We start from the raw sequence: 53,182 nt of genomic DNA on the forward strand, positions 1-53,182 counted from the left end.
GTGGTGTAAAATAAGATAAGAATAGAGTGGTCCATAAAAAGGCTTACTTAAACCTGACTAACTTCATCAGAAACTCATGTGCTCCTGTCTCAAACCACCATTGTCTTCTGCTATGACTGACTTTGCCGACATTACGAACTGCACAGACACAGAGACAGCACAGCACAGAGGAACACACGGCTCACAACAAGATGATGATGTAAGAGTTTACTTTAAGTCGATTTCTTGACGGATATGTAAATAGATAGGCTTTACATCATGTTATATATATTTTTCTCGTTACAGTGCAGTCTAAAAGGAAAGAAAGACGCGTTTAGTAGGGCTTGTAGACGCATGAACGTGTTTGATCTGTCGGGGCGCTATTTTGACTGTGTGTGTGCCCATCGCCGTACACTGCAGGCCCTCTCTCCCACCAGGCTCATGCGAGCGAGGCTGAGCAGGCAGCGCAGTTCTTCCGTGAGGCTTCAGATTTCCCCCTCGATCAAAAATATCGCATATTAATTTTATGGAGAGTGTGAAGACATAGCTTGCCTTCACGAAATACAGAACTGTTATTTGATTAACATCTGTGCATATTTAATGGTTGTGCATTTATCTAGGACGACTCCACTCCACCCCCTATCCACGGTCTCTACCAATATAATTTCCTTTGCAACAATCCACACAAATAAGACAATACGTGATTCAAACTCTCTTTTTACGTTCAGGGCATGATGGAGTCTATGGAAATGCCTGCGAATTATGGAACACTGTCCCCCTACTACACACACCAGTTACATTTGCTCGTGAACCTTTCTTCTGTAACCTGACATATGATATACACTAAATATTATTGTGGAAAGTGGTTTATTCAATGGTGTTTAATGAATGAATGCAGTTTTGCATTGAGGCTTTGGAATGTTTTGAATGGATTGGAAATGTGTGCGTTGCGGTTCAATCTTTTTCGCTTTGATGTGAACTTCATAGCGAGCATATTAACACTTTGTGGCCTGTTTTTTGTGAACCGACTCCATTTTGAAGGACCCGGTGAGCTGAGAAAAAGGTTTTGCAACTCGTCTAAAGACAAGGAAGCCATCTGTTTTCTGGGTAGCCTATATTAGAATGCATTTACATGAAAACATTCTAATCCCATAATTTAAAAGCGCTTGAGATGTCCATATGTCCGTATGATATGATGCCATTGTTGGCACAGATTGAGCAAATGACAGGCATGTCATAGTGATTAATGTGAATGACAGTAATTGAAAATCTATGTGATAATTAAAAACCAGTAGAGCGGAATATGCCCGTAATTTTTCCATCACAAATATTTTTGGTGGAACTCAAAGCCTCAGCATTACTCCAAACTGGGGGTTGGGAGGCAGTGCCGATTGGTCCGCTCTCACACAGACACGGGCAGGCAGGGGCTGCAAGGGGCAGGTCGACAGCTAGGAAATAGTCATAATTTAATAATGCATTGAATATGAGGTAACAAGGAATTAGAAACTTATAGCACTGTATGATATGTCGTTGTAAATGGGTGGTTCTCTCAGTAAGTGAAATGCATGCATATATTTATCGTTTGAAGGGGCCGCCGGTGGTGTAAGAGCTATCGCAAGTAGAGTATATGTCCACAGGATCCTGGCCTAGTATTGCTGCTGCTGGGATTCTCCTCATCCGCTTTCACAAAATTCGAAAATAGCATATTTAATGATAGAAATTAAAGGTTTGACAGTTGTTTTTGCGGTGACCGACATTTAAATGGTAAGATTCTTGCGGCATATCATTGTCATACGCGTTTTTATTTGTTTAAACGTTCTGTCATTGTGCACAGTATACATATGTCGGTGGAAGTCTGTACGTATGTGTGGCAGTGTGAACTTGTGTGTCGATACTGTATGTTCGCGTGCCAGCTATGCACTGAACCGATATCTCTGTGGTGCCTCGTGAGCCATGGCACACAGAGTTGATGCACAGGCGCTGTCAGGAGCTGTCCATTTTATTCTTGGTTTCGCGATTTCTTCATCAGCCTTTTGAAATCAACTTAACCCTTCGTTGTTGCTGGGCAGGACAGCGTGTCATTACAGGTACTCTGGTCTAATTTTAACATGACCAGCGGCCTGCCAAACGCGCAATAGGTTGCCACAATTCCACGTTCTTGGCGGTGTAGCGAGGAGTGGAATGACACTGTTGACACTGTTGCCTAATACTTTATTTTCATTTTTTTTAGGTGGGGAAAGATAACCATATCACATTTTTATATATAACGAAACTAAGTCATTTAAAACTTTCCTAATTTTACAACACTTGTTTTTAAAAAAAACATTTTTAATAACTTTTCAATAATATACTATTACCATCCCCATTTTTGCCACTTTCTATAATAGCTAACCACGAACAGTAAAACAAATTGTATGTGATCAATAATTGCAAATCCATGCAATTAAAGTTGCTATCACTTATTTTTTTAAATATTTTTTGGGCCTATTTCTGTTTTTTTTATGTTTAGGATGGAGCCTTACCAGGATGAGTCGGCCCTATGAACTGCCCATCAGCAATGCTCAGGCCTGTCACACTGACCCAACAGTGACCTCTGCCCCCAATGACCCCTTCTCTCCCTCCTCAAAGCACAATAACCCCAATTCTAGACTAGACCCTCCACGTGCCATGCAGCTGTCCACCGCCCCTGCCCTCAAACCTCCATCCACCTATGGGTTCATGCCCAAGAACCTATCCTCTTCCTACAGTCCTCTGAGAAGGCTACAGCACCTGACCACCACGGTCAGCCACCCGGACCTGATACAGGTTGGAGAGGGGGAGAGGGAGGTCTCGCACACCCGGAATGCTGTTGGGAAAACTGACTTTGGGAATTCCTTGGCCCTCACAGCTCCCCAGCCAGGCAGGAGAGACACAGACACCAGTAAGACTAATCCTAGTGTGGAGAAGAAGAGTGACTGTTGCTTCTCTGACCCACCTAGTCCAGACTTTTCACTGGATAGCAATAGCCCTTTTGCGAATGGCTGCCTGCACTTTGAGTCCACTTTGTTTGATGATGATGATGATTATGATGAAGAGGATGATGAGGATACAGCTTTACCTCTGACAGACAGACATAGCAAAGTTGGAAAGTCACCTGAACCTCTTCCTGAATTGTTTAACTTGAAGGTAAAGAAATTACTGAAGCCAGGGCTATCTATGGGTAAAGGCTTGCAGTCCCCTAGTGTCCCCCCATTAATGGCACCTTTTACATAACATGGCTATTGACAGCAACATCATGCAGTACCCAACAGCCCTCAAATTTAATCCTGTAACATGTCACAGTTCTGACCTGGGTACTTCCTTTTCAGTCCAGATCACCTGTTTTACTGTGCAACATAAATTGTCAAGCTTATTGGTTTTGATTATATGTGAAATGTCAATGAAGATAGTGAGTGGCCTAAATCCTAACTAATTAGCAAGAAAGGTCAAGCGAGGTCACTTTCTCTATAATAGATAAGATCCTCAGAGCTGGAAATGATCCATGTAATTCCAGCATATCATATGGTGAATTACAATCAATAGTTGAAATTATACCTTTTGAAATACCTTTTGAAATTAATAAAACACCTGCACAGAGAAAAGTCATTAGTCAGGCCATATCCAGAGCTTTGTTTAGTGGCTGGAATGTTATGCATGATCAGTTGATACAAGTTTAGTAAGGTTGACTGACATCTAGGCTAGAGAGTGTGCACAGAGCTGATATATGCATTTTAGTGTTTAAAAGATAGTTGGTAATATGATGTGGATTTGCACTATCTTGCTTCTGGTGAAAATTAGGATAGAGTTGCAGGGATTTAACTTTACCTAACCTAATTTACCAGGACTTTGGTCCTGGCAACTCAGCAACCGTATAGTCTTGGAAAATATTGGAATGCTTGCATATGTTTACATTTGCGTATATAAATTGGCATGTAAATTCTGATATAAACCTTTTTTACTTACAGTACCATTCAAAAGTTTAGACACACCTAGTCATTCAAAGGTTTTTCTGTATTTTGTACTATTTTCTACATTGTAGAATAATAGTGAAGACATCAAAAATATGAAATAACACATATGGAATAATGTAGTAACCAAAAAAGTGTTAAACAAATCTAAATATACTTTATATTTTAGATTCCTCAAAGTAGCCACCTTTTGCCTTGATTGCAGCTTTGCATGCTCTTGGCATTTTCTCAACCATCTTCATGAGGTAGTCACCTGGAATGCTTTTCCAACCGTCTTGAAGGAGTTCCCACATATGCTGAGCACTTGTTGGCTGCTTTTCCTTCACTCTGTAGTCCAACTCATCCCAAACCATCTCAATTGGGTTGAAGTCGGGTGATTGTGGAGGCCAGGTCATCTGATGCAGCACTCCATCAATCTCCTTCTTGGTCAAATAGCCCTTACACAGCCTGGAGGTGTGTTGGGTCATTGTCCTGTTGAAAAACAAATGATAGTCCCACTATGCTCAAACAAGATGGGATGGCGTATCGCTGCAGAATGCTGTGGTAGCCATGCTGGTTAAGTGTGCCTTGAATTCGAAATAAATCACTGACAGTGTTACCAGAAATGCACCCCCACACCATGCTTCACGATTGGAACCACACATGCGGAGATCATCCGTTCACCTATTCTGCGTCTCACAAAGACACAGCGGTTGGAAACAAAAATCTGAAATTTAGACTTATCAGACCAAAGGACAGATATCCAACGGTCTAATGTCCATTGCTCGTGTTTTTTGACCCAAGCAAGTCTCTTCTTCTAATTGGTGTCCTTTAGTATTGGTTTCTTTGCAGCTATTCAACCACGAAGGCCTGATTCACGTAGTTTCCTCTAAACAGTTGATGTTGAGATGTGTCTGTTACTTGAACTCTGTGAAGCATTTATTTGGGCTGCTATATCTGAGGCTGGTAACTGTAATTAACTTATCCTCTGTAGCAGAGGTAACTCTGGGTCTTCCTTTCCTGTGGCGGTGTTCATAAGAGCCAGTTTCATCATAGCGTTTGATGGTTTTTGCGACTGCACTTGAAGGAACTTTCAAAGTTCTTGAAATGTTCTGTATTGACTGACCTTCATGTCTTAAAGTAATGTTGGACTGTTGTTTGTCTTTGCTTATTTGAGCTGTTCTTGCCATAATATGGACTTGGTCTTTTACCAAATATGGCTATCTTCTGTATACCCCCTACCTTGTCACATCACAACTGATTGGCTCAAAAGCATTAAGATGGAAAGAAATTGCACAAATTAACGTTTAACAAGGCACACCTGTTAATTGAAATGCATTCCAGGTGACTGTCTCATGAAGCTGGTTGCCAAGAGTGTGCAAAGCTGTCATCAAGTCAAAGGGTGGCTACTTTGAAGAATCTTAAATCTAAAATACATTTTGATTTGTTTAACACATTTTTGGTTGCTACACGATTCCATATCTGTTATTTCATAGTTTTGCTGTCTTCACTATCTTAGATAATAGTAAAATAAAGAAAAACCCTTGAATGAGTAGGTGTGTCCAAACATTTGACTGGTACTGCATATAACATTAATTTAAACATGTCTTGAAGTAATTTAAATATTGATTATTTGGTGTCTATCAACAGATGGACAGCCCAAAGAAGAAGTCCCTTCCACCTGTAAAGTTTTTAGAGGGTGAAGTTATATGGGCAAAGTTCAACCGAAGACCCTGGTGGCCTTGTGAGATGACAGTTGACCCAGTACAGGGAACCTACCACAAAATGAAAGGTAGGCCCTGGTCCTGGGTATTATTTTAACATCTCATTGTTTTTTTTAAACTGATCTTGTGGAACAGATTTGTACTAGCTTTGAAGTGTTATATTTCACAATCCACTTTACATTGAAATGGACACATTTCTCTTGCAAAATGTATTTTATACTTGTGATAAATGTTAAATGAAAATGAAATCTACCGGATCCTTTGCTCCTGTGTGGTGATGTTTCAGAGCCCAGTGATAGGCCTTGTCGGCAGTACCACATCAGGACCTTTGGAGAGCCGTTGGAACTGGCCTGGGTCGCAGGAAAAGCTACACACACTTTTCATGGAGGCTTTGAGTTTGAACAGCTCCCCTTGATACGCAGGAGAGGAAGGCAAAGAGACAAAGACTACAAATACACTGTAATTATTAATGTGAATCAAACATGTGGCTCAGCTTTTTTGTATGTTGGACAATAACCAATCATGTTTTACCTGAATGTATCCAAAATACAAATATTTGTGATTACAAAAACACTTTATTTTCCTCCATAGATACCCAAGCGTTTTAAAGCATCTTGGGAAAAAAGTGTGGCTGAGGCAGAAGCTGTCCTCCCAGAGCGGCCCAAAATGGGGCCCTCTAGACCTGACTCCATAGATACAACCCTCCATGATGGGTCCACATTAGAGAACAAGGACCTTCCAATTCCCCCTTCCTACATTCCATCTGCCTCTATATCCCCTGCACCAAGTCACATAACAAACGGAACTGTATCACCACAAAGTAAATCTTCCCCAAAAGGAAGCATTTTCAAGAAGCCTCAGAGGAAGAAGAATCCAACTAAAGCATCAAAAGCTAAAAATGAGTTCTTCAACACCGAAACATTAAGAAGCACTCACAAGCCAGAGGGGGACATCGAAGAATGTCCGTATTTGGACCTTGACTCTATCCCCAATATTTTGTGTCCTAAAGCACTTGAGCGTCAATCCAAGCCCTCTCAGACTCAGCCCTCAGTTCCAGTAGTAGAAAAAGTGAAGAAGCAGCCTGAAGTCCAAACTGGCCTGTGGTTCAGCAAACCAGGAAAAGACAGGCGACTCATCACTACCACCTCCATATCTAAACACAATTCCTTTAGTAAGGGCCCCTGCAAGAAAAATACTCAAACTGCAGCTGCTGTCAACAGACAGACACAAGTGTCCAGTGTGGCAATCAAGGAATGCTCTAGTCATCAGTTGAAGAATCCAGTGTCCAGTGTAATAGTCAAAGAACGCCCTGCTGATCAGTCGAAGACTCCAGTGTCCAATGCAACAGTCAAAGAAATGACTGGTTATCAGTTTAAGACTCCAGTCTTAAGTGTGCCCAAGCTCACGGATCAGTCGAAGGACCTGGGCAAGCAGCCTGCGCATCTGCCCGCTAGCAACCGCCTCATGACCAGAGCTCTTAAAGCTATGGAGGAAGCTGAGCGGAAGGTGTCATCTTCCACAAACACTCCCTCTGATAAACCAGAGACCAAAACAAACTGTTATACAGAGGACAAACCTTCAAAGGTTGACAACGATAATCAGATCATGGCTTTTCCAAATTGCTCTTCATCAAAGTTCACCAGGTCGAAGGACTTTGAGGCAGAGGTTAAGACAGAAAATGAGAGCTTCTTTGTATCCCAGATGCCTGCGGATTTCATACCTCTAACTTCTGGGAAGGAAAAGAAAGAGAACTGTGTGTCTCACATCTCCTACTGTTCCTCTCCTTCGCCATGCTTCTCTCCCATAGATGTCTTCAAAGACATCAAAGAGTTATCCTTCAAGTCCCTGGAATCAAGTGATGGTGATGAAAAACATGTGTCTTTTAAACCAGACACTAACTACAAGTTCAGTACTTTCCTCATGCTGCTGAAGGACGAGCACGATACCAGGGAGAAACATGGTACACCCTTGGAGCTGGAAATCAGACCACCAACTGCCCATGTAAAAGAGGAGCCTTCAGTAATTCCACCCTTACTAGGAGAGGAGTCACTCAGTCAAGGCCCTAGTCTCAGTAAAAGTCAACAGTGCAAGGGCAAAACAAAGGCCAAACCCAAGCTCAAGTCTTCTCTGAAAGTAGAAATCCCACAACTTGAAGGCAGCATAAACCAGGACTTGAAAAGGTCAGCCAAAAAGAGAGGCTTGTCTGGGACTAAAACTAAACCTAATGGAAAAGAGCCTTGTGGTAAGAGGTCTCCTGGACCTGGCTACCTTGGGATGGAGGCCTCACACCATCTTTCTAGCAATGCCTGTCAGAGGTTTAACCATGATTCAGGGACAGTAGGGGGGTTGGGGGAGGGCTGCAGTAGGCTAATGAATGAGAGACCACAGAACATGGTGCCTTTGGAGCAGGGTGGTGCAGACCCATCAGTGTCCTTTCAGACAAAGACAAGGTTGGACCAGCAGATTATCCCTGCCATCAATTCTGCAAACACTACACAAAGTACTGGGGAAGGCCAGGAGGCTCCCACAGGTAAGGAATAGTTTTTTCTTCTTCTTGGTTTGACAGAAGGGTATCCCAAAGGAGATTATGACTGATCAATGCATTGACTTTGCTTTGGGAATTATGCCATAATGAAAATATCAAAAGCTATAATGTGATAGCGTCCGATTCAGGGCCATGATGCCAAATTCTGTAGATCATGAAATGTCATGGTTTTTACATGTGTGGCATATTCATACTTTTTGCACACTTGTCCTTCATCAGCACATAAACGAATTAGAAAACCAAGCAAAAGACTCATAGAATGGACAGAAGAGTATGATCAGATATTCTCCACAAGGAAGAAACAGAAAAAGGCCCTCCAGTCTTTGGGAAAGGTAGCTCACTCAAACATACAGTATTACATCTCTTGGATTTTCTGGGTTTTGTATCATGATACCAGTTCTATACCCTCTTCATGTTTTTCCAGGTGGCACAGTCCAACAGCAACAAACCAGATCCCCTACCATCAGAGAAACCCACACATGACCATGCCCCTCTGAACCCACTTCCTGAAATACAATCCCTGCCCCCAGAGGAACCATCCAAGACCCCAAATGGACAAGCCCCTCCCCGAATAGAGAACACTCCCCCTCAGGATGCACCTATCCTGTCCATAGATACTCCAACCCTGCCTCCTGAAGCAGACCCTTCGCTGTTGTGTGACAGTCTTACAAAGAATGTTGGTGAGAAACCATTTACATATCAAATGTATACTTTGGTTGAATTGCAAAAAATTACAAAATGTTTTCGTAAACAATGTGCCCTGAAACCAAGGAATTACTGGTTTTATTACATTACTCCTCTGTAGTAGTGGTCTTAGATCCTAAACACCTCATTATCCCAGATGTGTGTAAAGGTCCATAATAACACTGTCCTGTGGCAGGTGACGTTCCTTACTTGGAAACCATCCGTAAGAGACAGAGAAAACCCACTCTGAAGATTCTGGAATACTCAGAGGCTGCCACAATCCCAAAGCAAAAGGTATGGAGGGGTTAGGGAATGGTTGTGCTTTGTTCATTAACCTTTTTGGGATAGTGGGCAGCATTTTCACTTTTGGATGAATAGCATGCCCAGAGTGAACTGCCTCCTACTCTGTCCCAGAAGCTAATATATCATATTAGTATTAGTATCGGATCTGTGAGTATAACAGAACTCATATGGCAGGCGAAAACCTGAGAAAAATCCAACCAGGAAGTAGGACATCTGAGGCTTGGCCTCCGAATACACAGTGGGATATGGATAAAGTTGCACTTCCTATGGCTTCCACTAGATGTCAACCGTCTTTTAGAAACTTGAATGAGGATTCTACTATAAAGGAGGGGCTCATGAGACCTCTTTGCGTCAGTGGTCTGGCAGAGTGCCTTGGTCTCATGACGTGCGCTCCCGACAGAGTTACCTCTCGTTCCAGTGCTTTTCTGAAGACAAAGGAATTCTCCGGTTGGAACATTATTGATGTTTTATGTTAAAAACATCCTAAAGATTGATTCCATACATCGTTTGACATGTTTCTAAAGGATTGTAATGGAACTTTTCGAGTTTTTGTCTGGACGAAGTGTCTGCGCCTCATGAAGATGGATTACTGGGCTGAACACGCTAACAACAAGTGGCTATTTAGACATAAATGATGGACCTTATGGAACTTTATGGAACAAATCAGTCATTTATTGTCGAACTGGGATTCTTGGGAGTGCCGTCTGATGAAGATCATCAAAGGTAAGTGAATATTTATGGTGTTGTTTCTAACTTTGTTCACTCCAAAATGGCGGATATTCCTCTGGCTGTTTTGGGTTCTGAGCGCCGTTCTCAGATTATGCTTTTTCCGTAAAGATTTTTTGAAATCTGACACAGCGGTTGCATTAAGGAGAAGTCTATCTTTAATTCTGTGAATAACACTTGTATCTTTTATCAATGTTTATTATGAGTATTTCTGCAAAATCACCCGATGATTTGGAATCAAAACATTACTGCACATAAGGCACCAATGTAAACAGAAATTTTTGGATATAAATATGCACATTATCGAACAAAACACAAAATGTATTGTGTAACATAATGTCCTATGAGTGTCATCTGATGAAGATCATCAAAGTTTAGTGATTAATTGTATCTATATTTCTGCTTTTTGTGACTCCTATCTTTGGCTGGAAAAATGGCTGTGTTTTTTCGACTTGGCTAATCATATGTTGTGCTTTCACTGTAAAGCATTTTTGATGTTTATCTTTCATTTGCTGTATTGGACTTGTTAATGTTGGAATGTTACATATTTCTAAAAAAATATTTTTGAATTTCGCGCACTGCCTTTTCAGCGGAATGTTGTCGAGCGGAACCCCTGCCCTAGAAAGGTTAAAACTTCTTATGGCTTGGGGGCAGTATTTTGACATCTGGATGAGAAGCGTGCCCAAAGTAAACTGCCTGTTACTCAGGCCCAGAAGCTTGGATTTGCATATAATTGGTAGATTTGGATAGAAAACACTAAAGTTTCCAAAACTTTTAAAATAATGTCTATGAGTATAACAGAACTGATATGGCAGGCGAAAACCTGAGGAAAATCCATCCGGGAAGTGGGATTTTTTAGATGTGGGTAGTTTTCAATTGAAGAGAGTATAGAGTATCCTATGTGTTAGGGCCCAGATTGCCATTCCTATGGCTTCCACTAGATGTCAACAGTCTTTAGACATTGTTTCAGGCTTGTTTTCTGAAAAATTAAGAAGAATGAGACCTTTCTGTCAGTGGACTGTAGAATCATGCAGTGCTGGTTTGCGCGTGTGACCAAGTGTGCGCCCTTTGTTGTTTTTCCTTTCTATTGAATACGCTTTTGTCCGGTTGAAATATTATCGATTATTTAGACAATTGACAACCTGAGGATTAATTATAAACATCGTTTGACATGTTTCGACAAACTTTACCGGTACTATTAGGATGTATTTGTCTGTATTTTTTGATCGCCTTTGAGCCAGTTGATTACTGAACAAAACGCGCCAACAAAACTGAGTTTTTGGGATATAAAGAGGGACTTTATCGAACAAAACAAACATTTATTGTGTAGCTGGGACTGTTGTGACTGCAACCATATGAAAATCTTCAAAGGTAAGTGATTCATTTTATCGCTATTTCTGACTTTTGTAATTCCTTTACTTGGTTGTAAAATGTTTGTATGCTTTTGTAAGTGGGGCGCTGTCCTCAGATAATCGCATAGTATGCTTTCGCCGTAAAGCCTTTTTGAAATCTGACAAAGTGGCTGGATTAACAAGAAGTTAATCTTCAAGCCGATGTATAACATTTGTATTTTTTATAAATGTTTATTATGACTATTTCTGTATTTTGAATTTGGCGTTCTGCAATTTCACCGGATGTTGTCGAGGTGGGTCAGTAGCGGAACGCCTGTGCCAGAAAGGTTAACCCCATCAGACCCAAAATATATATTTTTTCCCTCCACTGTTTGTAAACAATGTCATTGTAAACAAACACTGTATAGCTTAAAAACATGATTCAAACTATCGTTTTGATCTCATAGATGGTCAGTCCTTGCATCCATTGCCCCATCTATGAATTTAGTGGTTACATTTCTCCAGCTCCATTCCTAAGCTCTTTACCCAAAAAGGTGGTGGGGTGTATGCTTTGTTATTGATTGAACTGCACATTGTCCCCTTAAACAGTTGAATTAAGCTCATGAGGCATTTATACTTTACATTCTTCAAGAAACAATGCTATATATAATTAATTTTAAAGTAAAGAAAAAAATGTACCAATTACAGATTGCCCCTTTAAGGATTTTTCTTATGGGTCCATTGGTTTTCACAGTAGTGAAGGCCTTACAGCAGGGGTTGACTGGTTAATTGTGTATTACAGGTCAAGTCCCTGAAGTCCAGCTCATCAAGCCATGCTGTTCATTCAGGTCAGTCTACACAGGAAGGACCTCCCTCAAACTGTCCGCATTACACAGTTCTTAAGCGTCTTTCCCACTGTTGTGTAAGATGTGTACAGGAAAAGCATTAAGAAATGTAAGGCTATACACTGTTTATCACAATGCTTTGTGATGCTGCTTTCATTTACCTCATGATTGTCAATTCAGAGGGTTGATTGGTCTTGGGGTCAAAGTTGACTTGACTGTTTTTTTTCCCCAGGCTCTGGACAACACTCCTTTAAATCAAAGATCAAGCAACCAGACTGCCCCCAGACACAGAGTTGCATGGAGAGGGGGTCAGACATCGACCTCACCACGCCCCCCACTAAGGACACTAATCTCCATGACGATGGGAGGGACACCATAGACCCAGAGGTCAGACAAGAGGTTAAATCTGCAGCTTAATTTGATGGTCCATATGTTTTACCTGATAATAACATAGAAATTACATGGTAAAATTGTAATTACAAAATAACGACCCAAAAAGAAAACAATAACACTAAAACATGCATCAATACGTACCTGATTTTTTTTTTCTGCATCGAATAGTGTTACGGCATGATTGCTTGCAATGTGGCTTTCGGTGCTTGAACTGTCCTGCTGCTTTTCTTCTTATTTGCACCTCAGGGTTTGGCATCCAGTTTCGATGACAGCTTTTCATCCATGAGGGAGGAGTCTTCACAGTGCGATGACACACTCTTCCCCAATAAGAAGATCATAGTGGACAGAGGGGGCGTGGCCTCATTGAAGGAGAATGTGTGTCAGGTGAGTACGTCTAACATCACCAATATAAGAGTGGTAAGGGGCCTCCAGAGTGGCGCAGTGGTCTAAGGCACTGCATCGCTAGCTGTGCCACTAGAGATCCTGGTTTGAGTCCAAGCTCTGTCGCAGCAGGCCGCGCCCGGGAGACCCATGGGGTGGCGCACAATTGGCCCAGCGTTGTCCGGGTTAGGGGAGGGCTTGGCCGGCAGGGATATTCCTGTCCCATCGTGCACTAGCGACTCCTGTGGCATGCCGGGCACAATGCACGCTGACACGTTAGTCAGGTGTATAGTGTTTCCTCTGACACATTGGTGCAGCTGGCTTCCGGGTTAAGCAGACGTTGTGTCAAGAAGCAGTGCGGCTTGGCTGGGTTGTCTTTTGGAGGACGTACGGCTCGTGACCTTCGTCTCTCACGAGTCCGTAGAGGAGTTGCAGCGATGGGACAGGACTACGACTACCAATTGGATTCCACAAAATTGGGAAAGAAATCTATAAAAAGAGTGGTTACCTTGTGTTTTTTAACCCTTTGACATGTACCAACAAACGGGTGTGATCATTCTACAGTGGTCCCTGCAGGATACGCTCAAACCGGTGTGATTAGAACTCTTATTTAGAACGTCCAGTTTGGATTGACGCAACAGTCTGCGATTGAGCTGGCCACACTGTTTTTTCACAGAAACATTTTGCACAAACACAGTCCTCACAAAGTTATGTCCTGAATGTGAGCAGTTTATTTTTGGATGCAATGTTCAGACATTCACAGAAGTAGCAACGTCATAACACAATCATTCAGCCGGAAACTGTAGGCTACATTAGTCCTAGCACTAACTCTCGGCTGACAGGAACCACAATAAGAATTATCTAATAGCAATTACTATTTATAATTCATCACATCATGGGTGAGCTCACCATTGATCGAAATAATTGAGTAAAACACTTAATAAAAATCTTAAGTAATCCGACGATATTTAGTTTGTGCGCGCCACCATGTTTGTTTTTTCACTCCAACCAAAGATATGAAGAGGAGGCAAGATGAGTTTGGTCTGTTTGCAGTATGCATGTTGAAGTGGTGTGTCGTCTACGATCAATCACTTCCATTCAAGTACGGAAGTTTACTCGAAAGATAAGTGAACCATTCCTTCATCTCATTATAACATCTTTGGTCTGACAGATGTTTACGTGACACCCAGAATGCATTGTATAATGTCAACAAACATGGTGCCACACATAGCTGGCAAATAGCTTAGCATTAGCTCATCATAATTAGTACAACCTTAAAGAGTATTTTACACATATCGCAGGTGTCTATTACAATCTATGCAATAATCGGAATGCATTATTTGTAAGTAAAAGTAAATGTCAATGTGAATAAAACTGTAAATACATGATGCTCTACATATACTGTACATGCAGTACCAGTCAAAAATGTGGACACACCTACTCATTCAAGGGTTTTTCTTTATTTTTTTACTCTTTTCTACATTGTAGAAACTATGAAATAACACATATGGAATCATGTAGTAACCAACAAAGTGTTAAACAAATCAAAATATATTTTATGTTATAGATTCTTCGACATTGCCACCCTTTGCCTTGATGACAGCTTTGCACACTCTTGGCATTCTCTCAACCAGCTTCATGAGGTAGTCACCTGGAATGCATTTGAATTAACATGTGTGCCTTGTTAAAAGTTCATTTGTGGAATTTATTTCCTTCTTAATGCGTTTGAGCCAATCAGTTGTGTTGTGACAAGGTAGGATTGGTATACAGAAGATAGCTCTATTTGGTAAAAGACCAAGTCCATATTATGGCAAGAGCATCTTAAATAAGCAAAGTGAAACGCCAATCCATCATTACTTTAAGACATGCAGCTCAGTCAATACGGATAATTTGAAGAACTTTGAAAGTTTCTTCAAGTGCAGTCGCAGAAACCATCAAGCACTATGATGAAACTGCCTCTCATGAGGACCACCACAGGAAAGGAAGACCCAGAGTTACCTCTGCAGCTGAGGATAAATTCATTAGAGTTAACTGCACCTCAGATTGCAGCCCAAATAAATGCTTCACAGACACATCTCAACATCAACTGGTCAGAGGACACTGTGTGAATCAGGCCTCCCTGGTCGAATTGCTGCAAAGAAACCACCACTAATAAGAAGAAGAGACTTGCTTGGGCCAAGAAACAAGCAATGGACATTAGATGGGTGGAAATCTGTCCTTTGGTCTGATGACCTGCATCAGATGACCTGGCCTCCACAATCACCCTATCTTAACCAAATTGAGATGGTTTGGAATGAGTTGGAGCGCAGAGTGAAGGAAAAGCAGCCAACAAGTGTTCAGCATATGTGGGAACTCCTTCAAGACTGTTGGAAAAGCATTCCAGGTGAAGCTGGTTCTGAGAATGCCAAGAGTGTGCAAAGTTGTCATCAAGGCAAAGGGTGGCAACTTTGAAGAATCTCAAATATAAAATAGATTTTGATTTGTTTAACACTTATTTGGTAACTACATGATTCCATACGTGCTATTTCATAGTTTTAATGTCTTCACTATTGAATGAGTAGGTGTGTCCAAACTCTTGACTGGTACTGTACTGTGAAACGACAACACGTTGTACAGAAAATAAGGCACTTACTTTGATAGCAACACACATATCCAAAGTTATAATTTTTGGGGAAAACAACAATAGTGGCATTGTGAGCGCCAGCCAAAAAATGTGCCAGAGGGAAAAAGTTTGTGCAAGACTGGGTAAATGTCTGCATACTTGATCTGCGTAACACTGAGGAAGTGCTTGGGCTCTCCTTGAAGAAATTTGTCCAGCTCAGTAAAGCCTCAAACATAAATTGTCTGCAACAGTGAAATGGGATACTTCTATGTGAATTAATGAGGAGGCGGAACACACCTCAATTCAAACTGTTGTTAGAGAATAAAACTTGATAGAAAATAATTTGAAATTGACAAGTTGAAACATAACCTACAGATAATTATCAGGCAGCGTGTGATAACTATCGCGTTGCGAAACAATCCCATTTTGGAATGTGCATAAAACAACTCACCCTGGGGTGACCGTTAGGGATATTTGGAACTCACATGTGAAAAGGTTAAAGTGCTATAAGTGATTGTGGAGTCTATTTGCTCTTTGCCCATCAGAAAGTTTCAGACAGCTGTGTACATTGTTCTAATGTTGTGTAAACCTTTATGGACTGTACGGGTAGGTATGTGAGAAGACTGGGGAGCTTCTGCTGTGTGAGGGCCAGTGTTGTGGGGCCTTCCACCTCCAGTGTAGCGGCCTCACAGAGCCTCCTAAAGGGAAGTTCATCTGCCAGGAGTGCAAGTCTGGTGGGTCAAGCATATATTCTGTAAAAACACAACCACTGTATCCTCATTAACATATTTTTTATGCCTCATTCCTACTTGGACAAAATTGTGGAAAGACTATTATTAGTTGCATATAGAGTTATCAGTGTGCTATCTGATTGTTTCACACATAATTTTGCTGATTCTCTCCCCTCAGTTACCCTCTCATCCTAACATCCACCATTCTCTCTGGCTTGTAAACCAGTTTATTAAACTTGATGTGTTTGTTGCTAGGTGTCCATACCTGTTTTGCGTGTAAGAAGCCCGGGGAGAACGTGAGGCGCTGTATGATCCCAGTGTGTGGGAAGTTCTACCATGGAGAGTGTATCGCCAATCACGCTCCCGTTGCCCCCCTGCACGGGGGCTTCCGCTGCTCTCTCCACGTCTGTCTGTCCTGCTTCATCACTAACCCTGTCAACCCCTCCGTCCCCAAAGGTGTGTGCTGCTCTGCTCCACCCAGCACAGTTCAGTTTAATTAGATTTTATGCAAATCTTCTCAATTGCAACCACCTTACCCTGGTAACTCTAAAGGAGAACGGGATGAGGTTAGAGTTGGAAAACTGAAAAATGTTTGCAAACATGTTTTCTCAAAGAATTTTCATTTTGCACAAGAAATTCAGCTAGTTCATATCAACACCATGATAGAAAGACCCACTACTTGAAATGAGCTGTGGGAAGTAAATATACAGTACCAGTCAAAAGTTTGGACACAAATACTCATTCATGGGTTTTTATTTATTTTTACTATTTTCTACATTGTAGAATAAAGTCAAGATATCAAAATTAAGAAATAACACATCTGGAGTCATGTAGTAACCAAAAAAGTGTTAAACAAATCCAAATATATTTTATATCTGAGATTCTTCAAAGTAGCTACCCACTGCCTTGATGACAGCTTTGCAGACTCTTGGCATTCTCTCAACCAGCTTCACGATGAATGCTTTTCCAACAGTTCCCACATATGCTGAGCACTTGTTGGCTGCTTTTCCTTCACTCTACGGTCCAACTCATCCCAAACCATCTCAATTGGGTTGAGGTCTGGTGATTGTGGATTCCAGGTCATCTGATGCAGTACTCCATCACTCTCTTTGGTCAAATACAGCCTGGAGCTGTGTTTTGGGTCATTGTCCTGTTGAAAAACAAATGATAGTACCACTAAGAGCAAACCAGATGGGATGGAGTATCACTGCAGAATGCTGTGGTAGCCATGCTGGTTAAGTGTACCTTGAATTCTAAATCAATCACTGACAGTGTCACCAGCAAAGCACCATCACACCTCCTCCGACATGCTACACTGTGGGAACCACACATGCAGAGATCATCCGTTCACCTACTCTGTGTCTCACAAAGACACGGCGGATGGAACAGAAATCTCAAATTTGGACTCGTCAGACTAAAGGACGGATTTCCACCGGTCTAATGTCCATTGCTCGTATTTCTTGGCCCAAACAAGTCTCTTCTTATTATCGGTGTCCTTTAGTAGTAGTTTCTTTGCAGCAATTTGACCATGAAGGCCTGATTCATGCATTCTCCTCTGAACAGTTGATGTTGAGATGTGTCTGTTAGGTGAACTCTGTGAAGCATTTATTTAGGCTGCAATCTGAGGTGCAGTTAACTCTAATGAATTTATCCTCAGCTGCAGAGGTAACTCTGGGTCTTCCTTTCCTGTGGCAGTCCTCATGAGAGCCAGTTTCATCATAGCGCTTGATGGTTTCTGCGACTGCACTTGAAGAAACTTTCAGTTCTTCAAATTTTCCATATTGACTGACCTGCCTGTCTTAACCTCTCTTGGGTAGGGGGCAGTATTGTAAGTGTCACTCCAGGTGGACTCTGTTTTGGTGTGCATGAACTGGAGCACGTTTCACATTGTTTTTATCCGGTATTAGAAACAGTTTATTCCGTCTTAAATTTTATTGATTATTTACGTTTTAGGGTACCTGAGGTTGGATTAGGAACGTTGTTTGAAATGTTTCAACCAAGTTTACAGGTAACTTATTAGATACTTTGTAGGCATGTTGGACGAGTTGAAACCGGTGTATTTCTGAATCAAACACGCTAAATAAATTGACATTTTTTAAGACATAATGAAGGACATTATCGAACAAAAGGACGCTTTGTGATGTTTCTGGGAAGAATATCTTCAAAGGTAAAGCACTAATTATATCGCTATTTCTGACTTTTGTGGCGCATATGATTTTCATGTGTTTGTATGCGGGGCGCTGTCCTCAGATAATCGCATGGTTTGCTTTCGCCGTAAAGCCTTTTTGAAATCTGACAGGGCGGCTGGATTAACAAGAAGTTAAGCTTTATTTTGATGCATAACACATATATTTTCAATAATGTTAAATATTTGAATTTGGTATTTCTGAATTTCGCGCTCTGCAATTTCACCGGATGTTGGCCAGGTGGTTCGCTACCTGCCCATAAGAAGTTAAAGTAATGGACTGTCGTTTCTGTTTGCTTATTTGAGCTGTTCTTGCCATAATATGGACTTGGTCTTTTACCAAATAGGGCTATCTCCTGTATACCAACCATACCTTGTCCCAACACAACCGATTGGCTCAAATGCATAAAGAAGGAAACAAATTCCACAAATTCACTTTTAACAAGGCACACCTGTTAATTGAAATGCATTCCAGGTAACACAACCGATTGGCTCAAATGCATAAAGAAGGAAACAAATTCCACAAATTCACTTTTAACAAGGCACACCTGTTAATTGAAATGCATTCCAGGTAACCTCATAGGGCTGGTTCTGAGAATGCCAAGAGTGTGCAAAGCTGTCGTCAAGGCAAAGGGTGGCTACTTTGAAGAATCTGAAATATAAAATATATTTTAATTTGTTTAACAATTTTTTGGTTACTACATGATTCCATATTTGTTATTTCATAGTTTTGATATCTTCACTATTATTCTACAATGTAGAAAATAGTAACAAATAAATAAAAACTCTTGAATGAGTAGGTGTGTCCAAACTTTCGATGGGTACTGTATGTGTACTAGATATTCTAACTAACAGCTCATTCTGCCTCTGTCTCCCCTGTGTTGTGTGTCCTGTAGGTCGTCTGACACGCTGTGTGCGTTGCCCTGTGGCGTACCATGCCAACGATTACTGCATGGCAGCGGGCAGTGTGGTCCTGGCCAACAACAGCTTCCTGTGTCCCAACCACTTCACCCCCCGCAGGGGATTCCGCAACCATGAACACGTCAACGTCAGCTGGTGCTTTGTCTGCTCTGAAGGTACGCCGGCCTCCACATATGTTGGGTTGTTAGAGTCCGATATGCATAGATACACTCAGTAAACACTTACCTACATATGTAATGTGTATTACATGATCAGGGTACAATTTTCGCAGAACACATGATCAGAGTTCATATGTACTACAGCCCAGTTACATCTCTGTTTGCTCATCTGAGTTTTCAATCTCATAGACCAGTCCAGTAGACAAACTGTTATTCCTCTCCCATGCTCCAGGGGGCAGTCTGTTGTGCTGTGAGTCGTGTCCTGCTGCCTTCCACCGGGAGTGTCTGAACATCGACATGCCCGAGGGCAGCTGGTTCTGTAACGACTGCCAGGCTGGGAAGAAGCCCCACTATAAGGACATCCTGTGGGTCAAAGTGGGCCGGTACAGGTCAGTACAGCCGCCTGGGGACCAACCTCACTAGCTAACCATTGGTTTGGCAAAACAACAACAAGTTGCCTAAAGACGAAACAGATGGCATCCAGGATATTAAGTCCTCCCCTGCCTGAACCACATTCCTCATGATAAAGCATCCTTTAGGTGTTCTGACAAAACCACCAAGGTACTGAGAACTGAAATGCACCTGTATTTCTCTTCACAACATATTATGGCAGTGGTTGCAAATGGTTGTGGTTTTTCTGCCATGGCCCATTTCCTTTTCTCGTTTATCATCTTTTCCCTTCCTATCTTCTGTCTAGGTGGTGGCCTGCGGAGGTCAACCATCCCAAGAACATCCCGGAGAACATCCTACGTATGAGGCACGACGTAGGCGAGTTCCCTGTGCACTTTTTTGGCTCCAACGACTACCTGTGGACCTACCAAGCCAGAGTCTTCCCCTACATGGACGTAGACACCAACAACAAGGAGAAGATGGGGAAAGGTGTAGACGTCATCTACAAGAAAGGTATTCACACCAATTTTGTTTGACAGTAGAGGACATTTGAAGGGGAGGCTTGAGCTGTGCAAGTGTGTGTAGCGTGGGTGTGTAGCGTGGGTGTGTGCAGAGAGTAAGAGTGTTTTGTCAAAGGGAATTGTGACACGGTTGTCGTTGACTTTATGTTAATCTTTCCCCAGCTTTGGAGGAAGCTGCTCGCAGGTTTCTGAAACTGCAGGCAGAGAAAGAACTGAGACAGCTTCAGGAGGACAGGAGGAATGACAAGAAACCCCCTCCATACAGACACATCAAGGTACCATAACTGCCACATCTCTTGCCGCACAAAATGTATACATTAAAGGCCCATTGAAGTCAAAAACATGACTTTCCTGTGTTTAATATACACTGAGTGGACAAAATATTAGGAACATCTTCCTAATATTGAGTTGTACCCACTTTTGCCCTCAGAACAGCCTCAATTCATTGGGGCATGGACTCTAAAAGGTGTCGAAAGTGTTCCACAGGGATGCTAGCCCATATTGACTCCAATGCTTCCCACAGTTGTGTGAAGTTGGCTGGATGTCCTTTGGGTGGTGGACCATTCTTGATACACAAAGGAAACTGTTGAGTGTGAAAAACCCAGCAGCGTTGCAGTTCTTGACACACCCAAACCAGTGCGCCTGTCACCTAATACCATTCCCCATTCAAAGACGTCAATATTTTGTCTTGCCCATTCACCCTCTGAATGGCACACATACACAATCCATATCTCAAGATTTAAAATCATTCTTTAACCTGTCTCCTCCCCTTCATCTACACTGATTGAAGTGGATTTAACAGGTGACATCAATAAAGTATCATTGCTTTCAACTGGATTCACTTGGTCTGTCTATGTCATGGAAACAGCAGGTGTTCCTAATGTTTTGTACACTCAGTGTGTATTTCTACTATGACGTTGCAATAATACTGTAAAATTGTGAAAATTATAATAATGGCCTTTTAGTGTAAGAGCTGTCTGATAAGACTGCCTGAAATTTCAGCCTGTTTTGGAGGGATGAAGTTTTGGCCTGCCTGGTGACGTCACCAGACGGTAAATTAGTTAATAGACCAATAAGAAGGAGAGTTACAAACCTTTCTGCCAATAACAGCTAGTTTTCAGTTTTCCCTTCCCTACTTAGACCACTCCCAGACTCCCAACTAACAGAAATCGTGCTTGAGAAATTGCTCTTTGCTAACAAGCTATTTTTGTAAATGTTTGACCATTTTTATTGAAAACAGTAAGGTGAGGTACTTAATTGTTACCCAGATATGATTTGATATTGAGATTTTAAAAAGTCTGCGTTGGACCTTTAAGTTTTAGTTTTGAGCTGTAGAAGTATTACCACACCCCCTTTGCAACTTCATTCCTCTGAAGTCACTCGCCTAACCCCTCAGGTGAATCGGCCAATCGGGAAGGTGCAGTTCATCACGGCCGACCTATCAGAGATCCCACGCTGTAACTGCAAGGCTTCAGACGAGAACCCGTGTGGCATCGACTCGGAGTGTATTAACCGCATGCTGATGTACGAGTGCCACCCCCAGGTGTGCCCAGCGGGCAATGGCTGCCTGAACCAGGCCTTCACCAAACGCCAGTACAGCCAGGTGGAGATCTTCAGGACTCTGGCACGAGGCTGGGGCCTTCGCTGTGCCCATGACATCAAGAAGGTAATGGTGGAGGTTTTACCATTAATCATGTAAAGTAGAGATCAATGTGCCACCATGAAACTGTATCCCCTGGGGCTTAAACTATATTTTCAAAAGGCTATGGATTTGAAACAGGCTTTGTTTGATTCTTCTTCAATCCAGACAGATTTAAATTCCAGCAGACTTTTTTTCTAGAAAGTGTAAGCAATATTTTGGATGTTAAAGGAATCATGAAGTATGACTTTTGAAATGGTAATCAGTGATATGTTAATCTAATCATCAAACCATAAAGTCGACGAAGCCCTGTCATCAATGGCCATCATGGCTTTGAAACATTGATTTGCCAAGTCTATCTGCTATGATCTTTACATGTAAATGACCCTTTCAAACGTCAGTTAAACCCAAGGGAGCTCTCAGATGAATCCAAGAGTAATTTTTTGAGTAGTAGAATGATTGGTAGTAGAATGAGTGTTCCACTGTGTCTCTCATGCTGACGGTCATGGTTGTGTTCTCAGGGGGAGTTTGTGAATGAGTACGTAGGAGAAGTGATTGATGAGAATGAGTGCCGGGTCAGGATCAAACACGCCCAGGATAACGACATCTGTAACTTCTACATGCTGACTCTGGACAAGGTACGGCTCAGGAGTCAGGATTTCAGAGCTCTCGTGGGACTGTCTCTTGGCCTGAAGTTACCTCTGTAATCGTATGACCTTTAACCAGGATTTCTGTAACCAGCTACAGGAAGTTGTCATGGGTTATTAATGCTATTGGCTATGTTATTGGTTATTATCACTACTATTGACAATTGTTGGTTTCTTGCTCTCTTAGATGTTAAGTCCCCGATTCCGAACGATATTTCTGTGAACAAGCCGCTCTGTGAACGGCATTACATACACTCTATGAACGCGCTGGTTGTCCTGATTCATATGCGCTATTGCAAGCGCAGCTGTGAGTTTCACGGACACAGGAAATCTGGTATTTGCATAGGGAGCGACGCGTCACATTTTATTTGCCTGTGAATCTCACAGCACATGTAAAAAGTCAAGCGGATACAACAACAGTGGTTTCAGCTCGCTGTGATGTTCTCAGGCGGATTTATAGCTCTGAAGTTGTAACTAGTCTGCACAAATTTGAATGGTATCTCAACGCCGCTCAGAGGACGTTTGGCAGAAAAGTCTCTGTCGTCAGCCATATGAAACAGTGACAATATTGTACTGTCACTAAGTATGCTCATATTTATTTTACAGTTATAAGAAAGGTAAAATCTTATAGTAAGTCATTTATAATTTGATGTTTTACTGTATTTAGAAAGCATTTCAGTTCTTTCAAGCCCTATTGCCCCATTTTTTTAATAGGGGAACAAATCATAATACAGAGCTGCCAACTCTAACGCAGTGGCCGTGAGACACGCGTTTGACCCGCATTTGGCCCTCTTCTCACGGAACACCTCTTATATTTCACGCATTGAAAAGTACTGCTTTTATGTAGTCCATTGCATAGTCAGCGCGTTAACCTTTCATCTGTGCTCCGAATCGTTTTGAAATCGGAGCATCTGCACATTCAATTTAACATCATCACGAGCGTAACCTCTTTCATTGTCCTGTCTTGCCACAGCACTGTGAACCGCGGCACATTGAAGCATATGATTGGCCTAGTTATGTAAGGGATCAGGGGGGTTGGTTGCATGTTTTAAAGATACACCCCTCAAGATTAGAGTAAAAAGAGCTGCACTGTGGCGCTGTTTTATGTACAATGTTGTCAACAAAATTAGGTGGCTGTTACTCCCGTCCGCATTGCAGAATGCAGCCTTTTGACAGCATGTACTAAAGTCGATTTAATCCACACTTGCATTAGTCCCCTCTTTTGGTGATTGGCATTTAGGATAAAAGCTAATTTATGCTTAATCCAAAATGTGTTCGGAGGCTCCGTATGGATAGTGTGACGCAATCATGGATCCTCCGGGGACATGCAGAGGCCACATTTAGCTCCATACCGCATCGCCGTACAACTCCCAAATTTGGTAACAGTGCGGAGGGTTTCTTATATCTCTGTATAGCTCCGCATTGACATGATTGGTTGACGGTAGGTGGGGGCGGGAGGTCCTGTTGAAACACAAACTCATTTCCTTGACAACTTCCTTCACAACAGCTCTGATCAACAGCTCTGTGCTGTTTCGTGAAGCGCAAGAAGTATGAATGCACTGACTTCTGCAGAGGCCGTATCGCCATAAATGCTGCACTGCCAAAGCAGACGTCAGATTGACATGCATTGCCTTTTAGGCTATTACAACGAAAAGGCAGCAGACAGACCTACAGTATGTTTTATCAGGGAAGTTTGGTAGGGTGACCTGATTTGTAACTATGATAATAATTTTGTCAAACAGACTGTGAACCGAAAAGTGTAAATTTGATTCTAGACTACAAATTCTAGACTATAACTATACCAATAATTTGGTTAGTGTGTAGGGGCAGATTTATGTAATCTTGTCTTCATGAGATTTTATTATCTACAGTATTTACTTGATCTAGTCTGATCAGTGGAACAATTCTCATTCTTAACAGTGGGCTAAAATATAGGGTAATTAGTGTGGCTTGTCAGCAAGAAGACTACTGTTATTCCCCACACGTATTTTATTATTACACTTCTTCACAATTTTGACAGTGTAATCACATATTTGAAATCTGATATGACTACTTGTGTCTTTTGAAAATGAATTGTATGACGCTATGTATTAATGCAGCCATTCATGGACAGTTTTCAATAAGTCATATTATTCCATATTAAATGCTCCAGAAATCAAATGTAATTTATCAGATGAGAACAGGGATCAATCTCTTTTTCCAACCTTCCCACTATTTGTAGAATTTGCCAGTCTCCCTATCTCATTTCATTACAGTCTGAATAAAGCGTCAAACAACCTACAAATATGTTAACAAAAAAATGTCAGCATACTTTAAATTTCCCACCCCAAAAATAATAATCTCAAAGAAACAAAGTCATCCAATTTTGAGTGTTCATTTAATGTTGAAAGCATTAAACTTTTCCACCCTGGTCATAGGCCTATGCCATGTCAAAAATCGTAGAATTGCAGGAAGTTAGCTTAAAATGAGGAACATTTTCCTGGGGGAGGACACCCAGTCCTCCATCTAGGGGTGGTCCCAGGGCTAATGAAATTCACATAGCAAATCTCACTCCAAGCTTTCTTCAAAAGTTGGCAGTCCTGTCATATTTATATTATTTTATATTTCATAATATTTGAACTATGTACTTAAGCTTAGGTCCTCAAAAGTGAGCACACCTCAGCTATTTATTGTTTTAAAAAGTACCTTAGAGGTGAGTTCTACACTTTTCTAAAATTATGCAGCATTACCATTTAGGTTTATGGCCATCTTATGAAAAATTATTACTTTTGGGTATGTCTATTTAGGCAGAATGCTACATTTTGCCCTATCATTCAAGAGAGGGAATTATTTTGGTTTTCTGTATTTCATCTCAGAAAATTACATCTGCTTTGCATGGTATCATAAAGACACCCAAAAGTAATGATGATTGAACAGTGTTGTCCATGTCGGTGTGTTGATTAGGATCGGATCATTGATGCTGGGCCAAAGGGGAACCAGGCCCGCTTCATGAACCACAGCTGCCGGCCCAACTGTGAGACACAGAAGTGGACGGTGAATGGAGACACGCGTGTGGGACTCTTCACTCTCATAGATGTCCCTGCAGGTGAGCAGAGCTTTGGCTTAAGGAGTTTGTGCTATATTACAGCTTTGGTTTTTGGCAACACTTTTCATTATGTAGGCATTGGCAGGAGAACTACACTACATGACAAAAATGATGTAGACACTTGCTTGTCGAACATTCTCGTTACAAAATCACTGGCTTTAATACGGAGTTGGTACCCCCTTTGATGCTATAACGGCCTCCACTCTTCTGTGAAGTCTTTCCACAAGATGTTGAAATATTGTTGCAGGGACTTCCTTCCATTCAGCCACAAGAGCATTAGTGAGGGCACTGATATGGGCGATTAGGCCTGGCTCGCAGTCGGGGTTCCAATTCATCCCAAAGGTGTTCGATGGAGTTAAGGTCAGGGCTCTGCGCAGGCCAGTTCTTCCACACCAATCTCAACAAAACATTTCTGTATGGACCTCGCTTTGTGCATGATGGCATTCAGGACAGGTCCTTCCCCAAACTGTTGCCACAAAGTTGGAAGCACAGAATCATCTAGAATGTCATTGTATGCTATAGCATTAATATTTCCCTTCAATGGAACTAAGGGGCCTAGCCTGAACCATGGAAAAACAGCCCCAGACCTTTATTCTTCCTCCATCAATCTTTACAGTTGGCACTATGCATTCCGGCAGATAGCGTTCCCCTGGCATCCGCCAAACCCAGATTCAACAGTCAGACTGCCAGATGGTGAAGCGTGATTCCACGGTGAGCTTTACACCACTTCAGTTGATGCTTGGCAATGCGCATGGTGATCTTAGGCTTGTGTGCGGCTGCTCGGTCATGGAAACCCATTTCATGAAGCTCCTGACGAACAGTTATTTTGCAGACGTCGCTTACAGAGGTAGTTTGAAACACGGTAGTGAGTGTTACAGACGAGTTTTAAGTGCTTCGCGCTTCAGCACTCGGCAGTCCCGTTCTGTGAGCTTGTGTGGCCTACCACTTCGCGGCTGAGCAGTTGTTGTTCCTAGACGTTTCCACTTCACAATAACAGCACTTACAGTTGAACGGGGCAGCTCTAGCAAGTCAGAAATTTGACGAACTGACTTGTTGGAAAGGTGGCATCCTATGACGGTGCCATGTTAAAAGTCACTGAGCTCTTCAGTAAAGCCATTCTACTGCCAATATTTGTCTATAGAGATTGCATGGCGATGTGCTCAATTTTATACACCTGTCAGCAACGGGTGTGGATGAAATAGCCGAATTCCCTAATTTGAAGGGGTGTCCACATACTTTTGTATATATAGTGTATAAGGGTAGCATTGTATCAGGTATATAAGAAAAGGAAGTTGCATAATATTTACCAATGTGAGGGCAAAGTAGGCCATAATTAGTGTATTTACAAAAAAAAATCTTACACGTAATTACATAGGTTATTCCATCAGCAGTTCATGTCCATCTCTCCATCACTTGTTGTGGATACTGGTTTATATCTGTCCTCTATGGGTCGTTTTGTCTGTCTCCAGACACAGAGCTGACTTTCAACTACAACTTGGAGTGCCTTGGGAATGGGAAGACTGTGTGTAAATGTGAAGCTCCAAACTGCAGCGGCTTCCTAGGAGTTCGGCCAAAGGTGAGAGGAGACACTGGAACCAGATGTTGTTATTGATGACATTCATCCACAGAATGAATAAGATACATCAATAGTAGAAACAATCATGATAAATTATCTTTCCACAAATCCAATAGGCCTTTGATACAGTATTCAAAAGAGTAGTCATGTCAACGGGAATGAGATAATTAAATGAAAGGGCCATCTTCAGTTTGGGTTTCTGTGTCTCTATCAACATCCTGACACTTCGTCCTTCCCCAGAACAACCCTCCAGCAGACGACAAGGGCCGCAAACTGAAGAAGAAGGTCCTGGCTAAACGGAAGAACAAGATGGAGGTGACCAAGGAGAGGGAGGACGAGTGCTTCAGTTGTGGGGACGGGGGACAGATTGTGTCCTGTAAGAGACCAGGCTGTCCCAAGGTCTACCACGCAGACTGTCTCAACCTCGCCAAGAGGCCTGCAGGTCAGTGGCACAGTTAGATTCCTGTCAGAGGAGATGATATCGTAGTATTATAGCTCGTAATGGTTTGTTATATTTCCCCTCTGTTACTGTAGGTTTGTGTGATTGAGAATGATATGCATGACGTATTTCATGCATTTTCACTGTTTGAAGTCTGCCAGATCCCTGGTTAGCAGTCTCAGTGAGCTGATTACTTCTCTGTGTTACTGCTGATGTAGTTGTGTCTGACTGCCCTTGTCTGATATACTGTATCTATCTCCCTGCTCTGTGCTGCAGGTCGGTGGGAGTGCCCGTGGCACCAGTGTGACCTGTGTGGTAAGGAGGCAGCTTCCTTTTGCGAGATGTGTCCCAGCTCTTACTGCACACTGCACCGCGACGGCATGCTCTTCATCTCCAAGCTGGACGGACGGCTGTCCTGCAGCGAACACGACCCCTGTGGACCAGACCCCCTGGAGCCAGGGGAGATCAGGGAGCACCTACCCAACATCTGTGCTCTCTCACCGGGCCTGGGGGCTGGCGTAGTAATCCCTGGTGCTGCTGCTACAGTCACTACTACAGGGGACCCCAAGCCTTGCCCTTGTCCTGAGTCTGAGTCTTTCCCCCCTCTCCCCAGCTCTAGCCCCATCTCTGGCCCCATCTCTGGTCCCATCTCTGGCCCCATCTCTAGCCCCATCTCTAGCCCCATATCTGGTCCCTTCTCTGGCCCCATCAGCACCCCTCTAGCCAGCTCTGAGGCCCCCGATAGCTCTCACCTTTTCCTTCCCCAGTACTCACCCATCTCTTCCTACGAAGATGAGAAAGAAGAAATTGAGGATCCTTTGGGTGATGAAGAGGGGGATGGAGAGGGGATGGAGGGAGAGTTGGAGGATGGCGAGATGGAGGGTCTTGAGTTGAAAGATGAAGTAGAAGAACAAGTGGAGGAAGAGGAAGAAGAGTAAAGACATCATTTTTCAACAACTGCATGGTGGCTTATCATTCCACACAGTTCATACAGGGTGGAGGGGACATGGACACTGATCAGCCAAACCACAGAATAGCCCCGTCAATCACTGCTCTTATTGTCCAGTGAGCATGTGATTGTCCTGAAGGTCTACCATTTGGGGAGAAGGGCTACCTGCTTGTTCTTGAGGGTGGGCCAGAGCTCAGCATCATGTAGATTCACTCATCTTTGTATATAAGGATCTGTTCTTGTCCAGAGGATTTATAGATCTGTGAATTCACACACCGCCTTGTTCAGTCAGACCCCCGAGAAAAAGCAGGATGTTACAATGGAGTCTGGGCTGGTGTGTCGAAACGAAGTAGGATGGAGTTGCCGCTGGACACTGATTTGTGGTCACGTCTAGCGTTTTCCCCCTAATAGTCAAGGTTAGGGTTTGGGGTGGGTACACTGATCCTGGATCTGTGCTTAAGGGCACAATGGAGTATGATGGGAACTGTATTCATATAGCTAGGCCCATTTGGATCTCTTCATGGTTCGTTGTCAAAGCTGCTGGTTTTTGTTTTAGAACATGTTTACACTTCTGCACCTCCTATTTGAGGACACAGCAACTAACTTATCTGAAGGGTCATCTTTTTCAAAGGGGAGACTGAAGAGAAGCGGGAATGTTCTGTCAAAGGCACGGATATCCCCTCATGAGCAAGTAGCCTATAGTGTGTTAGATGAGTCTTTCAAACTGTTTCTCTCTGAAGCAACTCTCCTGCATGGCACAAATTAGTAATGCTGTGAAATGAGTACATCAGCCATGGAAATGATTAGTCACACTATCAACCAGTCCTTTCATCCTTGTCATTGTTGTGCAGTGCACAGTCTATATCCGTATCTGTTTCATGATCATTAATCTACTGTCTCTGCTGCCCCCTGCCTTACCACACCAAATGATACAGACACCTAGACAATACACATGCAATCAAATGGCTTAGTTAGTACATGTGGGTAGTACATCAAGGAGATGGCTTGATATTGAACATGCCCACATCCTAATCCATGACAGCACTTTGCGTTCTCCCCTAACCCTGGCATTGCATCGCCATTAGCTCTTCTGTACTGATATCTGTTTGAGTGCAGTTGGCTGTACTGTAGGTCTTTGAACACAAGCTTCCTCACATGGTGGAGCTTTGTCTAGAAACTGAACTGAACCTTCAATGTGAAAGTGCCATTGTACTCAGCTGTTGAGTACGCTGCTTGACATAACCTTACATCTAAGATAGATCTTGTGTGTGAATTATACTCTCTATGACATATTTATGTAGACCTTTATAACGCACAAATTAAGACGGGACTGATTTATAGTAGTGGCATTGCTGTGTCTCTTTATATCATCCATACTTTCCATTTGAAAGGCTATACTCCTGCCTTTGGTTTAGCACTAAAAATGACAGATCTGTTCTGTTCCCCGGCTAAAATGCTTTCACGACAGTATGTTTGTCTCTGCTATGTGTTTTGTCCCTCTTGAAGCTTGTCTCTGTCTCGCTGTCTTTGTTGTGTCCGTTTTTTCATCTCTACTTATGCCTTTTCAATTGAGTCAATCAGTTTTGGGGTTTCTATGAAAGAAGGGAGGTGAAGTTGGTTCTGGAGGGCCATAGAACAGAATGAAGTGGATTTGCCATTTCCCTGTCATGGGGATGTTGTGTTTCCATTTCTGAAGCTTGTATTATGCCTTTACAATAAGCAATATTTGTAGTGATTAATATCGCCCAATCTTGTAACTTTAGTCGTGTCGAAGTATCTCTAGCAGCCTTTATGTATTAAAACTTAACTGGCTTAGTTTTAATTCATCATGCAAATATGTGCAATTTCTTGCATTTGAATAGAAATCCAAACAGTTTTTTTTTATGATTTGAAAAATGTATGAAACAGTTTGGTCCCTTCTTATCCATATACTGTACTGTGAAGGTCGCCATGGTGCCCACTGCTGTTGCTCCAATATAGAGATACAGGCACCATCGTCATGGCCTGACTTGAACATCTTCACCCAGGAGTTATACAGTAACTCATAATTGTATTTTAATAGCACTAAAACAAATACGAATTTTAACAACACAGATATAAGATCCTAACTGATTAATACATCTGTTGGAAGAATATTTGTGCCTGTATATAAAAGCTAAATATGATGAATGAAAAAAACATGACCTTCAAATAAGTCTAGTCTCAGCTCTGTCATCAACCTGTCCAACGAACAAGATCACTTCAACTTTAATACATGTTGGTTGAGTTGCTGTCAACAGATGTGGTAAATAACACTTTATATTGCTGTAACAATATCACAGTCATCAAGCAGATAATAGTAGGCTACGATAGCACAGTAAGAGGAGGTCGAGGGTCATTTCTGGTCACATCACATGAGTCAGAAATCGGTAGAGTAGGGAGACAAAACTCCCAACTATCACCACAGTACTTTGGAACTTGTGATACGATGATGAGCTGTATATCTTTTTCTACATGGTCAGTTACCCCTCCGTCCTCTTTGAAGGGTTGTCTGATAATGCACAAAGAGTTGGGAGGCTGTATCACTGTTTATATACATTCATACACATGTGACAAAGCTTATTTTTTTTGCTGTCATGCTTCTTAGCTTCTGACTCCCTTCCCTCTCTGCCTTATTCAGACATGTGTAATTAATCTGTTCAAAATGTAACCGTTGAGAGTTCAATAATATCCTTCTGCCTTGTGAGGAGATTGAAAGGTGTTGTATTTCTTTGTACATAATAAAGAAAAAGCTAAGTTGCAATCACATGATCTGAACGTTTTTCTTCAACTGTTTTTGGCATTTTGATTTTGGACCGAGTTTATATTGTTATTTTTCAGAAGGTACATTTAAGTTAAAAGCAATCTTACTGTAATAACAATTAACAAATGATTGCATTGGGCTGGGGTAGATAATAATCCACATTAGAGGTGCTTATGTTATAGCAACTGGCTTTAGCAGTTGTTTTTAGTTTTAGCTCAGTGTACTGTTAGCCTTGTTAATAAAACTGACCGCTGTGCTCACCCCTGTTTCACCTCACATGTTGCTTGGAAGTTTTCATAAACCTTAGCCAAATACATTTAAACTCAGTTTTTCATAATTCCTGACATTTAATCCTAGTAAAAATTCCCTGTCTTAGGTCAGTTAGGATCATCACTTTATTTTAAGAATGTGACATGTCTGAATAATAGTAGAGAATTATTTATTTATTATTTTATTTCTTTCATCACATTCCCAGTGTGTCAGATTTTTACATACTCAATTAGTATTTGGTAGCAGTGCCTTTAAATTATTTAACTTGAGTCAAATGTTTCAGGTAGCCTTCCACAAGCTTCCCACAATAAGTTGGGTACATTTTGGTCCATTCCTCCTGACAGAGCTGGTGTAACTGAGTCAGGTTTGTAGGCCTTGCTCGCACACGCTTTTTCAGTTCTGCCCACAATTTTTCTATAGGATTGAGGTCAGGGCTTTGTGAATGGCCACTCTAATACCTTGACTTTGTTGTCCTTAAGCCATTTTGCCACAACTTTGGAAGTATGCTTGGGGTCAATGTCCTTTTAGAAGACTAATTTGCGACCAAGCTTTAACTTTGACTGATGTCTTGAGATGTTGCTTCAATATATCCACATCATTTTCCTGCCTCATGTTGCCATCTATTTTGTGAAGTGCACCATTCCCTCCTGCAGCAAAGCACCCCCACAACATGATGCTGCCACCCCCGTGCTTCATGGTTGGGATGGTTTTCTTCGGCTTGCAAGCCTCCCCCTTTTTTCTCCAAACATAACGATGGTCATTATGGCCAAACAGTTCTATTTTTGTTTCATAATGACTCCAACCTAAGTGTATGTAAACTTCCAACTTCAACTGTATATGATATAGTGAAGTTAAACAATATTGCGTGCAGCGGTCAGTCTGGTTGACCAGGCTAATGTACTGTAAGTGTCACACAGACACACTGACAAAGACTTGCAGAAATGGAATCTTTATTTTTCCAATTTACAACATGCTAAAAAACACAGTCACTGGAGTCCACACAATGAATGATCATATCAGCAGACTCTGTGGACCTGTAGTGTTGGAAATATATGCATGTTATCTACAAGGCCTCAGACAGATGTGGGACTGCAAACAACCTCTGGCTTCATGCTTGTACACATTGCACCTTCTAATAAGAGTCCTGTAAACCATTCAGAAAATGAAATATGTGAACTATCCCTCTTTCTCAGGCACCAGGTCTGCGCCCTTGGGGAGTGACAACATAGAAGATGCTGCGTGTGTAAACAATAATGGAGCCTGCTATACACCGCTAATGATGGATATGTGATTCATTACTCAAGGGAAAACCAGCCTGTGGGCCCATTGCTGCTGCTTACTACTAGTCTCCTACATGCACAACTTCAGTGGGACTGAGAAAAAACCTCAGTGAGGTTTCAGTATTTCCTCTCGTTTATCTTTGCACTCAAATTCAATAGTAGTTCTAACTAAGCTAATTTGAACACACATTGGTAAAATCTAGTAAAAATCAGCCATTAGCTAGACTGTCTCAAAAAGTCAAAGATGTCTCAAAGTGTAAACATTAACAATACATTCACAGAAAGTTTCAACTTCCCATTGTGTGTGAAGTAACGACAATGGTCAGCCACGGTTTGATGAGGTGTCTGTAAAACATTAAGTTAGTGACTTGCTGGATATTAATTACATTAGCTACACATAGCTGTCTGTATATAGGGTTTCTTTTTGCAATGGCATTATCTAGTACTTTTAGCCATGGCGACGTAACTCTCTTATTACAACATTTACCCATAAACTTTTTCCTGTGTTGGTGCATTCCATATACGTTCAACTGTATGAGAGCTTATGACAACAGAAAAATATATGTTACATGACAATAAATGTGCAGGTACATAGTATGGCAAGTCCATTGCAACCTAGAGTAGACAATGAAAATAGTCTATAGTTTAAAGCCCCAAAACCCACAGAATGGTCATTGAAATCAAGTACTTAAAAAGCACACTCACTCAAGGCATTTGATTATGGGATAAAAGCTATACATGTCATTGGCATAATTAATTTATATAAGGGAAAGTTTGAGATTTATTGGGGTGGGGTGGTCCAAAATATGGGTGTCGTCTAACGTTTTTTCTTTATTTATTTTTGCTTTTGGGAGGGTTGTTTTTATTGGGCACAGGGGAGGGTAGTGTGTTGTTTCCCTGGTTTACATTCGTCCCTTTGCAGGTTTTACTATATAATTTATTCCATCCTAGACAAATGTCCTCATCCGCTTGCATGCGCCTCCCTTATATCAAGTTGCTTTGGTACTTCTCTTATGCACTATGCTTTTCCGTGAGCTACCTTTTACTATACCACATGTCAGTATAGTATACCAGTCTATACTGCCTTCTATCCACCATTCATAGTGACAATAGCGCTAGGTGGATCATTTGCCCAGATCTACAATAGGCTAACTAGCATCATACCACAGATAAAATCATTCAAAGTTGCACCAATTTTCACTATCAGCAAAGAGGCCAGGTGGGTCATTGCGCATGAAAGAACTGTGAAGAAATGAGACACGCAACTCAAAAAGCTCCCCTAGTCATCTGGTTCTGGGACAATTATGTTTCAATTATCCTACATAGACTAGCCTATAACACCACAATGCAATGAGATATTGCATTATTGTTTTCAAGTACAAAATTCAACTCTAGGCTATAAACTGCAGTGAAAATGTTATTTAAATAATGGTGCAAAAGCCCTGTGATTTGAATGTTTCATTCCATTTGGATCACTTGTGGGTCTACTCGCCTGCTAATAAGGTATAGAAAGGCAGAGTAGCAGGCCAGTTTGGCTGTATTTTAAGTTCTGATACTGATATGCATTGTCTGTTGCGGATCATCATTCTCCCAAGTCATTCTTTAATAAAAATGTGGCCACATATGCTCCCAGCAGGCCATTATTCAGGAAAGCTTAACGCGTGCTCTGCCTCAAGAGATCCATCCCAGTGGCTATTCCTCACGCACCTAGAACCTAACGCTTCAATGTAGCCTAAATATTTGTCATTTAACTTCTTAAAATGTATGGAATTTTATGTGTGGCATAAACACAACCAGTCACAAATGTTTTAATCAAAAGTAGGCTACCTGCGCACGTTCGTCCTACATGTAATTCCAGCATCCAAACTGTGCAGCAGCCATTTGATGAATGGAAAGAGACATATGTTTAACACCAAAAAGTGTAATGACATTTGGAGACTGCCAAGCCAAGCCTTCGATACTGGGTAGGCCTGCAAGGTAGGGCAGGATCTAGGCCTATTTTCTGTTTGTCGAGATTGACAGTATATTTCATTGTAGTGTTGAAAACACAAACCATGAACTTGAAGCGCCTGAAATGGGTATGCTTTGCTTATGGGTTGTGTGGTGCATTGAAATTAGATTTCTAGCTAGCTGAGCATTGTCTGCAGCCGGCTCTGATCGTAGTGCATCGACTGTGCCACAAAACCATGCTGAAGTGGCAAAGTCGATATCCACATTTATAAACACAGTTATTGTTATTTGTGGTCGTACATTTTTTTTCCTGACACCTCGAGTTGGACACTCTAACCCCCCCCCCCCCCCAGTAAACTTTGAACTGTCCCTAAATGGCCCTATACGGCCTCTATCCAACTACATAAACGCAGCGACAGAGTAGTTGTCACACATAGTTCTACGTATATTTGTTTGGCAAAAATTTGGGAATGGATCGTATGCGATGCTCCGTTGCTCTGTTTGCATGAAGTGTGTAGCGGCATTAAGGTGAGTTGATAGACACTAAGGAAAACAAGGCTTTTTTTAAAAGTGGGGTTGAAGTGCTATTTCCTTGTCTGCTTCATTCCGATATCCCCCTTGGCAGGTATTTTGTCCTGAGAGAGGGGAAGTCCAATCATTATGAGCACTCCTTTAAATGCAGTGAGCATTTAGCCTTCTATGGCACAACTGAAAAAAGCAATCAAAAAAACACAGTACTGCTTGGACTCCTCTCTTTCTTTCTCTGATTTTAAATTAACAGGCTCCAGGTGGGATGTCTAGCATCCATCCAACATTTCCAGGTTGGTTTTAGGGCAAGTGACTGCTGTCTACTAGTAAAGGTTTAATTGTGGCAGCAGGAATAGAAATAAGAGTCCTTCTTCTGACCCAAGTCAATACCTGTCTCTTCTGTAAAGAGAGAGCAGAGAAGTATCAACCAGACCTATTCAGGAGAGCAATAATTCACCACAGTAGAGATTGAGGATGATAATTAATGACAGTAATACTACCATTGCAGACTAAATGTGCACTGACAGCTAAACTATAGAAGCAATATCTAAGAAGAGAGCCAAAGTCTCACCGGTCATGAATTGGAAGGAGATGCTATTAAAGTCCTCTGCAACTTTTTGGAACAGCTCATCTGGAATGTGGTTAAAAGAGAATATGAGTCTACTGCTGCAATTAATATTTTTGGGAAATGTAGTTTTATGAGACTATACACTAGATTTGAAATGAACTGGCCATATGAGGTGTCACTTACCCACGTTGTTGCCTGTTTTACTGGATGTTTCAAAATGCTGAGCCCCAATCTCTGTAGATGAGAATGTTGAAAGAATAAACATAAACTACTCTAAAACAGCCAGTCTTTATACTAATCTGCCAGTGTAAAAAGGGCTTTATAAATAGATTTGATTGATTGATTGATTGATGTCTGGTAAGACCCTCAGACTCCATGATTAAGTGGGAGTTAGTGATGATGATTATCATAGCAATTTACCATCAGCAAAGTCCTGAACGTCATGGTAGTCTACTTGCCGCAGGCCCCGGTCACTCTCAATCAGGTCAACCTTTGTGCCACACAGGTATATCTTGCAGTGCTTCAATGGAGGTCATAGAGGAAATTGTGAGCAGTTACATAGGATAATTTACAGGGCAATACCCATCATGGAAAGTGAGTTGTGTTTTTATAAAAGGGTCTCTAACCTCTTCACAGTTTTGCACCTCCTTCACCCAGAATTTAGCTCGCTGGAAACTGCTGGTGTCTGTCAAATCTACAGGAGGGAAAGTCACACAAATAAAGATCAATGAAAACACAAAACTTGACTAAACATGATATGTTTTCATAGTTATAAAAGTATATTCAACCTAGAATATTCTGTATTACTATTACTAGATAGTACTGTTGCAATGTAAATCAGCCCATAAAAACCACACTAAAAACAGAACCAGCTACAACCAAAAAAGAAACAGAACAAATTGAGTCATCAACTGTGGTAAATGCCTCATCAGATATTTTCCAAACCATGAAAATTCCCCCATTGAGGGTTATATGAGTGCAGGACACGTGAGCACAATTCACAACATGCAGAGATGTTAATTGCTCTCAACAAGAATTTCCTCAATGAAACATTTTGGATATAAGAACTCCATAGTAGCAAAATAAAAATAAAATGTAGACAATAACAAAACAGTAAACAATAAAAAACCTAGACAGAGTGCTACTGACAGTGTCATTCCATGGGGATTAGGATTTACCATAGCAGACAATGGCAGCCCTGGCTCCTCTGTAGTAGATTCTACTCATAGCCTCGTAGCGCTCTGATCCAGCCGTGTCCTGGGTTGCAGAGAAGGAATCACTTATAGTGATCCACACATAGCCAGTAGCTACCCCATATCAAGCTACGATGGATTCATTCATTTATTTTCCAGGGATTATAATTCACATGACAGTGCCATAAGGCGTATAGAGACTCATGCAAATGTATTTGCCATTGTATTTTACGTAGGATGACATCAGTCATCGTCACTCACCCATATTCCCAGGGTAACCACCTTGTCTCCCACCTGGATTGGTTTGGCAACGAATGCAGCCCCAATAGTCTATCGAAGAAAGACAGATTGCAAGAAAAAAAATGTAGCCAGTCAAATATTGAGAAAGAATCTTCACACACAAGCAGAGAGAGCCTCCCACACATCCAGTTGGAATCACACACTGTCCTAGGAAATTAATTGATACTCACGTTCTGGTAGGGGCCGACGAGAAAGCGATGGTGGACATATCTCTCTACAAGGCTGGTCTTACCTACACTCTCCTTCCCAAGCATAACTACTTTGGCATCCACACGCATTGTCATACTGCACAGGACCAAGATGAGATAGGAGAGGAGGAGCAGGAGCAGGAGAGGGGTAGACCAGGATGCTGAAAAGCTGTGCAACAGAAAGAGAGACAATACAATTCGTATTTTATTCAGCAGCAAGTAGCTAGTAAGATTAAGTTGGGCCTGTAAACCCATGCTGCGTGAAGAAACAAAACTGCTGTAAAATGTGGTATTAAACTGTCTGTTCAAGCTTGGTCCCTAATGTAATCTCCAATTGAAAATAACTTCTTTTTTTTTTGTTGAAGTGACACAATTTAATGGGTGGCAGCCACCCATCGCACCAACAGAATGACGGGTTAATCTGCTAGTCGGAACTAGGAAACTGACATTTCCGATTTACTAACAGGTTGTAGTTATACACGTGCCGCATTGAACCAGTTAGCCAGTCGGACATCTCCGAGTTTCTTAGTTCAGACTAGTATGTGAACGCGCCAACTGTATCATAAATTGCGAAAGCAGAATTTGTTCCAAGAGAGCAGCATACATTTCATGTCATTACATTTGTGGCTCCTGTCAACAATTTCCAAGAAGTTCAAATGGGCATGGGTGTGTAGCTAGATAAAATACACGTAATGTTACCAATACGATAACGTTAGAGAGGTCAACAATCAACAAAATGGTACACACAATTAGCAGACCTGAAAGATGACACAAAATGCGAATTAACTGTTCGCTAGCTAGCTTGACAGTTGCAATAGTATTATTAGCTAGCTAGCCAACGTTTGCCATCAAACGTTACATTAGCTAATGATGACTTGCTAGGTAACGTTTTCTAAAACCAAAACACTTACCTGCTTGGCAAACTCAGCTAAATGTGTTCAAATTGAATGAGAACCGAGTCGGATTATACTAAACTAAATGTAATAGCTAGCTCTTATGTGAACATTTCGTTACAGTTAAAGTTAGCTATCTAACTAGCTGGCTAGCCAGTGTTTGAGCCACTCGAGGTTGCTCTTGTTGTTGTCAGTTTACGCAACGTCAATTGTACTACAAACTAAAAATACAAGCAACAGAAAGATCCCTAACACGTACTGTATATTGTCTATGACATTGCTATGCCGTATGGCAAATCTTACTCGACATGCATTTCTGGCAGGCTCAGCCTCATTCGTTAGCTTGCAAGAGGCTTTGTTATGGGGAACTACTTAGAGGAGAGACATTCTACAGAAGAAATAAAGGTTAAATAAATAAATAAATATACAGGATGTGATGTCATTAATCACCATTACGATGACGTCGTATTCAAAGTCCCCCTTTTTTAACACAAAATGTTCAAATCATTTTAATTACAGTTAAATGTTGTTTGATATAAAAAAAAATCTAAAACATGCCCAACTCACCAGGCAAGATGATAATTCTTCAATGAATTACGGTCATATGAGTTGCTCCCAAAATTCTGATTTGAATGTATTTATGCTTTGAACATTTTATATAAAATAGATGAATATGTGAAATATGCATCAAATTGATGTAGTACATTTCTCAAAACTACAGTTCCAACACAAAGCCCATTGATAATTATTTATTGTAGTTCCTGTCTCTCATCATCATTGAACCTCTGCTAGCTAGCTACATGTCAATTATTAGTTTAGAATAGCAACGTCGATTGAATATAATGATTAGAATTAAGGACTGGCTCAAAACGTGAGAAAATAACTAACGACCAGCACTCTTTTAAAATAGTGCAGGCTGAGTTTGCTACCACCCTTACGAAAAAAGACTGCAGTCAGAGAGCAGTATAACTGTAGTACAATGCAGTTAAAGTGCAGTCTAACTGCATTATGTTGTAAATACTGCGTCCAAAATAACAGTTTTTTACTACAGTAATTTTCAGTATAACGGCAGTTACAGTGAAGTATTTTGGACGCAGTAATTTCAGAATAACTTCCAAAATATCACAGTCGACTGCAGATACTGCACTTTTAATATTTTTTTGTAATGGCAAAAACGGTGGATAAATGCAAGAATGCCCCCGAACACAGGTATTATCTATCGTGTGACAACTCCTCCCAAGGGCTGTGTCCTGCCGGGAATCAGAACATCCATTGTCGCAACGTTCGAGTGCAATGAGTTTCTGCTATTAGTAGGCCTACATAAAAACATTCTGCTTATTTGTCCATATGGTACATAGTTAATGAGATCATGGTTTGTGTTGGGACTCGTGAGTTGTCACACGATAATTCCCGGGTTTTCAGGTATTATTTCTTAAGTAATACATTTCTCAAAACTACAGTTCCAACACGAAGCCCATTGGTTAAAACTGCATAACAGTGTATTTGTGGTCTCTGTGATTGGTGCATTGATCCCACCCTCGAAAAGCCTAATGTCCCAGTACAGTCCCAACCAAGCATAGAGAAACAAACATGGCTGATACAGAGGGAGCCGAGGAAATTTATCCAGGAATTTTGCAAGAAATTTTTACTTCCCCGTTGAATTTGAGTCTGCTTGGCCTCTGTATATTTCTTTTGTACAAAATCTTCCGCGGAGACAAACCTGCAGATATGGGCGAGGTCGAGGAACCTCTGCCTAAACTCAAGAAAAGGGATTTCACGTTAACTGAGCTGCAACCGTACGATGGGCTGCAAAATCCAAGAATTCTCATGGCTGTCAATTTTAAGGTGTTCGATGTAACCAGAGGAAAGAAATTCTACGGGCCAGGTAAAATACGTTTGTTTTCATGTGCTGTCCGTCGAGCAAGGACTTGGCTATTTCCGCCTAGAATAATGGTTGGCGCAACTGTAGCCAAGTGGCTTGCTGGTCTTTCGATTGTATTACTAAATGTGTTATTTATATGTATGTGTGTATATTACTAAGTTGTTACATTGTAACTGCGACCATTCTAAAACGCCACTCCCCCTCTCTCTTATTCATGAATCATTTACCCAGGTTTGAATTTCACAACACGCGAGCTGCTAGTGACGTGGTCAGTCTAGTTGGCATGTAACCTCTCACCGAGTTGATTGATCCTGCACTGTCACGCAACCCCTCCTGAGGAACGCCCTCTCTGAAAATATGTATAAATTGCAGTATTTTCAGTCTATTATAGTCTATGTCCCTTATTGCTGCTCCTCGTTTATTTATGATGTTGTGTTTCAGTTGCCTTCATTCCATTTTAAAATAAATAGTTTGACACAGGTGAATGCCTTGCACAAAAGTTTAAAATGAAATTCAGCCAGACCAGTTGGTTGCACAAAGTTAGGCTTGTTGAGGCCTATTAGAGAGCAATGCTAGTTCTCATGTCACAGATTCAGACTGTCCCTTCTGTCAGCCTCAACATCTATAAAAAATGGGTTACTGTTGGGGCTATCTCTGAAGCTGTCATAGAATACAGTCAGCTATGTCTGTTGGAGAGCTTGTGGAATTTAATTTACCCTATAAAACTGCATATTTTCTGAAAATGGTAGTCATCGGCCAATGTATACACACTGATAGTTTATTAGAACCTGTCTATTCACAATCACATTTTAGTTCATAAAATACTTGGCTGAATTTCAAATTAAACTTTATGTCTGTGTGATGGTTTCCAGAGGGTCCCTATGGTGTGTTTGCTGGTAAAGATGCCTCCAGGGGCCTGGCCACATTTTGTCTGGAGAAGGAGGCCCTGAAAGACACCCACGACGACCTCTCGGACCTCAACGCCATGCAGCAAGAGAGCCTCAACGAATGGGAGACCCAGTTCACTCGTGAGTTTATGCAGGAGTTGATAGAAGTTGCTACAAAACACTGGTTTAAATTCTGATACTGTATTTTCTACTTCTACCTCAAGCGGAATGAACCTCTTGCAGTGAACATCACACACACCACTCAACAGTCTTTAAAAACAAAATGTTTTTATTTAACTTTATTTACAATGATGGCCCAGTGGAAGTTCTTCATGCCCCCGAACAGTTTTGATGGCTTAGAATGATTGGTGTTTAAAATCCATTTCTGTATTGTGCCTCAGGGAATAGCTAGTGTTTGTGTGATCTAGTATTTTTGTGCTTTAGTCAACTCCTCTGTGTTCCTCAGTTGAATGGCTTGGCAACGACAGAAGAGTTCGCACAAGCAATAGTATAGTGCCATGCCAGGGCATAATGTAATAGTACTTTGCATCAAAATGAATCGTTTTGATACACTTTCATCTACATTCCATTGAGTAGTGCTGTGAATTTAAAACCACACATGGGAGTCTTTCTGGGCCAAGGCTGATCTCCACCCAGTGATTACCATGTCCTTGATAATGGCTCTGATGTTGTGTCTGGTGAAGGTCTCTGAGGGACTCGATGTCATTTTCTTCTTCTTCCTGTCTTTCACAGAAAAGTATGACTACGTCGGCAAACTTCTGAAAGCTGGAGAAGAACCTACCGAGTACACAGATGACGAGGAGGTCAAGGACAAAAAGAAGGACTAGAACTCAAGTACACAAGGGAAATTCAGATGCCTTCATTTTTTCAGGATAATGTGATGGATATTGCCTTGTGTTGCTGCATTTGAACGCAATGCTTTCTCCTGTATGGTTTTTGTATTATCACATTTTCATGGACCATCGCCTCTTATGCTAATTTCAAATGCTACAGACCTTAATTTACCAAAATCTAGTGGATTTTTGGTTAAGGTTTGAATAATTCCTGAATTCTGTGGTGTCTTTGTAAAGTTATATAGGTACTATTAGGTGTCATGTAGATGCTGATGGAAGATCTATTACTGTAGCTTGAGATGAACGTATTTCATTTTTGTAATCATGAGATGACCACAGATTTTCAACACAAGCAGATAACATTCCATCAGAAATATTTTGTTTGTGTTTTGGCTCTGGTGTTAGAGTATCTATAAAAAAATCTGAGTTATCCATCACTAAGCATAGCTAAATATCACATACTCGGTCTGACTGAACTGCAGTTAGTTTCTCATATGCGTTAGAGAAGATCGTGCTTGATATAATCACTTTAGCATTCACTTTCAGCATAACTTTGTAATAATAACACAATTGGTCTGATAATTCCACACACTGCTAGTGTAGGGCTTGCACTGGATGAAGTATGTTTTAGGATGCTCATACTGTAGCACAAAATATAAACAATGTTGAGTGAACTAAGGTGCTTCCTGTACCAATTATGTATGCCATGGCAAATACTCCCTGGAATTGGCTAGAATCTGGACTCAAATACTGGTAAACGCAGGAAACACTCTACAAAATGCATTACAAAGGAATGTCCTAGTTTGTGTGATCATGACACTGATATTTTGATATGATAAATAAATCTACCCAAATGTTTAATCAACCTGTGTATGGTGTTTGTCAGTGTTTTTTGTTGATGTGTGTTTATGAATGTTGGGCCTGAGCATGATATATTCAGGACACACTAGTGACAAAGCTCTGGATTGATGATGGGCAGGATTGTGTGCATGGAGCCCACCTGAAATAATAGGTGGTTTTTTAGTCTATAATTCTGAACAGTATTTACTCAGTGGTGGAGAAAGTATTTTCCAATTGTCATACTTGAGTAAAAGTGAAGATACCTTTTAATAGAAAATTACTAAAGTAAAAGTGAATATCATCCAGTAAAATACTACTTGAGTAAAAGTCGAAAAGTGTTTGGTTTTAAATATATTTACAGTGCATTCGGAAAGTATTCAGACCCCTTGACTTTTTCCACATTTTGTTACGTTACGACCTTGTTCTGAAATAGATTTTCCCCCTCAATCTGCACACAATATCCCATAATGACAAAGCAAAAACACATTTTGACATTTAAGCATATGTATAAAAAAATATCACATTTACATAAGTATTTAGAATCTTGACTCAGTACTTTGTTGAAGCACCTTTTGCAGCGATTACAGCCTCAAGTCTTCTTGGGTAAAACGCTACAAGCTTGGCACACCTGTATTTGGGGAGCTTCTCCCATTATTCTCTGCAAATCCTCTCAAGCTTTGTCAGGTTGGACGTGGAGCGTAGCTGCACAACTATTTTCAGGTATCTCCAGAGATGTTCGATCATGTTTGATCCCCAGTCTGATGTCCTGAGTGCTCTGGAGCAGGTTTTCATCAAGGATCTCTCTGTACTTTGCTGCACTCATATTTCCCTCAATCCTAACTAATCTCCCAGTCCCTGCGGCTGAAAAACATCCACACAGCATGATGCTGCCACCACCATGCTTCACCGTAAGGAGTTTCATCTTGGTTTCATCAGACCAGACAATCTTGTTTCTCATGTTCTGACTCCAAGGGGGCTGTCATGTGCCTTTTAATTAGGAGAGGCTTCAGTCTGGCCACTACCATAAAGGCCTGATTGATGGAGTTTTGCAGAGATAGTTGTCCTGGAAGTGTATCCCATTTCCACAGAGGAACTCTGGAGCTCTGTCAGAGTGACCATTGGGTTCTTGGTCACCTCCCCGACTAAGGCCCTTCTCCCCCAATTGCTCAGTTTGGCCGGGCGGCCAGCTCTAGGACGAGTCTTTGTGATTCAAACTTCTTCCAGTTAAGAATGATGGAGGCCACTGTGTTCTTGGGGACCTTCAAAGCTGCAGACATTTTTTGGTACCCTTCCCCAGATCTGTGCCTCGACACAATTCCTTCAACCTAATGGCTTGGTTTTTGCTCTAACATAAACTTCTTGTGGATTTTATATATTGGTTGGCAACCAACGTTAAGGTGCATTACCGCCACCAACTGGACTGGAGTGTGGACCAGAGACAGTGAAGGTCTAAGGTCTATTAAATACTACATCCCCTGAAGATTTCCCAAGCAGTTCACGTAATCCTCCCAGTCAGATGTTTCCCCACCACTTTCAATGTACTATTTAGCTTTGTGTGTCCCAGTCTCAGCCTTGTGAATACCCTTTCCTCCCTTCTCTCTCGGCCTGAGGACCTCCCTGCCCCCACCTTTTCCTGGCTCTTATACAGATATTTCCCTTACTGTCCCTGTTCCACAACTCTTGCCACTTATTTTTAACCACTGTTATTATTAATCCCTTGGCCTCTGCTTTACTGATTGACAATTCAATCTCAACATTAGGATGTTTAAGAGCCTGCTTGGCGATAACATCCACCTCCTCATTCCCCTATACTCCCACATGAGCTGGTGCACAGAGGGACCATCTGTTTCATCCTATACAAGCACTGCAAAACCTCATACAATACATCCTGTCTGCTCTGAGACACATGAATTTAAGCTCATTAGTGCTGCACAGGAGTCAGAATAGATGATACCCTGTCTGGCCTCACCTCTATCACTGGCTGAGGGAGAAACCAAGGTGGGATAGCAGGAAGAACCATAGAGGGACTAAACTCCCTCCCAAACAACCCCATCTCTCTCGCCACGCAATTGCCCACTGTTCCTAGGCCGTCATTGAAAATAAGAATTTGTTCTTAACTGACTTGCCTAGTTAAATAAAGGTAAAATGAAAAAGGGCCGTTCAATGTATCCCCCACCATCTCTTTCTGATCCACAACCCCCGGATGTTCTCCTCTGACCCATCTCTCCCACGTTGCCCCTCTTCTGTCAGATTATTTGAGCTGTGCACCTTCACAAATGCCTGGGCTAACATCACTGCCTTCTCAGTATCTCTCACTGCAACAATCTCCCAATTTTTCAGCACAGGGAGATCCCAATCTCTTCTGACCCCACACATCCTCTTAATAATCCCCCATACTTCTCCCGCAGGAGTGATCCTGCCTATGTTTCCACAGAACCGGCGCCCACACTCCCTCTTAGCTGTCCTAATGATCCTCCTTAATAGTGCTTGTGCTTGTTTATATTGAATCAGGTGCTGGTAATTATGGGACCTTTTCAACATTCTGAAAGCCTTGTTCCTACACTCTTCACCATGGGACTGCATTACTCTTTCTCCCCTGTACCCATAGGAATCACCTTATTCCATCATTGACCTGAGACAGCTCCTGTTCACTCAACTCCTGAAACTGACGCCACTCCGCTTTCCCAAAAATCCATCTCCTCAATCCATTTCCTACTGAAACCTCCACCCTCATTCCTACAGTACAAATGATAGGATAGTGATCACTACCCACTGTAGTGGTGCGGTATTGGAGGAATCTACCTCCGCCTTCCATTGAACTTGAGATCAGAGTAAGATCCAGATCGGATTAATTTCCAGTTATTGGGTCAATCCTGGTTCCCCGGCCGTCATTAAGACTCACAAGCCCTTTCTCATCCAGTAGTTCCTCCAACACTTGTCCGTTTACATCAGTCCGTGACCCTCCCCATAGTGTACTATGAGCATTAAAATCCCCACACCACATCTCAAAGGTCTCCTATCTTGACCTTCTACATTCCCAAGGGCCAGCAAATCTAGTCTCTTACACAAGTTGTAAAGGTTCACTATTACCATATTCCCCCCTGGCAACCACACCTCTACCACAACATACTCCTGCTCCACTCCCTCTCCCACACACCTATATGGGATCTCCCGCTTTATAAAGGTAGCACACCCTCCTCCTCACGTTGCCACCCTATCTCTACGGACTGCAACATAACCTAATAATACAAAATCTAGAGTAGGTTTTAGCCATGTCTCCTGGAGACACATCACATCAGGTTTGGCTGGTAACTCCTCAAGAAACTGCTTGAACTCTTGCCCATTAGCCATCAAACGTCTGGCATTCCATTAAATGATTAACACCATAATGCAAATTAACCAATACATGTTTCCTGACTGTGTCATGGTTCCACCTGTCACCAGAGGGCGTCAGAGACCGTCCTAGAGACATTAACGGCACTTAGGTGTGTCCTATTTACTCATTATGATTTCCCTGTTAAAAGTGGTGTGTTTTATGTTGCTCTTTGAAGAAGCTTGAATTGTTTACCATGTGCGGTCATTTCCTGAGTATGGTTGTCAATACTTAGTGTTGGTTGTTTTTCAAGTGCACTGTGATCCTGCGGCTACTGTTTCTCAGTAAAGTATTATGTTAATCCTTAACCACTGATTACTCATCTGGTCTCTTCTCTCATCTGGTCTCTTCTCTGCGCCCAACCTCACCACGTCACAGGCTGGACTGATTCTCAATCTTATTGAGGTCATCCTGTACATTTTCCCATGTCAGTCCTGTAATCCCAAGATATCTTTATCTTCTTAGTCCTCGATTGTAATTTATGTGCAATTGATTGCTGATGTCACAAATGTAACACACTTCCTCATGTCCAGTCTTGTGTTCTCCCCCATTCTGCTCCCTCCATCACGCCCAACCTGCATCTCAATCTGCCCTGGAATACCTGCTCTTCTAGGTGCCTCGATTGTTTCTGTGTGAACTACCTTCATTGCTTCTGCATGCGAGATGTTACGCTCACTCCTCACCTGCTGCACTTCAACCTGTCTGTTCATCACTGAACAACCCCCATACACTACACTATGGGTGCCACCACAGTTACAGTACTTTAACTGAACCCCATCTCCACATACATGTTCTCCCCCACACTTCGTTAATCTCCTTTTGTATTTACACACCACATGCCCAAACCTTTGGGCAAACATTTATAGCAATTCAATGGTTTCGGAACATATGCTCGCACAAACTCAGCAAAAAAAGAAACATCCCTTTTCAGGACCCTGTCTTTCAAACATAATTTGTAAAAATCCAGATGACAAGACAGATCTTCATTGTAAAGGGTTTAAACACCATTTCCCATGCATGTTCAATGACCCATAAACAATTAATGAACATGAGTCTGTGGACAGTCATTAAGACACTAACAGCTTACAGACAGTAGGCAATTAAGGTCACAGTTATTAAAACTTAGAACACTAAAGAGACCTTTCTACTGACTCTGAAAACCTCCAAAAGAAAGATGCCCAGGATCCCTGCTCATCTGCGTGAAGGAACGCTCAACGCACCAGGAACGCACAATCCCTCCATCAGTGCTCAGACTGTCCACAATAGGCTGAGAGAGGCTGGATTGAGGGCTTGTAGGCCTGTTGTAAGGCAGGTCCTCACCAGACATCACTGGAAACAACGTTGCCTATGAGCACAAAACCACCGTTGTTGGAACAGACAGGACTGGCAAAAAGTGCTCTTCACTGACGAGTCACGGTTTTGTCTCGCCAGGGGTGATGGTCGGATTCGCGTTTATCGTCGAACGAATGAGCATTACACTGAGGCCTGTATTCTGGAGATGGATCGATTTCGAGGCAGAGGGTCCGTCATGGTCTGGGGCGGTGTGTCACAGCATCATCGGACTGAGCTTGTTGTTATTGCAGGCAATCTCAACGTTGTGTGTTACAGGGAAGACATCCTCCTCCCTCATGTGGTACCCTTCCTGCAGGCTCATCCTGACATGACCCTCCAGCATGACAATACCACCAGCCATACTGCTCATTCTGTGTGTGATTTCCTGCAAGACAGGAATGTCAGTGTTCTGCCATGGCCAGCGAAGAGCCCGTGTCTCAATCCCATTGAGCACGTCTGGGACCTGTTGAATCGGAGGGTGAGGGCTAGGGCCATTCCCCCCAGAAATGTCCGGGAACTTGGTGGAAGACTGGGGTAACATCTCACAGCAAGAACTGGCAAATCTGGTGCAGTCCATGATGAGGAGGTGCAGCACTTAATGCAGCTGGTGGCCACACCAGATGCGGACTGTTCCTTTGATTTTGACTACCCCTTTGTTCAGGGTTCCATGTCTGTGGAACTTGTTCATTTTATGTCTCAATTGTTTAATCTTATGTTCATACAAATATTTACACATGTTAAGTTTGCTGAAAATAAATGCAGTTGACAGTGAGAGGACGTTTATTTTTTGCTGAGTTAAGAATCATGGTGGAGTCACGGCGGTGATTCTGACCGCGTTGGCTAGGGATTTGGAGAGTAAAGTTGGAGAGGTTGACTGCTAAAGTTCTTCATGATGGAAGTTTGGTGGTGGTGGTGTGTATCAATGCTAAATAGTATAAGGCACTCAAACTCAAGCACTAAACTTTGAGGATTTGTTATTGCCAAGAAAATTTAGGATTGGGTATATGAGTTACTTAAATTTCACCAACACCTTGAACTCCACTTCTCTCAGTAAAACACTGCGACCCCAACCTCCCTCATCACTGCTCTCCTCTGACAAGACCTGCAAAGGCTCCTCAGGCTTTCTTTTCTTAACCTTTACACTTACTGTACCTCCACCTTTTTCCACTCCACCACTACACTCCACCACTACATCCCATCCTCCTCAACTCCTAACCTCCCTACCTTTCCTTCCATCTCTGCTCCAGTCACAGCCCAGTGTTGCTCAACCACCTCCACCAGATTTCCTCTCCGTTTCGTTTATCTTTGTTCAAATCTGTTAACTTTGCTATATTGAATAATTGTTGTTTATCTATCCTAATTTACCAAACGTGGACAGCTCAAATCAAGTTGTCATCTCAAGGATGATCAATGGAAACAGGATGCACCTGAGCTCAATTTCAAGTCTCATAGTAAAAGGTCTAAATACTTATGTAAATAAGCTATTTCTGTTTTTTATTTTTAATACATTTGCAACAAAAAAAAACTGTTTTCACTTTGTCATTATGGGTTATTGTGTGTAGATTGATGATTATGTATGTATTTAATTCATTATAGAATATGGCTGAAAAGTAACAAAATGTGGGAAAAGTCATGGGATCTGAATACTTTCCGAATGGACTATAATTGGGTGTCAAGAAAAATGCTTTGAGTAAAAGGTACATTACTTTCTTCAGGAATGTAGTGAAGTAAAAGTAAAAGTTGTCAAAAATATAAATAGTAAAGTACAGATTCCCCAAAAAGCTGCTAAAGTATTTTTACTTAACTATTTTAAACCACTGTATTTACTCATCACAATGTCCGAGTTGTCTACAGTGTGTAACATCTCACAGCAAGAACTGGCAAATCTGGTGCAGTCCTGTATGTTATATAAAATGTGACAAAACGTATGTCAGAAGTGGGATTTGAACCCACGCCTCCATTCGGAGACCAGAATTCCCGTTCATACGGAAGGAGCTGATCCTTGAGTCTGGCGCCTTAGACCACTCGGCCATCCTGACACTGATGTGAAAAGCGGGTAAATAATGGTATTTCAAAATTAGAGCCAGCAATAATTTCAGTGAATTATTATTTTATGCATTATTATTATAGATGGTTGAATGTTTATTTACAACATAGTGCATTACGCACCAACAGTAAAACATACAGTAAGACATAAAAAAAAACGCCAGTTAGCGTTTGTTATGCGCATGAGCGTAGAGTGCTTTTTAATTAGTTTCCGGTATTTGTCGCCAACGTTCTTCCATTTTGTTCTTCAAGGGTATCTACAAACCTCAAGTCGAGCCAACATGTTTCGGTTTGTTAAAGCAGCGCTGAACGTCTCCGGTAAGACATCGTTTAAAGTTATAGAAATCTGATCCCTTCATCTTGTGTTCGTTTGAACATTTCTGTAAACGAGCAATTATTGTGTGACTGTGCTTAGCAACATGGCTAACAGGTAGGCTAGCTTCAGACAGCTACTAACGTTACCAAGTCTTTAGCGCTTGTAATTTTGACTGCGTGAATGTAGCAGCCAAGCTAGCGCTACTAGTTGGCATGCTGTTTACTTAAATGTTTTTACAAAAACTTTACCTTGATTTGTCATGTCTGTTTTTATTCTGTAACTTTGTAATTGTTAGCTTAACTTGCAGGCAGTGAGGGGAACAATCAGACGGTCATTTCCAATGTCAACTTCCCTCCTAGCTAGTTAGCTAGACTCTCGTTATCTCATCCCAAAAGCCAGGCGTTAGGTTGGGTATTGCACCAGTTTAGCATACAAATACATACGTGAACGTCAGATACTACAGATCCAACATGACAATGTGATAGTCAGTGGAGAAGTCACATTGACATTCCATCTCACGACTCTTTGGATACGATAAGTCCTGTGTGCTAACAAATTTGCGTTCCATGACCCTGTTAATTGTTTTACGCCTGTGTTAAACAGTATAACCAAGGGCTCATAACCTCCTCAACAATGATAATCATTCACTGTGTGGATGTTGTTCCCTGCGCAAACAATGCAGCTATATTTTGTTTTCAAAGCAGGACAAGGTGCCCGTCAAGTGAGGCTCAGTTCGACGCACTCCCCCGAATTCCATGCCAAGTATGGCACCGGCCTGATGATCGGAGGATTCGCGTTTTGTGTGTCTGTCTGGGGATTTGTACGTTTTAATCTCTTTGTGCACATTTCTTGTATAACACCTTGTGGTATAGAACAATGTATACATTTGTATAGTCTTGTGTGTATTATTCCTTCCCCAAAAGCTATGCATCAACATCAAATGTATTTATAAAGCCCTTTTTACATCAGCAGTTGTCACAAAGTGCTTATACAGAAATCCTCACTTGAGTATTCATTCACTTGCTATGTACGCACATCAGTTGTGTTTTGTGATTCTCAGTCTCCTCGTTTTCAGGTACTGACACAAACCGGCATCACATGGAATCTGTCTCCAGTCGGCAAGGTCCAGCCTAAACCATGGAGGGAGGTAGAAGAATAATGGACTGAGGCTGCTCCCTTTTCCTCTGTGGAGATAGACCACAGTCAACCACACAACCCTTAACCCAGATATCCCTATAAACATTATGGTCGTACAGATGGATACCCACATTTTCAGCTTGTTACCGCGCTGGCATTACCTATATATACATTAAATTTAAACTAAAAACGTTGACTGATTATTTTACTTAAGCACACTGTATCCCCTTTCATGTACCTTTTCACATGGAAGGGTCTACACTTGTCAAATGGAATCAGGAAAGTAAGAGTCGAACTGTTGCTCGGTAAATGTTTTCACAGATACAGCCATGAAATGTATAGCCAGGCAATGCTCACTCATCAGAATCACCTTTATTCAAAGTACATTTACACACACTCAGAATTATTAGGTAATATGGTGCTGCTAGTGACATTTTAGAGACCATACAGACTGCATTAACTTAAGTGATAATGCCCGAGAAGCCGGTGTTTGGAGAATATTGGCACAAACACCAGCTTTGAGGGCATTATCACTTTTCTACAACGGGTTAGCAACATATTTAAATAATGATTGACATTTTCATTAACACTTTGATTCATTTAATCCTTCCACAAGATTGTCCCGAAACAAATCTAGGGTTGCTACCCAACGCGGCTGGTCGCTAATTTTATTGGTTCGGTGGCCAGAGTCGTTCAGTCTTTGTTCTGTATCTATGGATGCGACCCTGTTCGTTTTAAATGTTTGTTTGTACAGTTAATTATCATATAGCAAAAACTATGGTGAAAATTGTTGTGTGTGTGGGCATGCATTGGTGGCCAGAGTGCATTGGCTGCCTCCATTGCGGTACTGCACGACTCCAGGGCATGGAAGCATGCAGGAAAGATTTTTACTGAACCTCTGGCAGGCGGTTCAGGTCAATCATGACCAAAACCAACCACCTGAACAGTCTCTGTGCTGTGGCCCTCAAACAGCAATGTGGCACAGACTTAACTGTATAAAATGTACAGTATGTGAACTTTGTTTATACAACGGGTGGGTCAACAAAGGGTGGGTCTAATCCTTAATGCTAATTGGTTAAAAAAAAACGCATTCCAGACGCTTTGATGAATTGCCACCTAAATCAGACGGTAAAATGCCTATTTACTCTGTTCTATCCGATTGCGAGATCCACTGTCAACCCAGGCAGGAAAGTTCACTTGATCTCCACTATAAAAAGCATCTAGACATTTCTTGTAGACTAACATTTAGATTTCAACAGCGTTTTCAACAACTGTCTCTGACGTCTGCAACATTGAATTTGAATATTTAAACAATCTCCAACTGTCCCACAGGTCATGTGGTTTGGTAAGAAGAATGCCGCTCTCCCCACAGGTGTGATTACTACCTCTGAAGGTTTAGAGCTTGAGGTAGTCACCTAATACAAGTACTTGGGGGTATGGCTAGACGGTACACTGTCATTCTCTCAGCACATATCAAAGCTGCAGGCTAAGGTTAAATCTAGACTTGGTTTCCTCTATCATCACTCTTCTTTCACCCTAGCTGCCAAACTAACCCTGATTCAGATGACCAGCATACCCATGCTAGATTACGACAACGTAATTTATAGGTCGGCAGGTAAGGGTGCTCTCGAGCAGCTAAATGTTATTTTCCATCCGGCCATCAAATTTGCCACCAATGCTCCTTATAGGATACGTCACTGCACTCTATACTACTCTGTAAACTGGTCATCTCTGTAGACCTGTCGCGTCTCTGTAGACCTGTCGCAAGACCCACTGCTTGATGCTTATTTATAAAACCCTCTTAGGCCTCACTCCCCCCTGGGATATCTACTGCAGCCCTCATC

The 53,182-nt window shown here is 41.7% G+C and overlaps 4 protein-coding genes and 1 non-coding gene across 6 annotated transcripts; 3 read left to right on the forward strand and 2 right to left on the reverse strand.

Annotated features, from left to right (window-relative positions):
* The first annotated feature begins 2,494 nt into the window (after positions 1–2,494).
* Positions 2,495–31,501, forward strand: LOC139422458 (histone-lysine N-methyltransferase, H3 lysine-36 specific-like). Its single transcript, XM_071173629.1, has 22 exons — positions 2,495–3,144; positions 5,595–5,736; positions 5,955–6,127; positions 6,260–8,198; positions 8,433–8,545; positions 8,638–8,893; positions 9,094–9,191; positions 12,185–12,188; positions 12,335–12,489; positions 12,742–12,879; positions 16,089–16,212; positions 16,465–16,665; positions 19,291–19,470; positions 19,706–19,862; positions 20,171–20,376; positions 20,547–20,659; positions 21,781–22,050; positions 22,545–22,661; positions 25,614–25,755; positions 27,225–27,331; positions 27,572–27,773; positions 28,047–31,501. The coding sequence occupies exons 1-22, from the start codon at positions 2,506–2,508 to the stop codon at positions 28,706–28,708; spliced, it is 6,138 nt and encodes a 2,045-aa protein (XP_071029730.1). The 5' UTR covers positions 2,495–2,505; the 3' UTR covers positions 28,709–31,501.
* Positions 31,502–33,383: 1,882 nt separating this feature from the next.
* Positions 33,384–39,086, reverse strand: LOC139423143 (ras-related protein Rab-24-like). 2 transcript variants are annotated; one of them, XM_071174834.1, is made up of 9 exons: positions 38,975–39,086; positions 37,761–37,939; positions 37,552–37,620; positions 37,276–37,354; positions 36,724–36,791; positions 36,518–36,617; positions 36,281–36,331; positions 36,101–36,160; positions 33,384–35,928 (listed from the first exon to the last, which is right to left on the reverse strand). In XM_071174834.1, the coding sequence occupies exons 1-9, from the start codon at positions 38,979–38,981 to the stop codon at positions 35,864–35,866; spliced, it is 678 nt and encodes a 225-aa protein (XP_071030935.1). In that variant the 5' UTR covers positions 38,982–39,086; the 3' UTR covers positions 33,384–35,863. The 2 variants fall into 2 exon arrangements, with proteins under 2 accessions (XP_071030935.1, XP_071030936.1); XM_071174835.1 differs by having other exon boundaries at positions 37,761–37,947; positions 38,690–39,072.
* A 1,090-nt stretch (positions 39,087–40,176) lies between these two features.
* Positions 40,177–43,159, forward strand: LOC139423144 (progesterone receptor membrane component 1). Its single transcript, XM_071174836.1, has 3 exons — positions 40,177–40,556; positions 41,426–41,581; positions 42,194–43,159. Exons 1-3 carry the CDS (start codon positions 40,262–40,264, stop codon positions 42,286–42,288), a joined length of 546 nt encoding a protein of 181 aa, XP_071030937.1. The 5' UTR covers positions 40,177–40,261; the 3' UTR covers positions 42,289–43,159.
* A 6,608-nt stretch (positions 43,160–49,767) lies between these two features.
* trnal-caa (transfer RNA leucine (anticodon CAA)) lies at positions 49,768–49,878 on the reverse strand. The gene is made up of 2 exons: positions 49,841–49,878; positions 49,768–49,813 (listed from the first exon to the last, which is right to left on the reverse strand). It is a non-coding gene; the product is annotated as a tRNA-Leu (tRNA).
* Positions 49,879–50,102: 224 nt separating this feature from the next.
* Positions 50,103–51,531, forward strand: LOC139423147 (cytochrome c oxidase subunit 7B). The gene is made up of 3 exons (XM_071174838.1): positions 50,103–50,203; positions 50,906–51,021; positions 51,277–51,531. The coding sequence occupies exons 1-3, from the start codon at positions 50,167–50,169 to the stop codon at positions 51,358–51,360; spliced, it is 237 nt and encodes a 78-aa protein (XP_071030939.1). The 5' UTR covers positions 50,103–50,166; the 3' UTR covers positions 51,361–51,531.
* Positions 51,532–53,182: the final 1,651 nt, after the last annotated feature.

The sequence above is a fragment of the Oncorhynchus clarkii genome, chromosome 12, assembly GCF_045791955.1.
Source record: "Oncorhynchus clarkii lewisi isolate Uvic-CL-2024 chromosome 12, UVic_Ocla_1.0, whole genome shotgun sequence".
Taxonomy (NCBI): domain Eukaryota; kingdom Metazoa; phylum Chordata; class Actinopteri; order Salmoniformes; family Salmonidae; genus Oncorhynchus; species Oncorhynchus clarkii.

Coding starts and splice junctions, on each gene's coding strand:
- LOC139422458 (XM_071173629.1), top strand. CDS start 2,506: ATGAGTCGGCCCTATGAACTGCCCATCAGCAATGCTCAGGCCTGTCAC. Junction 16,666..19,290: donor CAACCCCTCCGTCCCCAAAG/GTGTGTGCTGCT, acceptor TGTGTCCTGTAG/GTCGTCTGACACGCTGTGTG. Junction 20,660..21,780: donor CTCCATACAGACACATCAAG/GTACCATAACTG, acceptor CTAACCCCTCAG/GTGAATCGGCCAATCGGGAA.
- LOC139423143 (XM_071174834.1), bottom strand. Junction 37,621..37,760: donor TCGTCGGCCCCTACCAGAAC/GTGAGTATCAAT, acceptor TTTCTTCGATAG/ACTATTGGGGCTGCATTCGT. Junction 36,332..36,517: donor CGTTCAGGACTTTGCTGATG/GTAAATTGCTAT, acceptor TCTCATCTACAG/AGATTGGGGCTCAGCATTTT.
- LOC139423144 (XM_071174836.1), top strand. CDS start 40,262: ATGGCTGATACAGAGGGAGCCGAGGAAATTTATCCAGGAATTTTGCAA. Junction 40,557..41,425: donor AAAGAAATTCTACGGGCCAG/GTAAAATACGTT, acceptor GATGGTTTCCAG/AGGGTCCCTATGGTGTGTTT. Junction 41,582..42,193: donor ATGGGAGACCCAGTTCACTC/GTGAGTTTATGC, acceptor TGTCTTTCACAG/AAAAGTATGACTACGTCGGC.
- LOC139423147 (XM_071174838.1), top strand. CDS start 50,167: ATGTTTCGGTTTGTTAAAGCAGCGCTGAACGTCTCCG. Junction 50,204..50,905: donor AGCAGCGCTGAACGTCTCCG/GTAAGACATCGT, acceptor TTTTCAAAGCAG/GACAAGGTGCCCGTCAAGTG. Junction 51,022..51,276: donor GTGTGTCTGTCTGGGGATTT/GTACGTTTTAAT, acceptor CCTCGTTTTCAG/GTACTGACACAAACCGGCAT.